Genomic DNA, 51,419 nt, shown 5'->3' on the forward strand with positions numbered 1-51,419 from the left:
TTTCACAGAGAAAACATCTACAAGCATAAATTATAACATACACGCATTCAATAAAACATCAAATCCTTACCGTTCTAGTACGCAACCCCTTATAACTCCACAATTTTTCAGCAAACAAGGGTTTCGAGAAGACGCCATTATGCGACCTTCTCCCACTTCCGTCTTAAAGCTCTATCCTAGGAAAAGTAAGTTCAACATAAAATTTAAACAATTCGTTATATTCAGAGATAAAAAATAACCTGGAATATTACTGCACAAACAACAAAAAAAATAAACTCCAACTGATCTCAGAGAAAATAGTACCGTCCTAATAAAAAGAAAAACGTATTAAATTTACAAGCTGAAACTAAATCAGAAACTAATTTGAAAGAATAAGTAAAACTCATTATTCCAATTAATTAAAGTCTAATTCTAATTAATTTCACCAAACTAACAAGAGATATGACAAAAATAAGCGACATAAGTTTAATGCAATTGAAAGAAACTAATTCACTAAACTCTACTAAAATCTTCTAACAACTCAAGCACTCTTAATCTCACCTAACCTAACCTACTCTAACATTATTTGATTTTTACATCTATTAAATTAAAACAACAAATCCTAATCACACACTTCGTTAAACAAATTTAACCACTGAGTTAACTTAAACCCTAACAAAATGCTAAAGTCATAAATTAATATGTAAAAATAAAATAACCCTACCAACAATAAATCCGATGATAGTGGCTGTAGGGTCTCTTTAACGTGGTGGTGACAGAGACGGTAGTGATGGCGGCGTGAACGATAGCCACGGTGGAGGATGCAACGGGGACAGCAACAGCAGCAGAATCGATGAGATGTGTAGCGACTACTTCAATGGGTATTTCAGGCGGCAGCAATGACGACGACGAGCTCCCGGCGGTGGCGACAGTGACGATTCGACGGAGAGAGAGAGAGAGAGAGAGAGAGAGAGAGAGAGAGAGAGAGAGAGAGAGAGAGAGAGAGAGAGAGAGAGAGAGAGTGTGTGTGTGTGTGTGTGTGTGTGTTTCGAACAAGTGAAGGGGGAGGGGTTCTGTGTTTGAATTTTAACCCAATTTTACCATTGGATTTTTCCGACGGTAAATCACCAAAACGACGCGTTTCTTTAAATCGTTATACCGGCAGAATATCCGACAGTAACATTAGCACTGTTGAGTTATATTTTCGCACCAATAATTACCATCGGCTTTAGCAACGGAAAATCTCTTCCGATGGTAATCTTTTATGGCGACAAATTTCTCCTCCTTTCCATCGAAAAATCTGACAGTAAATCCGCCGATACAAGTCGACGCTCAATCCGACGGTAATTCTGAAGGTACTCAACGTTTTTCTTGTAGTGACATAAAAAATGCGAGTGTACAAAAATATAACACGAAATCATATGTATTTTTACAAATAAACTACCATTTATACCTATGAACTTTGCGAATACGGACAAAAGTACCCATCAAATAAAAAAACTAATGTTGTACCCATATCATGGGTTTCGTGTGACAAAAATACCAAAATCCTAATTTTTATTGACTTCTTAATAAAATTTTCAAATTACCCCCATCTTTTATCTTCTACCCCAAAATTTAAACTTTCACAACAACCCTCACCACCACCAGCACCTTCCTTACTACTACCTCCCCTCCTCTCTCCACAAAATCTCATTTTCTTGTGGTCGGTTACGCACTCTGCTCCAGTCTCTCCACTATCATCAACAAGTATGCTATCACCCAATTCAACCACCCCGACCTCTTAACTGCACTCCAGTACCTCACTTTCGCTCTCGGCATCTACCTTCTCGACAAATTGGGGTTCCTCTACCACGACCCCTTCATTGTTGACACCGCCAAGCACTTCTTTCCCGCCACACTCGTCTTCTTCCTCTCGTCATCTTCACCAACACCAACCTCCTCCGCCGCGTCGATGTCGACACCTTCATCGTCTTCCAATCTCTCACTCTTCTCCTCGTCGCCCTTGTGGATACCGTCTTCCACCACTTGCCTTGCCCCTCCAAGTTCACATTTTTCTCCCGCGTTGTTATCCTTGCTGGCACCGAGGTATGTCGCCATTGATTCCGCTTTTACCTTTACTATTTATTTTTGGGTTTTTGCTTATCTTATCACAATCACTACTTAGATAGTTTACGTCAAGCACATGATCATGAATTTAGGATTGAACTCTTGGAGTTTTGTTTTGTACAACAATTTGTTCTCTTTTATGATTGCGCCCTTGTTCTGATTTCTTACCGGTGAGAATCTTGAGGTTTTCAATGATTTGAGATCTGGTTCCAGGTTTTTGTTTGATCCCAATGCTCTTATAATTTTGATTAGTTACTTACAGCTTAGCTCACAACTGCTCAGAGAAAACCTCCAAAAAAAAGGAATGATGGTGTTAAAGGGAGATGATGGTGGTGCTGGTGGTGTTGATGGTGAGTGGTGGTAGTGAAGAGGGAAAGGGGAGACGGTGGTAATAATCAGGGAAAGTGTTGGTGGTGATGAGGGTTGTGAAAGTTTGAGATTTAGAAAAGATAATGGGAGTAATTTAGAAATTTTATTAAAAAGTCAACAAAAAATTATGATTTGGGTACTTTTGTCATACCAAACCCATTGTTTTTTGGTACAACATTAGTTTCTTTATTTAATGGATATTTTTGTCAACATTCACAAAGTTTATGGGTACAAATGATAGTTTATTCTATTTTTATATATACACACGTGTTGTGTTCTATACATTTTAAATATAAATCCCCTAATTCAAACATATATTTTATGCCAATAATTGTTTTGATAGTTTTTTTTTTCCCTCATACATAGCATGGTTGAAAACTACATCATTAAATAAAAAGAAGTCAAAGCTGATATTGTGCAAAAAAATAAAAATCTTCATTATGCATTCATTCAAACAGAAATTTCATCACCCTTTTATATCATATTAATTTTTGACTTTTTATCTTAAAAATTCCTTATTTACTAATTTATTTAAAAAAAATAATTTTTGCTTATTATTTCATAATTTTATTGGCAATCTAACTTTACAAGTTCGGATTGTGAAATTAAGATAGAAACCAATTTCACGGTCACTATGAAAAATTGGTCATGACATTAATCAAACACATTAACACAATTTTCGCATTCGCTGCATGTCTTGGAAATAAAGGCGTTAACGAAATTTCGCAGTCAGAAAAAGTGAAATAGAACAATATAAGGTTTCCCAATTTTGCACGTAGTGCCTGTGAAATAGCAAGAGATCAAGGAAAAAAAAAATGACTGGCCTACAAATACTAAATCCTAATTTCTAAATAATTCATTCGTTAATTCTAATGTATTCTCAAGCTCAAATTCTAGTGAACATATAGTTGTGTTTATCCAAATAAAACTATTATATGTAAAGATGATAGTGCATGTCTTGTATGCAATTATTCCATTATTATGCTTACTTGGTGGTTGTAATATTTGATAAAGCTTAAAAGTTTTATTCTAATGTATATCGAAATAATTGGAATTGAACACATAAGTAGAATATCAATTTCTTTCATTGGATGACAGCTAGTGTCCGATATAAAGGAGCGTGATATCCAACAAGTAATAGAGCTTTATATTAAGTTTGTGGATATGGATGGTACTTCTTTGGGGTGACAACATATAGGGTTGCCAACTCGATTCGCAGTGGGTAGGATAGGGTGCGGATATGGTTTTCGTGCGGGTCAAGTAGAGTGCGGGTTGTGTCTCAACTCTATCCAACCAACTCGCACCCTATATATGTATATGTTATATACTTATATAAAAATATATTTTAAGTGGATGTTGAACTAAAGATCTCTCACTAAATGCAAAAGATCTCTAGTCATTAAAAGAAGATCATTAATTGATAATTTAATATTTTTTTTACATAAAAATCAATTTTATTTGAAATTATCATCAAGTTATATAATAATGTTACATCTTTTTTCGTAACCCGCAATTAGGTTGGATATCCGCGGGTTAAGAACGGGTAGGGTTAGGGTTGAGATATTCTCAACCCGCAGGTAAGGTTAAAATTGGCTCAAAACCCTACCATATCCTATCCATTGCTACCCCTATACTTCTTCATTATCGTTCCACCAAGTTTTACCGTTGGGCCCATGTGTAGGACCAAAGAGTTCATTCCTTAAAATCCTAGCAAAACATCATACCCACATCTCAAATATAACACATATTTTATAAAAATTAGGTACTATGAGCTCTAATGTCATGTCAAACCTGAAAGCAGATGCAAGAAAGATGTCAAAAATCTGCTTAAGGTCAGGACTTTATCTTCTTGCCTTGCTTGCCACCAGTCTGAAAGCCTAATTCGCAGCTCTCTAAATCATTCCGAAATAAGTTTGAGGTAGGGGTCTAGCTCAGCTCTAAGCCTAGGATAGGACCACCTTGTCAAGGATCCAACTTCTTTCTATTTGAGTATAATGAGAACGGAGTCTCAGTAAGCCGGGCAAAAACCCACCCTCTAGTCCTAAAGTCAAGGCTTTTTCCAGATTCATCTCATTTTTCAAGCTTTAGGAGAAATTTCTAATGGAACGTAAGAATGAAATGCTTAAACATGATGCTTTTGAAGGAAGTGAGAGTTGAACCCACAACCTCTCTTATGTAATGATATACAATAAGTGAACAACCACTACACTAGTTAGTTAATTTAGTAATTTAGTGCATTAGTTTGTTATTTTTTATGTTATTAATATATATATAAAATTTGAAATGATTGAATTTTATATTTACTTTGAAAAAAGTTGATATTTATGCGGGTAGAATAGGGTAGGATTTAGAACTTTAGAATGCGAATAAAGTTAGGATTGAGAGATTCTCAACTCATGGATAAGATATAGTAAAATTTAAATAAAATTTTCAACCCGCGGGTAGAGTTAGAATATGCTCCAAACCCTACCCTACCCTACCCATTGCCAGCCCTAACTCCAAGTAAGGCAAAGAGTGAGTCTAAACTATCTTCGATAATGACAGCACAAGGACACAAAGTTCGTCCTAACCCAGCTTTATTCCTTCATCACGAATTATCTTACCACCACTGTCGCCACTCCCTAATCATTTTCAAGTTCCAATGACTACTCGATATTCGACCTTAATGCTCTCTATGCAAGAGAACCCGATGCCTTTTGGGCCAGGAGTCCTCAGGTCATCGGTGTTCTTAGTCTCGAGCCAAGCCAAGGAGAAAAATTTTAGGGTGATTTTTTTATCTGCAACACATTGAAACCATATAACTAAATACATGGTTTTTCACCATGAAAAAACATAAAAAGAAACAATTAACCAGAACGGACTCGTTGTACCCGTGAGCACCAAGTTCACATCCAAACATTCTGTTTTTGGATATACATATCAAGTGACGCCCCCACAGAGACCATTGCTCCAATTGGCAGAACCGAAGCTTCAACAATACAACACATAAGAAGCAAGACTCTATACAATTTATAGAATCAAGTTATGATAACTATACAGACCGAGCAAAAATCGTTTGGAATAGCATTACCCATTACAAGGATTACAGGCTATCAAAAAGGGAATTGAACGACCAATTATACAATCAAATCAAACGTATATACAAAAGCATCCCAAGACAAAATTTGTGTTTCTAGCAATCAAACTACAGATGTCAGAATATCTTCTCTCTAGAGTCAACTTCCAAGGCAATTTGCCATGTTTCAGGAATACAACAGTTCGAATTATTAATCGCACAGCGAAGGCCAACCTTGATGACCTCTCCAAATCGCATCGGAAGATGTATTATGATAAATCTGCACGGAACAATTATCACTTTTCCTATGGCTCCAAGTTCTTTATACTAAACTCTAAATCTAAATATTCCAGATTCAACAAAGTACAGATGGTACCAAGAAAAAGTACCAGCAAAAAGAATCCGATTTGATCTAAATCAAAACCGGACAGGAACTCAGTATTCCCTGCCAAAGTTCCTTATCAACTGTTGAGTATTCATACCCCATTTCTTTTACCAGAAAATTCAAAAGAAAACTATGGTCTGGCCGCCAACCCACAGGAGAGAACTCCAAGTTTCCAGTCACAAGTAAACAGGCTTAACATCATTAGCCCCAAAGCTTGTGCTACACTGTGGACATTTGCGGTGTCGACTCCCAGATACTTTCTGGATACATGTACCGCAAAACAAGTGGTAGCATTTTGTAATTACCACCTGACAAAAAAAAAAGGAAAAAGAAAGACAAGTTTAGTAAAACACAAACCAAAATACAAAAAACTAATGTGTATTCAATAGTTACTAGAGGAAATTCTAGTGTTTTCTAACTCCAAGAGTTCATATAATTCTCCCCTCTTCCTTTTGTAGCTAACTACTAACAATTTACCCCACATAATATCCCACCTTGTCCTTAAGGTCAGGACAGATGGACCTACTATAGTGGGCTGCTAATAAATTTTAGCAGCTGCTATCGTTTTCATGTCCATGTTGTACACATTAAATAACCCATTGACAACCCAAAAATCCTAAAACCTTTGTTCCTTTCAACATAGATAGACAAAAAATATTTAAATACTCTTGTACAAAATAAAGCTCCCATCCTCGAATATAAAGCCAAGGAGCGTCAAAGATGACTTCAATCAAGTATTTACCAGCTATAATAGGAGACTATTCTATCCAGCATGTTCACAAATTTTACCCAACATAATAGCTCACAATCCATTCAGAAAGAGGAAGAAAAACATGTACCTCTTTTGTCCGGTCTTGGCAGATACTGCATTTAACAATTTCCCGGTACTCTGCCAGTTCCTCTTGGAGTCTTTCAATCACCGAGCATCCTTCATTCTGTTCTTTAAGGCGCGAAAGCTTTCTCCTAGAAACCTCCAGCTCCTCCTCTATTCTTTTCTTGGAAAATCTAGAACAAGAATGAAATGGTGTATAGAAAGAGAAATTAATTAAAGCATTCCAATCAATCTGTCTAAAGCATACAAATACCGAAATATTTACATTATGAAATACCTTTCTTTCTCAAGTTCAACATGTAACTCCATACAAGTAACTCGACTACTACCAGATTTAGATTGCACCTCTGTAACTGTATCCTTAGCCTGTTGAGATGATCTTCTAACATCCAACAGCCTTCTATGAGTGTTTTCCAAAGTGACAGAACTTTGCATCTTATCCTCTATTAGTCTTTGAATTTGATCTGAACAAAATTTCAACTGCATAGGAACTAATAAGACATCAAGTCTAAATTCATATCTGAAATTCAGTTTATATCAAGATCTATGTACCTGGTCCTCAATTCTCGCAGCTTTTGAATCATATAAATTTCGGGTTACATTTGCTTGCTGGATCTCGTGTTGCATTACCCGCTTTTCCATGACCAAAGAATCTTGCTTTTGTCTTGCCCTTACACCTTCTAAAACAAGCTGCACCATAACAATATTAGCAGGCACCCAATGCAAGCCATGATTTCTTCATACATGCACTTACTAATATTAAGATAGAATAATAAAAGAAAAGATATCTAAACATTTTAATATTTTAAAACTAAAAGGAAAAACATGAGGGGGAGAGAAGTTAAGTTATGCTATGTGCATTGATATGAACATGGATGTCGGTTTGCTATTTTATTCGCAAATGTTGAATATATACAAACTAGTAGGACAAAATGGGTAAGATAGTGAACGATTTACAATGAATAGGACATCATCTTTTAATTTAGAAAGTATTGGCAAATGAAATTTACCATGTATTAATCTGTGACTGACAAGTTTTTTGATAGACAACATATTGAAGAAGTTTGTTCTGAACCTACAGATTTAAAGATTTAGAGTCAACATGTACCAGACTCGAATCTAATTTTTGACTTTCAGCTAGTTCAAAGTAAGCATTCAATGATCCATTTACTCAACAGTCAGCAACAAATCTCAACCCTTGAATTTTGGAATAAGATAAAATATGCACAACCAATTTTTTACTAGAGTAAGAACACCAACAATGCTTTTGTTCTTACTGGCATTGTCAGTATCCGTAACCAAACCATTTAGTGTACACAGATATCTAGTTATGTAGCGCCAGAGATAGGGCTTCAAATTTTGAGTTTTACATTTCTTGGGTCAGCTTTTTAGCTTCAAACTCTTCTCTGTTAGTAATTAGATATTTGGCCGATTAGTAATGAAACCCCATTATATTAATTATTATTATGCATCCAGCACTCAACAGACCTAAGTAAGTGCTCTTATTTGGCACATGCTAATCTTATCTTTGATGTAAAAAAACATTGCTTCAGCTGAATGAGAATAAGAGTTTCCTTTAGAGCCTCATCATTTATGGATCAAGTTATCAAGAGTATGGCTTTGACAAAAATAGATGAGATGCTAATACTGCCACCAAAGCTACTCATTCTAGCACCCAGGAATTCTACTATACTACTTAGGGTAGGTAATGGTTGGTTTAATTGTTGGAAGAACCATTGGGTCGGAAAGCACTCTAATCTATCATTTCCTCACCTTTATTGACTTCCATTACACAACTGACAACACTCCATTCCAACAGTGCAAAGGATTCCAATAATTCCTGGAGCCTCAGCCTCTTTCATAACTTCGATAAAAGAAAGTTCTCATAATTGTTGTTTCTTTTGAGCATCCTTGAGAAAGTGTCCCGCAACTTAAATAAGTGGTCTCTTGATCATTTTATATATGCAAATTCTATTCAGTTCCCAACTCATTCCCTTAATACAACCTATTTGTACATTGATAAACTCATTTTAAAGTCCAAGGCTCCCTCTGAAATCAAATATCTGTGGACAACTATGCATAAGAGAAATATTACCAATGATAATTTGCAATCTTGAAAGCCATAGAAGGCTATTTCCGATGTGATGTCTGTGTTATGTGGAAGCAAATCCAGAACCAATATTAGATTTGATTTGAACTGCCATCTGGTTGAATCTTTATGGAATATTTTTTTGATATCCTAGGTGAGTGTTCGGTCTGCATCAGTTTCCCATTGACTAGGTTCCCTGTGTTTGGGAGAAGGACAGAGGCCAAATCTGTGTCACAATGTTCAATTTACACCACTGTTTGGAATATTAGGTTGGGACATAATCCCTACATCTGAGTATCACAATTCAGACTGAGAAGTTCATCTCAGATTTACAGAATTTGTTTCTTCTTAACTTGATACTAGATCTATGGCAAGCTTTTGCTTGTATGGAGATAACAAACTAACCTTATTAAGTTATTATAATGTTGAAATTACATTTACATAAAACTACAACAGATTTCAAGACAGAAGAAAACCAAGTTACCTTAATATTGTAATCATCCCTCTCAGTAATCTGCTGCAGCATATGCTGGTTTTGAGTCTGTTTTTCATCATATGCTTGCCCAATAGACTGCAGAAAACTCATAGCACCAACAAGAGACCACGTTAACATTGTAAGAGCTAGACAAATTTGGAAACTGAATTCTAAGCAACCATTGTCCTATGCGCAGAGAATTCCATTCTACCACTGAGACAAAATAGCTGACCTCTATTTCAGACAAGTAGGCCTCATTTTCTCCATTTTTTGATCTTAATACAACAGACAGTTCAGACATCTCCCTGAAATAATAAAAATATTACAGATGAATGAGTAACCAGCTCTGAAATTCTAAAATATCAGAATAAAGAAATTTCAATAGAGCACAGAAACAGCTTTATAGAGCTCCTGTCAATGGCATTCACATGAAACATTTAATTCCACCCTACTGACATAAATAATAAGGAAATTCATCCAACTGATTGAAAAAAAAAATAAAAAAGAAAGCCTTAATCCTTGCAAAAGAATTCATTAAGAGAAGTTAGAAATTAGAAATGAAACATCAGAAGACAGAAAATAATTAAAAGGAAACAAATTGGCAAAATAGATAAATAAATATTCAGAGAATAGCAGATTTCAATAACTAATCAAATAAGAGATTAACTTTTTAGAATCTTCTAATTTCTGTCTCATGGCAGCTATCTCAGCTTCAGCAGCAGCCAGCCTTTGTTGAGATTTGGCCTCAGCTTCATTTGCTGTCTTAACACGCAGTTCTAAGCCATGCTCATCAAGAGAAGTTTTCAAACTTTGAATATTTGCCCATGCTCTGTATTCTGCCTCACGGGCTTCCATGATATCCCTGCAGACACAGATCAGTTAGTTTTCCACGTATTCTGTTACAAGCACTAATCAGACCAAGCATGCCAATAACCCACAATAAGAGGAAAGCTCACAAATTTTCACTGTTATGATGCAACCAAATATTGAACATAGTTGTGATGCATATGTTAATTTTTCCAAAAGAATTTAAATTAACATAAATAGTTTTTGAAATCATTCAGCAATGAGTCAATACAATTTGCAAGGCTTCAATGAAATCCAAGTTGACTTGATCTCTCCACTACAAGCCTGGAATTCTGACGTGCTCCAGGAATATCACCTACCTGTTCACTTCTGATGTGACTTCCGCCAATATGATTACCGAAACTTTACAAAGATAAAATGATAATCAACTGCATTATGTTTTTGTCCTCTTAGAGAATATGTATTTAATGCACAGTGTGCTTGCAAGTAGATTGTCAAACCACACCTTTAGACTGTGTTTGTGAGTTAAGCTTTTGGAGAAGGGAAGGATTTGAAATAACTTGTACTGAACCTCAAAATAAGCCCAATACATACAATGATACAATCATATCACAATATCTTGTGCGCTAAAAAAAATAAAATTTCTAACAGCTGCCTGCCTTTCCTTTTCATCTTGGTGGTCAATGAAGTCGCTTAATATCAAAAGCTGCTGTCAATGTGCCTGGTTAAGGGTTCAAAGGTCGGTTTTAAAAAAAGCACATTCATAGTGTCAAAGCACAAACCACTAGCAGCTAAGTGCTTTGACAATTTTCCAATGACATTCTAATTCTTTATGGAACATTCTCGAAATGTTTGGAAAGTTATTGTATTTCAAAATATTTTGTTAGAACTCTACGAAACCCACTTATGCGGCAATCTTAAGATCTGGGTCACATACATAAGAATAATGCAATAAAGAACCCCCCCACCCCCCAAAAAAACCACCAAGAGGGGGCGACCACTCCTACTCTGAAATCCCTAATAAATAATTCAAGGGACCCAAATCCTTGTTTTGAAATTAAGGTTATAGGGACCTCAACCCTTGAGTGCCAAATAGAGGTAACATGGCATGAGCATTTCACCATTCCATGCCCCATACCTCCCTCCATCCCTCTCCACGTTCAAGCAACAGAAAAAATCTCGCAATACCTCTATCACCCAGTCTTCTGTGCAGTTTTCTGCAGTTTGCTTTTGCAATCTGCTTGCCAACTCTCAAGTGGAGTCTGGCTGACTGGCTCACAACATTTTTTGATGGCTCATGTCCTCAACAGTCGCCAATGGCGAATCCAGAAATTTTATAAGAGGAGGGCCAAATTAAATACAAAATAAATTAAAATATAACATAACAAAAAGTCAACAAAATATAATTTATAATATATAGGTCAAAATTAATAATTATATTATATGGAAATCAACGTTCAACTACATACTTTAGGATTTTGGTATTTTTAAATTTGTTCTGCGATATTTCATATAACAAATTATTAATTTACCATCTGAAATAAATTTTGAAGCATTCTCTTTTTCAACATATACAATCATATAATCTGCTAAAAATTCGTCTTCCATCTTGTTTTAAAGTCTTGTTTTAATAATTTTTATTATACAAAAAGTCTATTCAGTTGTTACTGTTGTCATAAAAAGAGTCAAAACAAGAAATTTTTTTATAGTTGTTCCTTTTTTACATTAATCCAAACCTATTTTTTTCAATAACTTTTCAATTACTAATATATTTATACGCTTTTTATTGTTTTTTAAACCTATTTGTTAATTGCTACTAATATATTATAATACACATTATAATTTATACATATTAAGTTACTAACATAACATGTAAATTTTTTTTGTGTAATATACTAAAATATATTTAATCTATAATATATATATATTAATTATATAATAATAATAATAAACTAATAGTACTTATTTTTTTAAAAAAATTGGGGGGGACCATGGCCACCTTAGAGCCACCCTTAAATCCACCGCTGCCAATCACTGTTTGATGTCAGTCGATGGTAGTCATAAGTCGGCAATAATTGGAGAAACAAAGGGGGGCACAGAAGAATATTATAGGTGAGTGTACAAGCTTACCGATTGTGTATGAAGTAAGAGCATAAACCATTAACTAGGTCTAGTTAGGTGGTTGTGGTTTTCTTCTTCCAATTAAAAGTATGGTGAGCATATGAAAATTGTCAAATTACCCATGGGACCAATATCTCCATTGAGCGAAGGCATAGTCACCATCCAAACGGAATCACTTTGTGGGGTAGGGGGCATTTACTCCCCCATCCTAATCCCCATGGGGAAATCCCACATTCAGCCCTCTGTGAGGATTGACACAAATTTCTCCATGCACAGATCCCTACTGCCATCCCTAGTGCTAAACATATAGGTAATAATCCCATTTATCAAATGTTACGAGCATATAGACACATAAATTTGTTCCTTCTTTAGAACATGATAATCTCACATAATTTTATTACTTGTATTAATCATTTGTGTCATTCAATTTATTACAACTTAGAGAGATGCACTTGTTTCTGAAAATATTCATGCGCAAATTCTTCTCATAACGCTAAAACAAAGTTGACAAAAAGATATAAACCATATCAATCATAATAGACCATACAAATTCAAGTTGAGAATTTGAAGTCGAACCTTGAATCAATGGATTCACGTCTAAACATTTCCAGTATAAACTTCAAATCCCGCTCACTCTCTCTCAATTCTTCAACCTACATCAAAAGGAAAGGAAGATGCATTTTTACAAGAAAAGAAAATTGTTCACCTTACATATGTGATCCTATCCAATTTATATGACCTTGTGCATTTTGATGAACCATCTCACCAAAACCTAAAGCTACTAGCACATGAATGGAATTATATATTAACATGCCACCTCACACTAGTCTATAGGGCGAATGGCACTATATATAACTTCCCACCTACATTAGTAGTAAGATGACAGAATGGAACGAAATCAAAATTCAATACCATTTGGTTATTGAAACTACGATGCTATATCATCTCAACAGTTTATGATCTTGGATAAAGACAAGACTGGTTTTATATCTTAACCAATACATTTTTCATACACATCAAACTGATTATGTCCAAGGCAGAACTAACAATTTAATCTATATCTTGCATGTGATAATTCAAGTTAACAACCCTATTATTATAAAAGTGAAATGAAATGGGAATAAATAATACAAAGAACCAATAATGAGAATTAGCATGTCCTAATTTATTTTAATTTCCTTAGTAAACATGTTCCACATAGGACAATCTTGATAATGTATCCTGCACTATCCTGCACCCACTTTATGCATCTTATGGCCTGGTTGGTTTCTGTTTTCATTTTCCATGTTTCCTATTCTCCTTCAGAAAAATCTTTAAAATAGAAAACAATGAAAATAAAAAATGAAAATAGTAATGCTCCTATGTCTTCCAGCCCTGATAAAAGATTGTGGTCACTTGATACATCTGATCAGTATACTTGTGTAATCTTATTTCAAGTCTCTATCACAATCCTCAACAACACCACCTTTCCTTCCTCCTTTATAAACTCCCATATGGAAAATGGAAATCCAAATCTACCTCCAAAATCAAATCCTTTATATGCACAGTTGTGCTTAACAGAACTAATACCAATGACAATTTGCAGGTTAGGAGGCCACATGAGGCCATTACCCCTTATGTGCGCGTGTTGGGTTTGGATAAATTCAGAAATAGTCTCACGTGTTTTTGCACTGCCATTTGGCTGATTCTTTGTGGAATTCTTTGTTTGAGGCTTGCAGGTTCTGGGAGAAAGAAAGAGGCAAAATCTTAGTGGCAATGTGCAATAGATGTCACTATCTAGAGTATTTGGCTAGAGGCTATAGCGCAATTTACACATTTAATGATAGATACCCAGGAAGAGTTGTTTGGAATAGAACTAGGCATTGAGCATCTATCATGTAAAGCATATGGACTCTGTAGAGAACTGTCCCTCTCAGACGTGATCAGAGATTGTAAAGCCATAATTCACTGATGTTATGATTTTCTATGTATTCTTTTAGTTTGGGAGATTTCTTTTCCTCTGCTTCTTTGTATTCCTCTATATATTAATGATTTTTTTTTATCAATATATGTATTTGGTGCTCAATTTCTCTCGCTTTATCTTCTTGGAGTGATAGTGACGAGTGGGTCTTACTGTGAGATACTTTCACGTGTTTCATTTATTTTACTGCTACTTTCACCTTAATTTAGGTGCACCTCTGCTCACACCCATTAAGTATAAACTATTTAAAGCAATTGAGGTGTATAGAACTCTGATATTTATAACAGTCCACTCTTCGTACACATTCTGTTGGTTCTCAAGCCTAAGACATAGTAAATTTTAGTTAGTTCAGCAACACTCCCAAACAATCCTAGCTCAGACACACGTCCGGTCCCATTGACCCACTGATCAAACTATTCACCTAGGCCCCACTCCTCATTGCTCTTCTTAGATGTTAACTCGATGTAAATTTGTTGCAACTTCCCCAAATTACCTACCTTAATGCTACTTACAACTTTGGAATGTAACACTTGTTCTTAAGCCCTGTAAAATCCCCAATGGAAATCACCCATGCAAGCTGGAACTTATGCACAATAACTCCACGTTGTCAAGTTACCTCATAACAAGTCGGCCATTGGCTATATAAGCAAGTATTTTGCATCAAATAAACTCTGATGGATCTACCTAGATTATCTACTAAGAATTTGGCCATGCAAGGACATACTATCCTGTTTTTTTCTTTATTTGATAGATAAGGATATAGTTAGATGGGAAGAATCCTCAAATAGATACAAAAGAACCAGTTAATGTCTGAACAGATAAACCCACTAACAATTCATGCACCAGACTAGGCATTGTTGACTTCTCAGTATCTCACCAACCCTGAGTTAGCCAATATTTTTTGTTCATACAGTACATAAGCAAAGCACTTCCAGCAGTGGAGAAAAACATCTGCCAAAACCGTCAGCAATCTTTTTCATCATGGCTGTTAACTAGTCTAAACTACATAGGACCTGGTCTAGGTACCATGGCATAAACCCTAGTATAGCTTGCCGGACAACATGACTCACCAAATAGATACTTCCCTTGTAATGATTCATTCAAATAAGTTCTGAAGTTCTACCTCAGTTTTCTAAATTCGTCTTTTTTTTGCTTTAACTCTCCCTCTCACACACACATACATGCACACATTGTCTTCTACTTTCTAACCTTATGAAACACTTCGAACAAGAACTGGAAGAATACAATGTCATGTCAAGTAATTGCTCATTATAGAGCACAACCTGAATGAGACGAACTAAAGGACCACACAAACCAAAAGCAGCTAACATTCTTTTATATCAAGTATAAGTAACATACCACACCAAGCAGCCTCTTTATTTCAGCAGCTTGACCAGCAGCCCTAACAGTGAAAACATCACATTCCTTTACCTGTCATTATTAAAGAGGGCAGAAACATTTCAGGGCCCTTGATTTATGCAGCCAAAAAAGTGCAGTTCATAAATAAACTAAACCAACCTTCCTGTCAAGAATATTAGAAATAGACTGCACATCTGCACGCAGAGAATGGATATCTGAAGCTGATTCTTTATACTTGCTTAGTTGACTTTGCATAGATTCCATTTCCTCAGGAAATGAAGAAAGCAAAGATTTAAATTCTCCTATAACTTGATTCCTTCCTGAAGCAAATAGAAATTGATTACCATTTATGAACAATTAAACCACACAACAATAACATTGCATGCTTTATACAAAGGAAGTAGCCAAACCCGGTTCTCTTGCTTCCTCATGCAGTTTATTTTCAATCACATTTCTTTCATCTATCTTTTTCTGTATCTCAGACCGTAAATCAGCCACTCTAGAATCAGCAACTGACACTGATCTTTGAAAAATATCTGCTAAGTCATTTTTAATGTACCATTCCCTCTCCTTCCACACAAGATTGTCTTTCTCAACCTAGAGGCATAAGCAAAATGCAATAGAAACAAAAGGGGGCTATCATAAGAAGCACATCATACCTCATAGGACAATGTCAAAATATCTAAATCTAAATTAAATAAATAAGTAACGACCAGTTACAACCTGTAGTTTCTCGAATAAAGCCTGATACTCGTGAACTTCGGCTTTTGACTTTTCTATCTGATCTCTAACCAATTGGAAGCAATGGGAAGAAGTAATACAATCCAAATTCTTCAACGTGTTCTGATGAAATAATTCCAAGTCAAACATTGTAAGAGAATACATTTAAAACATAGCCTTGCAAAACATAACAGTAGGAAAATACCAAACACATCATAGGTACAAACAATAAACGCAACCTGTAGATCGCACAACTGCTGCAATATTCTTATTCTTTCCTCGTGAAGACCTTTCAGTTCCACTAATCGAGACGAACCTTGGTCCTGAGAAACTAAATAATTACGGTTTGATATCCCAAGAATTTTATAACAGGGCCAAAGAATTCAACAACATTACCAATAGGTCCTTCAGAGTAGATTCCATATCTTGCAAATCCTTTTGCTTGTCTCTGACTTTATCACTAGCAACATGCGCAGTTCCAACATTTAAGACAGGGAGAACTGCCCCCTTTGCTGAATCTCTCTCTGCTTTAAGAGTTAAAAGTTTGCTATTGCTTTCTTCCAGTTCTGCAAGAATGCGTTCAAGCTCCCCTAAACAAATAACAGCAAGACAAATAAATTGCATGTCATATCCCAACCTTGGCTGAATACAATAAAGGGTAAATTACAGTGAACCTCAGTTACTTTGAACCCCAAGACCTTGAAGTTTAGTGTAATTCTACACTCACCTCCCCTCTAGTTCTCCAGCTTACATTCACGACTCCATTTATATAGTGCCGTTAAGATTCTTTCCTAATAAAGTTCGATTTATTTCTCAAATGACAATTGTCAAGATTCATTTCTTAAGTATTGGAATAATTCTTTAATTTCTTCCCCACAAAATTACTTCTTTACCCTTTTTTTTCCAGGTGTCCTTTTCCTCAAATTTTCCATCTATTCTTCTATAAAACTACATCATACCAATGAACCAGGCAGTCCGATTTCCTTCTAAAAATTAAAAAAAAAAGGGCAGCCCCATTGATGTTTTAAAAAAGCGGTATGGCGGCGCCATAATGTTATGGCATGGCGGATTTCTTCCTTGCCGCCATACAGTGGTTACCGCAATGAGTTTTTCACGGACGGCGAAATGGCGACCGCAATTGCAGTGGCAACATGGCAGACCCGCAATAGAAATGGCGGAAATTGCAGGGTTTTTTTGGATTTTTGAAAAAATTGAGGATTATTTTGGTCATTTAGGAAACCCTAAAAGGTTACAACCACCTTCCTCAGCATCCTTTCTTCAGAAAACTGCCTCTTCCTCTCTGACGGTCCAAAAACTCTCTTCTCTCTCTCCCTCTCTGCTCCAGGCTGCTCTGCTGCCGGAAGAACCACCGGCAGCATGCCAGGCAGCACCGTCCAACTCCAGTTCCTCCTTCTCCGTCTTTCCTTTCTGCCGTTCTCTCTGTGTTCTGGCGAAGCCGTCGCTGACTCACTGCTCGCTGCCACTCGCCGCTGCTGCAAGCCACGGGTTCCCTCTCTCTCTGCTTCGTACCTTAGTTTCTGTTCCAGACTTCTGGTCTTCCTACCCTTTCTTACTTTCCCGTTTCCCCATTTATTTACATAAGTTCGGTGCTATAAATTATATTATAAACCTCTCTATTTCCATTTTTTTTTAAATTTACATAGGTTCAAGACAAGCCCGTGACTATAATGTCCCTGCCCCTGCCTCTTATATTCTATGGTGTATTATGACTGATGTTATGCTTATTTGTTTATTTTGCTACTGCATTTGCTGAATTAATTGGATGCCTTATGAGTAGAAAGTTGCTTAAATTGATTAGATTTTATAATTTATTACCTTTTGAGTTTTTCTGTGCATATACATGTATTTTTTTGGCAGTCCGCCATTTCCCACAAAGCGGATTTTTGGCTTGCCGCTATCCGCAATCAAAAACTATGAGCCCAATGCACAAACATCCCGCGTTAACGTAAGTCTGGGGATGGGCCATATCCAGAGGATGTAATGTAGACAGCCTAATCTGATAATTACATATCAATGGCTGCTTCCAAGTCTTAAACCCATGACCTTAGGTCACACGGAGGCAACTCAACCAATTTCCTTCTAATTGATAAAAACAGAAACAGAAGTTAAAAATAAAAACTAAACTCAACAATTACCCAACCATTCTTCCCTTAAAATAAAATTACTAACTTCAAAATATATTATTTTTGGTATAAAAGTTTATCCTGCCTCAATACCAAAGAAACTTAAATTAGATATGCAAGTAGAAAAAATAGATTCATATTTCCAGTAAAATAAATTAAATAATTCTTTCCTCAAGGAGCCGTAGAAGTTTAATTTTATTGTAATTTCCAAATGGCAAATATATCTCCATTTACTTAAACCACAAGCAATTTGCATTTACCTAAATGCGCATTTAAAAAAGCCTTCAGAAGTTTGGCCTAGCTCAGTTATATCCATGCCAAGACTAAGAGCTAGTTTGGATAGGTCCATAAGTAACTTTTTTTACCTTTTAACTTATGAAAAGTTATACTATTAATGTTTGGTACAATTTTCAAAACCAAATTGTAACTTTCTAAAAAGCTATTTAAGTGCTTATGGAGAAGCTAAAAAAAAGACTTCTCTTATAATAAAAAGCTTTTTATTACTCTTCTTTTAAAATAAGCACTTTTAAGACGGAAAAACCAAATACGAAATAACTTATTTATAAGCTATTTTTAGTATAAGTATTTATTGTTTACGCTCTTTTTTCAAAAGGAGCTTAATTAAGTTGCTCACCCAAACTGGGCCTAACACTCCATTAGTAAGCCCCAACAGACCACCAATGACCCAGCCTATATTCATCCCTAACAAGCACCACACATGTCCTACTTAAGAGCAATTCTTTATGATTTTCCTTATGAAGAAATTGGTTCTAACATTAAAGCAGCAATCTTGAGGCAGTGTGCTGCCTTTCACTCCATCAACACAATGTGTTGAATGAGTACAAGAGGACAAGAGTAACAGAAGTAGGAAAGGAAGAGTACAAGAGGACCACCGGATTAGTGAGTTTACACTGAAGTTGGGATAACTGAGAAATAGAGGAAGAAAAAGAAAGGTGTGCATGCCAACTTGAAGAACTTCACCCTCCCAAGTGTGCAGAAAAATGAGAGAAAAAGGCGAAAGAAGCAATTCACCATTATATCCCCAACAAAATCAATCATACAAAAATGGCAGTGTCCACACCAAATTTAGTTTCGCTTAAACAACTAATTTAAAACAACTTTTATTATTTTGGTTTCCGAAGAGTGTTCCTCGTCCCTATTACCAGGAAAGGGTTTAATCCCCTTTCAAGCATAGTCAAGCTTTCTCTCCCAACTGGTGCTCTCTCCAAGAGTAGAACTTGGGTTCTCCGTTCTCCTGGCGCTGTAGTGTGCAGCTACACCAGCACCCTTTCTTATTTCTTAGTAACATTGCTACAAAATAATTCTTAAATTTGTGTAATGATTTAAAAACTGAATTAAATGACATCTATTTTTTAGTACAATAAGGGCATATATGTCATTTTAACACCACATGTACTGTCTCTTCATTTTCACTTTCTTTCCTTTTCCTCAAAACACATAAAAAAGATGACATTTTTCCTTCCATGTATTGTTCCTTCATTCTCTCCTCACCTAAAGAAACCAAAATGGCACCCATGCCACCTCACCCACAAACCTGCTGTGTTTAGGTTTCTTTTTATGGCTTTCCTCCCGCATTGTCACTAAGGCCATTTCAGAAAATTGTAAATTTTCATTTCATTGTAAAGAAAGTATTAAATATTGCAACAATATTGAGTTTAACATTTTCTTCTACATTCGTTTGTTCTATTTTATGCACTTAAACAATATGATATTTTTCCTTAGTTACTGTCTTCCTTTAGTTGATTCTGCTGTAAAAGATAAAAAGAATTTACCTACCCCTATATATCATTGCATATGCAACTCAACAAAGTTCATCTTCGGACAATCATTTAGTCATGCTGTTCTCATTTTCGCTACCATAAACCAGAAGATATTTTCCCAGTACTTACTTTCTTCCTTTTGGTTCAAATTTCTATGGTCAAATACAAAAATTAAAATTGAAGGAAAAAAAAACAAAAAAAATTACCTAATCACACACCATTTATTCTTTATCTCTTAAATTAAGCCAATTATACGTTCTACAAGTATAACGACAACTGACAAATTGACCCACTCCATCCCCCAGACAACGACAGAAAAAATAAAACCAAAAACAACTTGAAATAAAGTGGAGATAAAAAATAAATATATATCATAACACAAGAATTTACCTTTCAATTTACAAAGTTCTGCTTTATTTTTGGCATCAAGATCTCTACGAGCTTGGAACTCACTTGCTAAAGACTTGTGCTTTAAATGCAATTCACTGAATGCTGACCTTAAATTTTTAACTTCCCCTTCTAAATCAGCGGAAAGCTTCTGCCTGTATGAAACTATAAACAGGCAATGTAACCAAGAAAGCTAAGAAACTGCTCCGACAGAATAAGCCTAATAAATAATAAATCACATACAAATATACTCATATCTTACCATCTCCTGGAAGCTTCTTCAGTACTGCAGTATGCAATCCATCCTTCAAACGCCAAAATTTATGAATAGTTGTAACAACGTTTTTCAAAATGCTTTGTTCTTTTTCGGAATTCAATTGTCTCTGCTCTTCCACCTGGTTTGCACAGTTGTAAGTGGAAGAGCTTTCAGTTGCACCAGTTTGCATCAGTCTGCTGAGAAAAACATCATGAACAGTTGATGGACTATCATCTGCAATGCAGATCAAATGACCTTGTTAACCAACCATTTCCAGCCACATACAGATGTCAATACAAATTCTGAAACTATAAATCTAATCCTAAAAAGAACTGAGATCTTAACAACTGGTAATACTACACCAGAGAACAACATTTTAAAAAAACATAAAACAAAATACCATGAACTACAAAGCACAAAATTTACACCCAAATAGTACACACCCCCTAGTAATGACAACAAAATTTACTTGAAAAGACCAAAAAAAAAAAGGAACTACCCTATAGACCAATGGTTGAGGTCAAGAACTTGCATGGTTTCTGAAAAGCTTTTGAGCTGCGTTTGGAAGGGAAACTGAGACTGAAAGACAGAGACCGACAACAAAGACTAAATTAAGTCTCTGAATTGTGTTTGGTGTAAAATGTACTGGACTCAGTTATGTCTCAATATCATGTTTGGTTTAAGATAAATATGAAGATTGAGGGATAGATTTAGAATTTGAATAATTAAATGAGAGTATTTCTGAAAAGAAATATTATTAAAGTTTTAGTCTTTGTCTCTAAAAATTTCAGTCCCCTGTATTCCTATTTTTTGGAGGTACTGAAGGGACTGAAATTTTGTGTTCCGGGACTGAAATTTTAGTTATAGTCTCTGATTACCAAACACAATAGTCAGTCCCAGTCCCAGTCCCCCAGTCTCAGTCATAGTCCCAGGACACAAATGCAGCTTGGTAGAATAATCAACTAGCCCAGTCAAGAAAATCTGTCACTTAGCAGGATAGTTGATTCTTAAAAGTAATCAGCAATAATATTTGATGTTTCAGCATTAAAGGCATAACAAAAAATTCATAATAACACCAATAACTTGCAAAACTTAGATGGACATGGCTGGAAAAGCTTGAACATGAGATATAGAATCCTTAATGGGAACTATTTGTGCACCTGCTTGGTGAAAGAATTAGTTGCTCTGTTTCCGGAAATGCAAAAGATTGATTGTGATTGGTATATTTAAAAAAATGAGTTTCAGTTAAGGAAACACTATAATTTCTTCAGTTTTAAGTGAGGGCAAAATTGGAACTTAAATAGATTAAGAGAATAGAAACCTAAGAAGTCTGAGTGAGGAAAAAATAGCAAACTCAGATTAAAAGGATCGAAAAGCAGATATTACTTAAGAGCATGTTTTGTGTAATGTCCGACGCCCCCCCACCCAAAAAAAAAAAAGAAAAGATTGTTGCCCTGAATGTTTGGTTTCACCTGTCACACTATGATACTTATAGATCATAATTATGAAGGCCAACAATTAGAACCCCAATAGAGTTGCATCCCACTTACATTTGCAATTTCGGATTAGTAATAAAAGTCTGAAATTGAAAGAGATGTATTATGTAACTATGCCTTTTAAAATAACTACTTCTATGAAAGAACTTGCTAGCAATCAATGGAACAACTTCGAATTTATTTTATAATCCTTTCTAGCAAAAAGGGAAACTACAGCTCGATAATAATGTAAACCAAAAATGAGTATTTTCAAAATACATGTGATTAAATGAATGACTACATGGCATTGTCTTGCAGCACAAAATCATATAAAAGAATAAGAAAGATCAAGTGACCTCACCGCTAGCAACGGCGGCGTATCTTGAATCCAAGTTGCAGATATACTCTCTCGAGCGTTCAGAACACGATGCCAAGTCATTAACCAGCTTTGTGCAGAAAGCGGATATTGCCCAGCAAGTGATTGTGATATAAATCATTAGACAAATTAAAGCATGGAATATTTGAACTTAAGGAGTAAAAAATGAAACACAAAATAAATTACCTGTTCCCAGTTTTTCTTAACCACTGTTAAAGCAGAGTCATATGACTGTTGCCTCTCCTTCATTTGAGAAAATTTATTCTCAAGAGCTGTATGCTCTAGCTTCTGTGTTTCTAATTTCTGCATAAGCTTTTGATTTTGAAACTGAAGTACAGCAATATCAAGCTGTAATAAGAGAGCCGTAAGTTCAATTAGAATTACCCATGCAGGTTATTACCTTAGTTCTTCCCATATGCAGGATTGTTAAATTCGATCTATATGAAGTACTAAATACAGTCCATAACAACATTTAAATAAAATCCAACAACGTAGTAACCTTTTCAGAATTCTAATCGTTATAGATAAGCACGAATTCATAAAGAGATAACAATCAGCATTTACACAGACACAACTTTCTCTTTTCATAATTATTCGGCAGTATACACGAATGATACTCAAGCAAACAAAGGAATCAAACAAATGATCATATAGCAATGTAAGTACTAACTCTGCAAATAAAGAGTAGCAGATCAATCCTCAGTTCTAGTGGAGAAGTTTTTTTCTTTTTTCATCTCAAAAGATAAGAAAAGAATTGGTAGGATCAAAAGAAAAGGCAACCTTTAAAACATATATCTTATATCCTTAGCATCCAAAAGCCAAAACAAGGGTATTGCAACCAATCAACAGAGTAAATTGGCAAGTGTAAACTGTAACTCTATTAGTCTATTAATTATTCATCAAAAGACAATCATGCGTGTCAAAAAGTAAAATAGGCAATGCAAATGGTTATAACTATTAAGCGTTTCCTATAATATAAAAGTAGTTTCAGTGTACATAGGTTCACACCACATACAAGTAGTTTCAAAAGAAGAAAACATATATTAAACTCTATGCCTAGCCAGTCAAATTCAAGCAACAAACATCAACTAAAATTACAAGGACAGCAAGGAAACTCAGGACCCGCCCCTGGGGCCGGGGCACCCGAAAGAAAAGAAAGGAAAAAAAGAAAATCCATGGAACATTATGAACTGCAAAATTTGAAGCACAAGCTTTAGATACACAAACAAATAAATAAAGATCATAATGGTTTCACCTTTTTGTCTTCAGAAATGGGCAAGAAGGGCAGCTTCTTGGCAGTAGCAGGTGCTGCCGTCGGTGACAGGGAGCTAAAGTGACGCCGTTTTCTGTCTGACTCACCCATGCTGCCCATTGAAAACATAAACACACACAAACCCTAGACACGCCCACTCACACCACTCACATCACACAGAATCCAATTAAACCTAATTCAAATCCTTCACATAGTGCGCCAGCAATTCCCAGATACAATCAGAAACTATAATTCCAAGACAAACACAAATTAAACAATCCTACAAAACCCTAATTCAAACCCCACCCAAACAAGGAGCATTCATAAAAAAAAGAAAATTAATAGATGAGTTTTTATAGCTGTCTATATATCTAACTCTCTACTTCGAGACCATGTTGTTGTAAGGAAGAAATCTAGGGTTTCAGTCTCCGCGTGTATTATTACTATTTCCCTCTTCTCTGTTGGTCCTTTCTCAATTAAGTTCTCTGCATAGCCATTTTCTTTCTCTCTGGAATGCGAAGGAGGAGAGAGAAAGTTAATGTTTTAAAGTATTTGTATTTTTCTGTGAAGAAATGGCATCGCGTGTAATTTCCATAGGAATTGAAGGATATTTTCGTAATTTCCTATACACGTCTAAACGGCATTTGTACAAAGTGCATGAACGTCGCCGGAGGGATTATTTGATTTGATTATTTGGGATATTCTAAGCTCTTAAAAACCAGACTTGTATCTTGAGTTAATATTTAAAATAATTTCTGAAATTTGGGGATAGATTTAATTTGACGCCTAAAATTTTAATTGATTCAATTTAAATTTTCAAATTTTAATAAGTGATTTATGTTAATTTTGCTGTTAATTTCTATTAACGGCACATTTATTTGAAACATTAAGTGACACGTGGATCTATATGTAACTTGATAAAATTTTGTTGACATAGAAAAAATTTGTTTAGACTTAATTTAGCCACTTTTAATGAACATAAAACTCTAATGAGTGTCAAATTCCCAAATTGATATTATTGTTTGGGTGTTGAAAAAGTTGATGAGGTGTACCAACCAAGGTTCCGAAAGCTACAACAAGTCTCGTTCACATGGAAGTTTGGGAAGGAATCCAAATCGAGCTAGAGCTAGAAAGGTTCCACACTTGTGTGGTTGTGGGATGCGTCCCATTCTTTGCTGGTCTGGAACAGAAGCAAACCCAAAAATACCATTTTTTAGATACCCAAACTATAATGTAAGTTCTTGAATTGCTTCCTTCTTGAATTTACATCTTCTTTTTGTAATACATGCATAATTTATTTTGTGGTTGTTGTTGTGACAGACCTCTAGAAAGAGATGGTGTGGATTTTTTGTGTGGGTAAATAGCGAGAAAAAAGAAGACATGACTGAAAGACATGAAAATGAAAATAGCATTGAGCATTAGAAGATGAATATGGGTTGAATGATTAGTACAATAGAAGCTGAAAATTAGGATTTTAAAAGTATAAAATAGTATTTTAAGTTTTTCTTTTGATTTGTTTGTAGTTGTAGTCATTGGCTATGACTTGGATGTAGGAAAGTGATGAATGAAATTGAATTAATGTCACTATAATTATGTTTTTTTCAATACAAATCTGTTTTATAAATTGTATGTTGTGACTAAACTTGCAAATTCAGTGAGGATATTACAAATATGTACGATTCTGTAAATTGGAAGTTGTGACTAAATCCGTAAAAATAAAATGGTAAGGATAAACAAGAGACTGATCAAGTATATTATCAATCTGCAAATAACATTAATGAACTAACTTGTCATATATATACCAAATCTCTAAATTACAAAATAAATTATAATAATAAACCTTGAATTTGATTTCATGGTCAACCATAGTCATGACAATGACCATTGTAACACATGATAAACTAAGAGTGATGTTTAGAGTATCATCATTACAGACACAAAACAAAAAGGCTATTTAAAAAGTTTCAAAACACAATCCTATACAAGATATGACAAAAGACATAAATAACCACTGACACAAACTTCAGCCACAAAACAACCTTAAAACACACAACTTCATATTACATTTATCAATTCATTCACAAAAGACAATATAATTTAATCTCTATTTTTTCCTTGGTGCTTTGAAGCTCGAAGTGGGGACAAATTTCATAAATTCTGTCAACTTTGACGCTGTCTCAGAACTAGCTCCTTCCATTGGGTCCACACCTGGAGTTGCTCTTCTTTTATGCGGTAGCTTATCTAGCCTTGTGAGTGGAGGTGGAGGTGGAGGCACCTACATGTAATTGGAAGTATTTGATAGTTTATGAATAAACACATGATATTTTCATACATGTAATTAATTAATGTGTTATATAATATTACCTGCTCTATAATTTCTGGCTGTGAAATAGTGGATTGGGTGATGTCAATCTCTGAAGCCTGTGGAGCATCCACAGTTTGTATACCAACAGTTGTCGCAGTATCATTAGGTGCATTTGCGTTAGCTTCATCTTGGGATTTGGATTTAGCTACAACAGCTGCTGCAACAGCAAGAGCATAGGCAATATCATCAACTTTTCTATGAGCACAGCTTCTTTTAGTGTATCCTTTAACACCACGGTAGCTACAAGTGAATTTTTGGTAGACCCTCTTTAACTTTGTTGCAGTTTTAGACTTCTTACTGCTCGAAGGCTCCTCATCAATGTCCTTTCTCCTTTTCTTTTTAAAGTTTCTTGGCCTTCTCCTAGTTTTAGGTGCTTGAGACTTGTTGTATTCAGATTTTTTCCATAGTTCCTCATCCGGTATTGGATTTAAGGAATGCATGTATGTAGCCCTATATGCCTCCATAGTCATACTACAACAATTCCGGTAGATAGCGGCAGAAATTTTGCGGCAGTTTTATAAAATCACCGCAAAATGACAAACTGCGGCGCATATCACGGCGGTTAAGGATGGGACTGCAATCAGCCTTGTATTTAGCGGCTGTTTTTCTAGAACCGCCACTATATGTAAAGTTCGGGTGAATTATCATTTTACATTTTGCGGCAGTTTTCTTCCAACCGCTGCAAAATGCGTATAACCACATATTTCAATGTTTTCTTTAGTAATAACCATCTGGATATAATCTAGTTAAGTTAACAGTACTATTTTAAACTACATATGTTTAAATCATTGTTACTTAAACTCGTAACACTTTTTTTGAATTCGTTTTACATAAAAATGTTCACAAGTTAAATAAGCTATATATGTTAACTCATGTGAACAAATTTACCAATAAGAAAATAAAGTCATAGTCTAAATTTATAAAGTTAAAATAAAGTTATAACGAGCATAAATTAAAGTTACTCCTCTTTGAAGTTATGCCTTACTAAACCTAAATCAAGAAACTCTAAAAGTAGATAAACATGTAAAACTGCAACCCAACTCATTAAATTAAGGGAATCAACATAACTCTTATAATAAAAGATCAAAATTTCTCTTCAACATCGTATTGACCTGGCAAAAAATACTCTGTCAAGAATCTATGGGCTTCACATTTTACAGGATCTGATATTTTATCTCCATATCATGGCTTTTTGTTTAGATTAAAGCACCTTTTCTTAACATGTATATCATCTTCTCTTTGTAGGTCTTCTAAAGTTTCATTGTCTTCTTCCAAAATCTTATTGAGATCAAACTGCATGGATCTGTCAATTCCAACAGAGGAGATATCATCTAAATTATCTTCTGAATCAGACTTTTCTCCATCTAGACTGTCAGGAACTATTTCTCCAGAATATTCAGGTAATACTGAAAATATCAACATGCATACAACAAAATAAGTATACTTAGAAGAAACTGAGAACTCCCAACTCATTAGATACTGACTTGGAAAAAAACGGATGACAATATGCTAAGACAATTTTAAAAATAAACGCAAATTATCGATAATTACCATCTCCCTTGTTGGTAGTTTGGGCAAACTTCTTAGGCAGAAGCTTTGTAACGAATGTTGTGCTCGCAAAGGATGATGAAAAGTCTTCAGTTTTCATTTGTCCTGTTTCACCGTCTTTTTATGTTCACTAATATTTAAAAAACGTAACACTATTAGAATTGATAACTGAAACAACATTAAAGATTTAATGTAAACTATCTTTTGACGAAAAAAATCGTTGAAAGAAACGGAAAATCTGCTTTTACTCATGAAAATTCACAATACAATAAATACTTAACTGCAAATCGAAAATACACCAAGTTTTTTGTAACCAAAGAAAACAACGTACAACGTTGAGTTTATTTAACTTAGTTCATGATACAAAGATCCTTTTTAAATTACGTTAAAATTCTTCATATAAGCATTACACAACATCATCAATATTCTCTAAAATATTTTCTGTGGGGTCTTCTATATCATCCTCCCTTATCAACTGTAAATCTCCAATGTCACCTTCCGCTGACATGTTCAACCATGGTTGTGGAGAAAAATCAACTTTAGCTTTTTCATTCTCTTCTCCCATGTCATACAAATTTTATGGTTTTATATGAACCACAACACTCCATTCCTTAGCTACTTCATCGTCCACATAGTATACAAGCTGAGCTTCTGAGACCAATATGTACGGTTCATCTTCTTCTCGATCACCAGTGTGTATCGGACGAGAGAAATTAACGCTGGTAAGTCCCAAATGGTCTTGTTTGATGCCTCTACTGGTAGTGGTATCAGCCGAAACACATTTGAACAATACCACTATGAAATGACAGCTATAATTCAATTCAAGTATGTCCACAATTTTTCCGTAATACGGAACACTACCAACAGCCATTCTATTATCACGCATGCTTGCATAACTTCTTATATTAGATGATACATATACTCCACTATTTTGGATTTTCAGCCCGTCTTCCTTTGTAATAGTTCTAAACTTCTACCCGTTAACGTTGTACGCCCCAAAACGTCTTGCCTGAATCATGGGACCGCACGCAAGCAACTTCATTTCTTTCGAATGAAGCGTACTTTCCATTGGAACCTGGAACCACATAACATTCATGCTTTATATTAAAATCGGATTTCATAAGTACTAATTCTAGGCTAAAAACACATTGGTCAGGTTAATATTCTATCAACCTCATGCTTGAACCACCGAGGAAATTATGATTGCACAACACTGTCTATCTTAGATTGCGACCTTGTTTGAGCCTGTAAGCTTTACTTTGTCTTTTCCCTAAATGTACTTTATGAGAGAAAAGAAAATTAGTCCAACTAGTCATTGGGAGAAAAGAGTCATATTGGTGTTTGAAAAATACATGTGTATACTTACTCAACAAACGGAACCACGGCATCGCAGTTGACTAGCACATGACTATGTGCTTCATGTTTTTCCATTCGAGTGAGTTCAAAATGCGAAACATCCCCTAATGCCTTTCCAATAGCTGGGAACATAGTTTCCCCTGAATTATGTGTAACAACAACGGGTTGATCATCAACTCGCCCTGGTTGGTTGATTCTAGTATTAATTTTATCCAAATATCTAGAACAGAAAGTCAGAATTTCCTCAGATAAATAGCCTTCTGCAATTGAGCCTTTTGGTTGTGCCTTGTTACGAACATATTGCTTTAAACGTCCTAGATACCTTTTATATAAATACAACATAATGCTTAGTATATATACAATTAATTCAACTGATTGTATTAAATGGGTTTATCAGCAAGCTAACCTTTCTATTGGATACATCCACCGATAATGTACTGGTCCACCAAGAGTTACCTCATCAACGAGATGCATCGTGAAGTGAACCATGACGGTAAAGAAGGATGGAGGGAAAATCATTTCCATCTGACATAGGGTTTGCACAACATGATTCTGAAGGTCAGCAAGCTGCATAGGGTTTATGGCTTTCCCACAAAGTTCTTGGAAAAATGATGACAAAATTGCAATCACATTGGACACCAGACTCGGAAGTGCATTCTTCACCAAAATTGGAAGTAATTATTCCATCAGAATATGGCAGTCGTGACTTTTCAACCTAGACAACTTGCGCTGTCGCAAATCAACACAACAAGCAACATTGCTAAAGTAACCATCTGGAAAGTCCACATTCTACAGAGTCTTCAGAAATACATCCCTCTGTGAATTTGACATCGCAAATATTGTAGAGGGATATTTACCACCTTCGCCCGGTCACAATTCAGGCCTTATGCCCATGCATTGTAAATCTTTGTGAGCTTTAAGATTGTCTTTTGATTTGCTGCTATCATTTAAGATGGTGAAGACCACATTGTCACATATATTTTTCTCTATATGCATCACATCGAGGTTATGACGTAACATCTAATCCTCCCAGTATAGGAGGTCAAAGAAAACACTCTTCTTTTTCCAATGCGAGTCATTTTCATCCGCATCCTGACCATTGCGTCTTTTTTTGGATGTCGCAGTTGAAATCTTCCCAAATGAAACGTGCACATTAGACTATTGCCTCAATACATCTGTTCTGGATAATTTCTTCGATGGATCTTTACCTTCGACCTTCCCATCAAATCTATTCCGGTCTAGTCTGTATTTGTGTCCCAGATTCAAAAAGCGGCAATGGCCCATGAAACATCATTTTTGACTGTCTTTCAGCCGATGTGGCTTAATGTCCAAGTTACACGTAGGACACGCTAACCCACTGTGCGTATTCTAGCCAGATAGGTTTTCCAATCCTAGAAAGTCGCTGATAGTCCACATTAGTACCGCACACATGTTGAAAGTGTTTCCCTCTTTTGCATCATACGTTTCAATGCCATCCTATAATTGCTTCAACTCATCTACCAAAGGCTTCAAGTAAACATCTATGTCGTTACCTAGCATTTTTGGCCCAGGAATAAGCGTGGATAGAATGAAAGATGTATGTTTCATGCAAAGCCAGGGCGGAAGGTTATACGGAATAAGAATCACGGGCCAGATTGAATACTTTGTGCTCATATTCCCAAGAGAATTAAATCCATCACTCGCCAAGGCTAGGAGAACATTGCGCAGATCCTTCGAAAAGTTAGTATACTTTGCATCAAACTTTTTCCATGCTTCAGCGTCCCTTGGATGCCTAAGCAAACCATAATTATTACGCGCCTCTTTATGCCATAACACGTCAGTTGATGTCTTACTGCACATGAATAACCGTTGCAGTCGTGGTATGAGAGGAAAGTAACGAAGAGTCTTGGCTGCTATAGGTTTCCCATTTCTCTTCACAGGTACATTGAGCCTAACAATAGAGCCCTTTTTAATCTTCTGCTTCCATCTTGAATACCCAAATCGCTTGCACCTGGTCAAGTTTTCATCATCACCGCGATACAGCATACAATCATTTGGACAAGTATCTATCTTGGTGCACTCAATACCCAACTTTCTTATTGTCTTCCTGACTTCATACACTGTCTTTGGAAGTTTTGCTTGTTCGAATGCGTCCCGCAGTAAGTCAAGAATCATGGTCATTGCCTTGTCACTCACACCGTACATACACTTAATATGATAAAACTTCACTAAGAACGATAATTTGGAGTACTTTGAGCATCCAGGATAACTCCTGCTCTCCATTTGATAGTAGATCGTTAAAATCCCGAGCCGCGCGACTTGGACCTTCATATAAGTATGGCAACACGTCTTCATCATCTTCGGCATGTTCGATTATTGTTGTGTCTTCACTCCCATGTTGCAGCATGAAATTGAATGCCTCGTTGACCATTTGTGCATTTGATTCACTTGGGATATCGAATTTTCATCTACTCGTTCCAATTCAGATCTCTCTTCAACCGGCTTCTCACCATGACGCAGCTAAATAGTATATCCAGGGAGAAATGGTCATAACAACAGATGGTCGTATGCATCCTCTCTCTTGTTTGCATAATTTGAAACCCACATTTAGGACATGGACACTTTATCATGCCATCAGAGGATGCATTCGCAAATGCAAAATCCAAAAAACTGTTCAATCCTTGCCTATATTCCACACTATTTCGTGACTTTGAAATTCAGTTTTTATCAATATCTATTATAGTAGTAAAATATAACGAACTAATTAAGAGTGACAATATTTAAAATATCTTGCATTCACTTACTACTATTTTAATAAGAGTAGATGTGACCAATAATATTTAAATAAAATACAACAACCAATAGTCTTATTCTAATCTTTTTATGGTTTTGACATTGTTATTAAATAACATTTTTGTCTATGTACCTTAAAGAGAAAAATGTGTAGCTAATGTTTTTATTAAATATTTTATTACTTCTACTTGTTTTACGTAAATTTTTTATAAATAAAAAAGACTAATATCAGTATTTTCAAAATAATAAATTTATCCTTTTTATACATAAATACATACATCTTTTAAAATTAACGTATTATTAGAACCATTCTATTCAAATTTCAAATTATAGAAATCAAATTTAAAATATCTTGCATTTTAACTTTGGACCTTTTAATCATTTTCACGGTATCTATTTTGATTGAAAATGATTACTAAATATGCGGGTTGATAAATAAGATTAAAAAGTGATTATAAATGCTTTTTCAAGTTTGTTTTATTAAATTTTGTGAGATTTGCTCCATTTGAAATAATTAATAAAATACAACAGTTCACCAGGCACTATTGTTTTTGTTCAACTTATAAATTTAATTATAATCGTTGAAAATATATTATAAAATTTTTTTAAGTTATTTAATATGTAAATTGTATAAAATAAACAAATTTAAATTAAAAAATAAAATTAAAAAATATTAAATTATTATTATGTGTAACAAAATTAATATAAAAATTTACCATTATTATGTAAAGATTAGTTATCTATAAATATTATTAAATTTATTTATTTTTTTAAAGATAGCAACCTTTATATTGTTATTTTTTTTCAAATAATTTTATGAAATTAATTTTTATATTGTTTTTAAATTATAAATTTGAGATAAAAATTAAAAATTTCCCTAATAAATAATAAATTATTAATAAATACAAATAAAGATAAAGATTTTATATGTTATTTATTTTTTTTAATTTATAGAATAATGAAATTTAAATTAATTTATGTATAATACTAAAATCATTTCATTATTATAAATATGTAATAATCAAGATAAAAATTTATAAATATTTGTAAATTTATTTAGTTTTTAATCTTATTTAATTCGAAGTAGATATAAAAATTAAAATATAGAGAACTCTTATTCTCGCATCATTTTAAATGCTAAAAATTTTTGCCTTTTAAATTTATAATCAATATCTTAAATCATCTTTAGTTTTATTATTCTTTCAAAATTTTTTATTTTTATTTTTATCGTTTTTTTACCGTTCTCCATACACATATTTATCATTATAATTTTTATTAAGCGGAATAAAAGAAGGAAGAGTACTACATGTACTCCGTAGATCAAGAAAAAACGATGACAGCATGAGTAGAAGTTATGTGTAAACAAAAATAACGTCATGGAAAAATCAGAAAAATTAACTGATAATTATATTTTTGACCAAATTTTAAGATAGCAGTTATATTAATCATTGTTTATTAATAGGATTAAGATGAAAAATCGAAAATTAGACATCAAACTCCCTTATTCTTTTTATATATTGTTATAAAAATGGTTTGAGAAAGGACAATTAAACAAGGAGAATATTTCAATTGATTTTTATAATTTGATTTATTATTATACCATAATTAGTTGTAGTTAGTTTCTCATATTCTAGATTGAATAAAAAGTTAAACTTAACCATAAAAAACTTCTTCAATGCATCAAAAAATATTTTAGACATTTAATAAGACATGAGTTACCCTTTATAACTAGAAGGATATGGTAGAATTCATCTCATTTGATACTTTTCAAATTAAAAAAAGTGTGACCACTAGTATATAAATTTAATAAATTGTACAATATGAAAATAATAATCTTTTCAAGATTTTAAGAGGATATTATTCAAAATTTTTAACCGTCAAATCGGTTAAGAAGCAGACAGTTGAACCGAACCAAGATTTGACCGGTTCGATTAAAAAATTTCCCAAACGGCACCATTTTTTTCAAAAGGGATTTGCAGCGTCGATATTGCTCCCTAACTATTCATTGCAGCTTCCTTCTTGAAAACCAAAAGAAACCCTAGCCTCCAAATTTCAGAGGCTGACACGGCAAACATAGCCTCCACTCAATCACTCATCCTCTTTTAACCGTTAATCCTAAAGTCCTCCCCATTCTCGAGATTCAGCCACTCGTCCTCAACATTCATCATCCACCCACCGCATGCAGTTGCTCAAGCACTGGGCATTTTACTCTCCTTGGGCACAGGTCGGTGCGCATGCACAGGTTGCAGAAAATAGAAGTTCTGTGCGCACGCACAGGTACGTGCGTACGCACAGGTGCCTTGTTTTGCAAAATTTTTTTTTTCAAAATCCAAGGTACCAAGCCTTAGTTCAATCAAATCAAAAACCAAAACATGCAAGAACCCATAATATCATGGTCCAAACCAAAATTAACATATCTAAACTCAAAATTAAACTAATTCTAAGCTAACCAAGCATAACAAAAAGCAAATAAATCAAAATATATACAAAAAGAGAAGAGTTAGAACAATGTTACCAAACACTTTTATTTAATGTCTTTAAGTTAGACAATTGGGAGAGCCCTTGCTATGGTGGCTTGTGCTTGAATTCCCCACCAATACTAGAATGTCCAATGCCCTCTGAGATCCCAATCCTAACCATAAACAAGACAAGCAACAAGCAAGCTATTTTACATATTAACATATTTACAATAGCCAAAAATATACACCATTGCAACTCCCCGGCAACGGCACCAAATTTGACAAGAGAATTCTCGCATGGTTCGGAATCAATCAAAACTAGAATCAATTCGTTGGTAGCATAGTCCAAACCAACAATGAATTCTCAAGATCAAATAATAAATTCAATACAAAATATAAACCGAGAGTATTTAGCCCCCGGGTCGTCTTCCCTAGGAGTTGCAATGAAATGTAATGTTATTGGCTATGAGAGAGCAAGAGCATGGAAGCATGTGGATTGGGAATGAAAGCAAGAGCAAGCAAGAAATGTAAATAGCAAAAAAGTAAATAGAAAGCAAGAAAGGCAAGAAATGTAAATAGCAAGGAAGTAAATGATCATGCAAGAAATTAAAGGAAAGCAATTAAAGGACTCTTGGTAAGAATTGGGGAGTTTAGGATTCCTATCCTAGTTGTGGACCACAAACATAGCAATTGTGTGGGATCAATCCAAATCAATCAATCCTCCTTGAGAATTAGTCAAAAAGCCATAATTGATTTCAATCCATAAGTCCTAGTCTACGCACTAATTGCTTAGTGAAAGACTAGCGTCAATGGAAACCAAATCAATTAATTATTCCCACACAATGCAGAATGGACATCCACAACTCAGTTCTACCCAAATATCCAATTTCTCAACCAAGAATGTGAAAACTAAACATGAAAGAAATTAAACATCAAAGCAATAGAAGTCAAAAGCAATTAAATGAAAGCAAGTAAAAGTCAAAGCAATTAAATGCAAAGCAAGGAAAATTAAAGTGCAAGAAACCTCTTGGCAAGTAATTGAGAGCTAAGGCTACATATCCTAGCCATTGACCACAAACATGGCAATTGTGTGGAATCAATTTAAACTAGTCAATCCTCCTTGAGAATTAGCAAAAGTGTAATTGATCTCAATCCATAAGTCCTAGTCAACTCACTAATTACTTAGTGAAAGACTAGCGTTAATGGAAACCAAATCAATTAGCTATTCTCACACAATGCGAAATGGATATCAATGACTCAAGGATCACCAAAGCCAACAAATTCAAGCCAAGAGGGAATAAAAACTATGTAAAAACTAAGCCAAGCATTTTATCAAACACTTGGTGTGCATGAAAATAAAATAATATTAAAATACATTAAAATGAATTCTAAAGCTACCAAAGCAAGAAAATAGCAACAACAACTAAAGAAAGCCATAAATGAACCTAAAACATAAATTTGCATTAATTATAATAAAAATAACAAAAGTGTTCATAAAATAGAAAATGACATAAAAGAGAAATTAAGAAGAAGAACTAAGAGAAGTAAGACAATAAAGTAAAGAAACATAAATGAAACTATATTAAAACAATAATTAAAGACAGAAATTAAAGAAAATTAAACTAAACCTAACCTAATTCTAGAGAGAGGTGGGAGCTTCTTTCTCTAGAAACTAAGAGAAAACATAATAAAAACTAAACCTAATTGCCCCCTTCATTCCTCTTCACTTTGGCCTTAAATAGCTTCAGAAAATGAGTTGGATTGGATTTTGGAGGCCCAGAATTTGCCCCCATCAATTTGCATTAATGAGCTCACGTGCAGGGACCTGTGCGGACGCACAGATGTGTGCGTCCGCACACATGCTGAATTCTGACTTGTGCGTACGCACAAGTACCTGTGCGTACGCACATATAGACTTACGTCCATGATGAGCGGATATTTTATACGCTTTTTGGGGATAATTTCATATAGTTTAGAGTATGTTTTAGTTAGTTTTTAGTCTATTTCTAGTAGTTTTTAGGAAAAATTTACATTTCTGGACTTTACTATGAGTTGTGTGTTTTTCTGTAATTTCAGGTATTTTTCTGGCTGAAATTGAAGGAGCTGAGCAAAAATCTGATTCAGGCTGAAAAAGGACTGCTGATGCTGTTGGATTCTGACCTCCCTGCACTCAAAGTGGATTTTCTAGAGCTACAGAACTCGAAATGGCATGCTTCCAATTGCATTGGAAAGTAGACATCCAGGGCTTTCCAGCAATATATAATAGTCCATACTTTGCACAAGGATAGACGACGTAAACCGGCGTTCAACACCAGTTCTCTGCCCAATTCTGGCGTCCAAGCGCCAGAAAAGGATCAAAAGCTGGAGTTGAACGCCCAAACTGGCATAAAAACTGGCGTTCAACTCCACAAATAGCCTCTGCACGTGAATTACTTAAGTCTCAGCCCCAGCACACACCAAGTGGGCCCCAGAAGTGGATCTCTGCATCATCCATCATAGTTTATCCAAATTTTGTAACCCTAGGCTACTAGTTTAGTATTTAAACAACTTTTAGAGACTTATTTTGCATCTCATGACATTTTAGATCTAAACTTTGTATTCTCTGACGGCATGAGTCTCTAAACCCCATTGTTGGGGGTGAGGAGCTCTGCTGTGTCTCGATGAATTAATGCAAGTATTTCTGTTTTCCATTCAAACACGCTTGTTCCTATCTAAGATGTTTATTCGCGCTTAACTGTGATGAAGGTGATGATCTGTGACATTCATCACCTTCCTCAAACCACGAACGTGTGATTGACAACCACCTCCGTTCTATATCCGATTGAATGAGCATCTCTTAGATTCTTTAATCAGAATCTCCGTGGTATAAGCTAGAACTGATGGCGGCATTCATGAGAATCCGGAAAGTCTAAACCTTGTCTGTGGTATTCCGAGTAGGATTCAAGGATTGAATGACTGTGACGAGCTTCAAACTCCTGAAGGCTGGGCGTTAGTGACAGACGCAAAAGGATAGTAAATCCTATTCCAACCGGATCGAGAACCAACCGGTGATTAGCCGTGCTGTGACAGAGCGCGTGAGCGTAGTTTTCACTGGAAGGATGGAAGGTAGCCATTGACAACGGTGATCCACCAACACACAGCTTGCCATAGGAGGACGTGCGTGCGTGAACAAGAAGACAGAGGAAAGCAGAGATTCAGAAGACAAAGCATCTCCAAAACTCCAACATATTCTCCATTACTGCATAACAAGTAACCTTTAATCCATGCTCTATTGTTTACTCGTAATTCAACTGATAAACATAATTGACTTCCTGACTAAGAATTACAAGATAACCATAGATTGCTTCAAACTAACAATCTCCGTGGGATTCGACCCTTACTCACGTGAGGTATTACTTGGACGACCCAGTGCACTTGCTAGTTAGTGGTACGCGTTGTGAAAAGTGTGATTCACAATTCATGCACCAAGTTTTTTGGCGCCGTTGCCGGGGATTGTTCGTGTTTGAACAACTGACGGATTATTTTGTTGCTTAGATTAGGAAAAATCTTTCCTTTTTTGGTTTAGAGTCTTTTATTATTTATCCCTTGTTAAAATACTTTAAACTTATAGCTCAGTTATTTAGAACGTGGTGTTTATGTTCATGATAATTGGCTATCATATTTTTTTAAAACCTTTTTCAAAAATAATTTTTCTATTAAATCCTGTGCCAAACTTTAAGTTTGGTGTTTTCAAAAATAATATTTCTTAAAATTTTTGAAGGTCCCATAACTCATTTGGCTAGAGCGTTAATTTGTGTTCTTGGTAATTGGGTTAGAATCTTTTATACTCTTTTCAAAACCTTCTTTTTCAAAAATATTTTTTCTATTAAATCTTGTGCCAAACTTTAAGTTTGGTGTTTTCTTGTTGATTTCCCTTTGATTTTCGAAATTTTTGGTTTGGTTTTCTAAAAATTCTAAGTTTGGTGTTCTTCCTTCATGTTCTTGTGTTCTTGGGAGTCTTCAAAGTGTTCTTGAGTTTCCTTGTGTCTTGATCTTAAAATTTTTAAGTTTGGTGTTCCTTGGTGTTTTCCCTCCAAATTTTTCGAAAACAAGGAGCATTAGATCTAAAAATTTTAAATCTTGTACTATCTTATTGTTTTTCTCTCTTCTCACTAAATTCAAAAAAATATCTTTTCAAAATATCTCTTCTAACTTCCTAACTTCTTATCTTTTCAAAATTTGTTTCAACTAACTAACTAACTTTTTGTTTGTTTCTTAACTTTTTCAAAACTACCTAACTAACTCTCCCTCTCTCTAATTTTCGAAAATATCTTCTCTCTTTTTCAAAAATTTTTTTTATTAACTAATTAATTTCTTTTTTTTATAAACGAAAAAAAAATTTTTTTTTTCAAAATTCAAATTCTTTTTAGTTATTTTATTTTATTTAAGTATTTACTTCTTATAAAATAAAATAAATAAAAAGGTAAATCAGTCCAAGTTATATCCATAGATCCATCATGGACATAAGTGGAAATGAACAGTCCAGGAGGACTCTGGGGTCATATTCTAACCCCTCTACTGCTTCGTATGGGAGTAGCATATGCATACCCTCCATTGGAGTTAGTAGCTTTGAGTTGAATCCTCAGCTCATTATCATGGTGCAGCAAAGTTGCCAGTATTCCGGTCTTCCACAGGAAGAACCTACAGAGTTTCTGGCACAATTTTTACAAATTGCTGACACAGTACATGATAAGGAAATAGATCAGGATGTCTACAGACTATTACTGTTTCCATTTGCTGTAAAAGATCAAGCTAAGAGGTGGTTAAATAACCAACCTAAGGCCAGCATAAGAACATGGAAACAGCTGACAGAAAAATTCCTGAATCAATATTTCCCTCCAAAAAGGATGACACAGCTAAGGCTGGACATCCAAGGCTTTAAACAAGGAGATAATGAATCTCTTTATGATGCCTGGGAGAGATACAGAGAGATGCTACGAAAATGCCCCTCTGAAATGTTTTCAGAGTGGGTTCAGTTAGACATCTTCTACTATGGGCTTGCAGAAGGAGCTCAGATGTCTTTAGATTACTCAGCTGGTGGATCTATCCATATGAGAAAGACAATTGAAGAAGCTCAAGAGCTCATTGATACAGTTGCCAGGAATCAGCATCTGTATCTAAGCAGCAACCCTTCCATGAATGAAGAGGTTAAAACAGTAACTGCTGAATTCAGTACTGTAAAACAAGCTGCTGAATTCAATCAGCAATTAGATTTTCTAACAAAGCAGCTAGCTGAATTCAAAGACAGGTTACAGGAGACAAGGATAGCTAATATACATATGGAAGAACAGTTTAAGCAAACAAAGCAGCAGCTATCAAAGCAAATAGCAGAAGAATGCCAAGCAGTTCAATTAAGAAGTGGGAAAACATTAAATACCCCACCTCAAGGCATCAAAAATTCAAGAAATGAGCAACCCACCAAAGATTCTCCTGAGGACAGTAAGAGCCCAGGGAAAAATAATTCTGGCACTAAAACGCCAGAAAATGGGTGGAAGGCTGGCGCTGAACGCCCAGACCATGCCCAAAACTGGCGTTCAGCGCCAGAAACAAGGCAAGATTGGCGTTCAACGCCAGAAATGGGCAAGAATCTGGCGTTGAACGCCCAAATGGGGCAGAATCCAGCGTTGAACGCCCAACAGGGGCACATTTCTGGCGTTCAGGCGCCAGGAACAGACAGTGAGCTGGCGTCTAACGTCACTCCAGCTTCTGACTCTGGCATTCAATTGCCAGTGAGGGATCAGACACACACAAGTGCTGACAACAACCCCTCTAAAAAGGCTTCTTTAACCACTAAGGTTGAGGAATATAAAGCCAAGATACCTTATCCTCAAAAGCTCCGGAAAGAGGAGCAGGATAAGCAATTTGCTCGCTTTGCAGATTATCTAAGGACTCTTGAAATAAAGATTCCATTTGCAGAGGCACTTGAGCAAATACCTTCTTATGCCAAGTTCATGAAAGAGATCTTGAGTCATAAAAAGGAGTGGAGAGAAACAGAAAGAGTTCTCCTCACTGAAGAATGCAGTGCAGTCATTCTGAAAAGCTTTCCTGAAAAGCTTAAAGACCCTGGGAGTTTTCTGATACCATGCATATTAGAAGGTGATTGCACCAAGACAGCTTTATGCGATCTTGGGGCAAGCATCAACCTAATACCTGCATCCACTATCAGGAAGCTTGGCTTAACTGAAGAAGTTAAACCAACCCGGATATGTCTCCAACTTGCTGATGGTTCCACTAAATACCCATCAGGCGTGATTGAGGACATGATTGTCAGAGTTGGGCCATTCGCCTTTCCCACTGACTTTGTTGTGCTGGAAATGGAGGAGCACAAGAGTGCCACTCTCATTCTAGGAAGACCCTTCCTAGCAACTGGACGATCCCTCATTGACGTCCAACAGGGGGAAATAACCCTGAGAGTCAACGATGACGAGTTCAAGTTGAACGCTGTCAAAGCCATGCAGCATCCAGACACATCAACAGACTGCATGAAAGTTGACCTTATTGACTCTTTGGTAGAAGAGATCAACATGGCTGAGAGTCTCGAATCAGAGTTGGAAGACATCTTTAAAGATGTTCAGCCTGATTTGGAGGATTCAGGGGACATGAAAGAGCCTCTGAACTTTCTTCTGAAAGAGGAAAAACCTCCTAAACCAGAGCTCAAGCCACTGCCACCATCCTTGAAATATGCATTTCTAGGAGAAGGTGACACCTTTCCAGTGATCATAAGCTCTGCTTTAAATTCACAGGAAGAGGAAGCACTTATTCAAGTGCTAAGGACACACAAGACAGCTCTTGGGTGGTCCATAGGTGACCTTAAGGGCATAAGCCCAGCTAGATGCATGCACAAAATCCTACTGGAGGATAATGCCAAACCAGTGGTTCAACCACAGAGGCGGCTAAATCCAGCCATGAAGGAAGTGGTGCAGAAAGAGGTCACCAAATTACTAGAGGCTGGGATTATTTATCCCATTTCTGATAGCCCCTGGGTGAGTCCTGTTCAAGTCGTCCCAAAAAAAGGAGGCATGACAGTGATTCATAATGAAAAAAATGAACTGGTTCCCACAAGAACAGTTACAGGGTGGCGCATGTGTATTGACTACAGAAGGCTCAATACAGCCACCAGAAAGGATCATTTTCCTTTACCATTCATAGACCAGATGCTAGAAAGACTAGCAGGTCATGATTATTACTGCTTTTTGGATGGCTATTCAGGCTATAACCAGATTGCAGTGGATCCCCAGGATCAAGAGAAAACAGCATTCACATGCCCATCTGGAGTGTTTGCTTATAGAAGGATGCCATTTGGGCTATGTAATGTGCCTGCAACCTTCCAGAGATGCATGCTCTCTATTTTCTCTGACATGGTGGAAAAATTTTTGGAAGTCTTCATGGATGACTTCTCAGTATATGGAGACTCATTCAGCTCCTGTCTTGATCACCTGAAACTTGTTCTGAAAAGATGCCAAGAAACCAACCTAGTTTTAAACTGGGAAAAGTGTCACTTCATGGTGACTGAAGGAATTGTTCTTGGGCATAAAATCTCAAACAAGGGAATAGAGGTGGATCAAGCAAAAATAGAGGTAATTGAAAAATTACCACCACCTGCCAATGTTAAGGCAATCAGAAGCTTTCTGGGGCATGCAGGATTCTATAGGAGGTTTATAAAGGATTTTTCAAAAATCGCAAAACCTCTAAGCAATCTGCTAGCTGCTGACACGCCATTTGTGTTTGACACAGCATGCCTGCAGGCGTTTGAAACGCTGAAAGCTAAGCTGGTCACAGCACCAGTCATTTCTGCACCAGACTGGACATTGCCATTTGAGTTAATGTGTGATGCCAGTGATCATGCCATTGGTGCAGTATTGGGACAGAGGCATGACAAGCTTCTGCATGTCATTTATTATGCCAGTCGCGTTCTAAATGATGCTCAGAAAAATTACACAACCACAGAAAAAGAACTACTTGCAGTGGTTTACGCCATTGACAAGTTCAGATCATACTTAGTAGGATCAAAAGTGATTGTGTATACTGACCATGCTGCTCTTAAATATCTACTCACAAAGCAGGATTCAAAACCCAGGCTCATCAGATGGGTATTGCTTCTGCAAGAGTTTGATATAGAAATAAGAGACAGAAAAGGGACAGAGAACCAAGTGGCTGATCATCTGTCCCGGATAGAGCCAGTGGAAGGGACGCCCCTCCCTTCTCTTGAGATCTCTGAGACGTTTCCTGATGAGCATTTATTCGCCATTCAGGAAGCACCATGGTTTGCCGATATTGCAAACTATAAAGCTGCAAGGTTCATACCCAAGGAGTACAACAGGATACAAAAGAAGAAATTAATTACTGATGCAAAGTACTACTTGTGGGATGAACCTTATCTCTTTAAGAGATGTGCAGACGGAATTATCCGTAGGTGTGTGCCTAGAGAAGAAGCACAGAGGATCCTGTGGCATTGCCACGGATCTCAATATGGAGGCCATTTCGGAGGTGAGCGAACTGCTACCAAGGTCCTCCAATGTGGCTTCTATTGGCCCACACTCTATAAAGATTCCCGAGAGTTTGTACGTAATTGTGACAGTTGCCAAAGAGCTGGCAATCTGCCTCATGGTTACGCCATGCCTCAACAAGGAATCTTGGAAATTGAGTTGTTTGACGTATGGGGAATTGACTTCATGGGACCTTTTCCACCATCATATTCAAACACTTATATTCTGGTGGCAGTTGACTATGTATCAAAATGGGTTGAGGCTATTGCCACACCCACCAATGATACTAAAACAGTGCTGAAGTTCCTCCAGAAACATATCTTTAGCAGATTTGGTGTCCCTAGAGTACTAATCAGTGATGGAGGCACTCACTTCTGCAATAAACAGCTTTACTCTGCCATGGTTCGGTATGGAATTCGCCACAAAGTGGCCACACCATATCATCCACAAACCAATGGGCAAGCTGAAGTCTCTAACAGAGAATTAAAGAGAATCCTGGAACGGACAGTAAATACCCGTAGAAAGGATTGGGCACGAAGCTTGGATGATGCTCTGTGGGCTTACAGAACAACATTCAAGACCCCTATAGGGACCTCTCCATACCAACTCGTGTATGGTAAGGCATGTCACCTGCCCGTGGAACTGGAACACAAGGCCTACTGGGCAACCAGATTCCTAAACTTTGATGCCAAACTAGCAGGAGAAAAACGATTGCTCCAGCTAAATGAGCTAGAGGAATTCAGATTCACAGCTTTCGAAAATGCCAAGCTATATAAAGAAAAATAAAAAAAGTGGCATGACAGAAAGCTGTCATCTAGAATCTTTGAACCAGGACAGAAGGTTCTGTTGTTTAACTCTAGACTCAGGCTATTCCCCGGGAAACTGAAATCCCGGTGGAGGGGACCATACGTGATTACAAGTGTATCACCATATGGTTATGTGGAGCTTCAAGATATTGATTCTGATAAGAAGTTCATTGTCAATGGACAGAGAATCAAGCATTATCTAGAAGGCAACATTGAGCAAGAATGCTCAAGGCTGAAGCTAGATTAAAAGCTCAGCAAGGTCCAGCTAAGGACATTAAAGAAGCGCTTGCTGGGAGGCAACCCAGCCATGGGGCAACAATCCTCTAAGCATTTTGCCCTATTTTTATTTTTATTTGTTTATATAAATTTCACTGACACTAAGGTAAAGAATCATTTGCATAAGTTTACAGGGTTACAGAAGGAATCTACACACAAAACAGAGATAGGGAGCTTACTGGCAAAGAAAACGCCAGTGAAGGCCATTTTGGGCGTTCAGCGCCCAAAATGGGCATCCAGTGGGCGCTGAACGCCAGTAAGGATAGCTATCTGGCGTTCAACGCCAGAAAAGGGCAACAACTGGGCGTTGAACGCCCAGGAGAGCAGCATTTGGGCGTTCAAACGCCAGGATGGTGGGGAGGAGCTCTCCTTCTACCCATCTCCTTCTTTTTCTTTTGCTTGAGGACAAGCAAAGCTTTAAGTTTGGTGTGCTTATCCGTGATCACTAAGATCATGGCCCCTAAAGGAAAACAACCCACTCCAAGAGGAGCAAGGGCGTGATTTAAAGGAACTGAAGCGCCAGAAATTTTCTCTTGAAGGACCAAGCACCTCACAGACTAGAGGAACATCCACTTCCCAAACCTCAAGGTTGTTGAGTTCTAATCTTAGCCTTAACTCTGTGATAACTGTTCTTATTTTAATTTTACCTTAGGAGTCATATAGTAGTAATTAGTATCTATTTTGATTTTATCTCCAATTAAGCTATAGTTTATTTTTCTCATCATCAGCAAACATGAATAAAGTAGTAGATCTTTTGAATAAGAAGCAATAAAATTTCGAGTTTTAATAAGAGAAATTCTAATTAGTTAAATGTGGTGGCAATGCTTTCTGTCTTCTGAATGAATGCTTGAACAGTGCATATATCTTTTGAATTTGTTGTTTAAGACTGTTAAATATGTTGGCTCTTGAAAGAATGATGAACATGAGACATGTTATTGAGAATCTGAAAAATCATAAAAATGATTCTTGAAGCAAGAAAAAGCAGCAAAGAACAAAGCTTGCAGAAAAGAAAGAAAAAAAAAAAGAAGAAAAAAAAAAGAGAGAAAGCAAGCAGAAAAAGCCAAAGCTCTTAAAACCAAAAGGCAAGAGCAAAAATCCAAAACCCTTAAAACCAAAAGGCAAGGGTAATAAAAAGGATCCCAAGGCTTTGAGCATCAGTGGATAGGAGGGCCAAAAAGGAATAAAATCCTGGCCTAAGCGGCTAAATCAAGTTGTCCCTAACCATGTGCTTGTGGCGTGAAGGTGTCAAGTGAAAACTTGAGACTGAGCGGTTAAAGTCAAGGTCCAAAACAAAAAGAAGAGTGTGCTTAAGAACTCTGGACACCTCTAATTGGGGACTTTAGCAAAGCTGAGTCACAATCTGAAAAGGTTCACCCAGTTATGTGTCTGTGGCATTTATGTATCCGGTAGTAATACTGGAAAACAAAGTGCTTAGGGCCACGGCCAAGACTCATAAAGAAGCTGTGTTCAAGAATCATCACACTAAACTAAGAGAATCAATAACACTATCTGAATTCTGAGTTCCTATAGATGCCAATCACTCTGAGCTTCAATGGATAAAGTGAGATGCCAAAACTGTTCAGAAGCAAAAAGCTACTAGTCCCGCTCATCTAATTAGAATCTGAGCTTCATGCAAAAAAACTCTGAGATATTATTGCTTCTCAACCTACTAGTCTTCTATTTTATTTGTCTAGTTGCTTGAGGACAAGCAATAGTTTAAGTTTGGTGTTGTGATGAGCGGATATTTTATACGCTTTTTGGGGATAATTTCATATAGTTTAGAGTATGTTTTAGTTAGTTTTTAGTCTATTTCTAGTAGTTTTTAGGAAAAATTTACATTTCTGGACTTTACTATGAGTTGTGTGTTTTTCTGTAATTTCAGGTATTTTTCTGGCTGAAATTGAAGGAGCTGAGCAAAAATCTGATTCAGGCTGAAAAAGGACTGCTGATGCTGTTGGATTCTGAACTCCCTGCACTCAAAGTGGATTTTCTAGAGCTACAGAACTCGAAATGGCATGCTTCCAATTGCATTGGATAGACGACGTAAACCGGCGTTCAACACCAGTTCTCTGCCCAATTCTGGTGTCCAAGCGCCAGAAAAGGATCAAAAGCTGGAGTTGAACGCCCAAACTGGCATAAAAATTGGCGTTCAACTCCACAAATGGCCTCTGCACGTGAATTGCTTAAGTCTCAGCCCCAGCACACACCAAGTGGGCCCCAGCACACACCAAGTGGGCCCCAGAAGTGGATCTCTGCATCATCCATCATAGTTTATCCAAATTTTGTAACCCTAGGCTACTAGTTTAGTATTTAAACAACTTTTAGAGACTTATTTTGCATCTCATGACATTTTAGATCTAAACTTTGTATTCTCTGATGGCATGAGTCTCTAAACCCCATTGTTGGGGGTGAGGAGCTCTGCTGTGTCTCGATGAATTAATGCAAGTATTTCTGTTTTCCATTCAAACACGCTTGTTCCTATCTAAGATGTTTATTCGCGCTTAACTGTGATGAAGGTGATGATCTGTGACATTCATCACCTTCCTCAAACCACGAACGTGTGATTGACAACCACCTCCGTTCTATATCCGATTGAATGAGCATCTCTTAGATTCTTTAATCAGAATCTCCGTGGTATAAGCTAGAACTGATGGCGGCATTCATGAGAATCCGGAAAGTCTAAACCTTGTCTGTGGTATTCCGAGTAGGATTCAAGGATTGAATGACTGTGACGAGCTTCAAACTCCTGAAGGCTGGGCGTTAGTGACAGACGCAAAAGGATAGTAAATCCTATTCCAACCGGATCGAGAACCAACCGGTGATTAGCCGTGCTGTGACAGAGCGCGTGAGCGTAGTTTTCACTGGAAGGATGGAAGGTAGACATTGACAACGGTGATCCACCAACACACAGCTTGCCATAGGAGGACGTGCGTGCGTGAACAAGAAGACAGAGGAAAGCAGAGATTCAGAAGACAAAGCATCTCCAAAACTCCAACATATTCTCCATTACTGCATAACAAGTAACCTTTAATCCATGCTCTATTGTTTACTCGTAATTCAACTGATAAACATAATTGACTTCCTGACTAAGAATTACAAGATAACCATAGATTGCTTCAAACCAACAATCTCCGTGGGATTCGACCCTTACTCACGTGAGGTATTACTTGGACGACCCAGTGCACTTGCTGGTTAGTGGTACGCGTTGTGAAAAGTGTGATTCACAATTCGTGCACCAGTCCACTATAGCAAATTGCATATCATTTTGAAGCCCTAGACGTTAGCTTTCCAATGCCACTGAAACTGCCTCATTTGGACTTCTGTAGCTCAAGCTATGACAAATTTAGTATAGAGAGGTCAGGGCTGGCAGCTTTCCAAATCTCATTTTCTTCATGATTTCTCCCCTTTTGGATGCTCTTTCTTCACTTCTTCAACCCATACTTGCCTTGGAAACCTAAAATCACTTAACAAATACATCAAGACACCACATGGGATTAAAGTGAATTAAAATTGACTAAATTAAGAACAAAAGAGCATGTCTTCACTCTCAAGCATAATTTAGGAAGAAATCTCAAAAGCATGCTATTTAGATAAATAAATGTGGGTTTATATGATGAAATCCACTCAAATCAAACCAAAGGATATCATAAAATATGGACTCATCAATTCCCCCACACTTAAACCAAGCATGTCCTCATGCTAAACCAACCAAAAGGAGATGAATGAAGGGGTAATTATTAATGCAACTACCTATATGCATGTAACTATACTAAATGCTATCTATATATCTACACTATGATTCCTATTGTGTTTGGCAAAAGCAAATAAAAGAATCTCAATCAATACATAGTAGATCTTTAGGGCCAAGACAAGAAAATATAGCAATATAATCAATGTCCAAAGATTTGATTTGAAATTTTCAAAATTAAGTTCAACAACTTGCAAGAAGATACAAAATAAGCAATGGAAACATGGAATTGAGCAATTGAAACCCTCACCGGATGTGTTTACACTCTAATCGCTCAGTGTGTAGGGTTTAATCACTCAATCCTCTTTTAATCATGTTTCTCAAAGATTTGCAAGTCGTCTAACAATCAACTTATATTTGATGAATGAATGCAAATATCATGAGAACTTTTGTGGGTTGTAATGGGGCTTAGGTAAGGGTAGGATTAATATGGTTAAGTGGGCTATTAGATTGGATCTTTGATTAGCTCAAGCATCTCACATAATCCTATATATCATCCTATATACATAACAAAACAATCCTAGCTACCCATTTATCCCTTTCTCACATTCACTCATGCATGCTTCTTTTCAATTCAACCACCTATGCATCTCTTATTTTCATTCTTATTGTCATTTCTTTTCTTTTCTTTTTTCTTTTTCTTTTTTTTCTCTTTTTTTTTCTATACAAAGTATATACACCAAATTTTTTTCTTTTATCAACACAAAGAGATGCATATGTCTTACTTAACAGATGCATGAGTGTTTACTCATTTTCCAAATATTCTCAATGAACACCCAACTAACTTTCTACCAATGTTTCCCACAAATTTCCCCACACTTGATTAACACACACACTCAAACCCAAGCTAATCAAAGATACAATTCAAGGACATTGATGGTTTTTCACTTAGGGCAAATGATGTGCTTAAAATAAGAACAAAGGAGAATTAAAATTCTCAAAAGTGGTTTACAAAGGTAGATGTAAGGGTTGGCCATATGGGTTAAGTGAGTTTAATTTTAACAATGGCCTCAATCATACTAGATGCATTCAAAACAACAAATAAAGGACATAAAGATTCAAGCAAATCTAAGATTACAATCATAAAGGAGTATAACACACAAGAATAAAAATTTGTAATTGAAAATATGCAACCACACAATTTAAGCTCAAATCTCACTTGGTATTTTGTTCAAGCTCTTTCCTATGTCCCATAACAAAGAATACTTCAAGCAAGTTCAAAAACATGATTTCAGATCTAATCAATGGAATGCCCAAAAAGAGATTTCTTGAAAATTCTTTGTTGTTTTACCAAACTTATTCAATCTAACATGCAACATGCAAGTATGTACTACCTTAATACTATAAGCATTAAAGAAATATTTACAAACAAGCTAAACCAAACAAAGTGCAAATAAGACAAAAATTGCAAAAATTGAAGAAAAAGGACAAAAAGAGTATTGCAAAGTGTCTAAGGAAAGAAATTTTACCCCCTTGAAGTTAGCGATCCTCCCCCACACTTGAATAATGCACGGTCCTCCGTGCATGCATACAATCCGAGGAATGAAGGGCTTTGAGGCTCCACCTTCAGCGGGTGGGCTCCGGGGGCTCCGGGTTGCTTTGTATACAAATAAACAACAATTGAGAAAAAGTAAGATGTGTGGTATGATAAAATGCAATACGTGTATTCTAAATGCGCGCACAATTTAGAACACAAGACATTGATCGGGTGAAATAAGAACCACAAAAGCAAAAGAAACAGCATGTTCCTCAATCAAGTAGTCCTAGGTTGCAAGTAATAAATAAGCAAAACTTAAGGCACAAATAACCTAGATAACCACAACTAAAGTGAATTGAGTATAAAGTATATTGGATAGTGAGATTGTGCAAGTGAAAGCGCAAAGTGAATAGAGAATAGCACAATCAACAATAACCAATTCCATGATGAAAAGAGACTACTTATTCATCCTTAGGAATAAGGAAATAATTACATATATAAGGTGCTTGTTATAAAAAGTGACAAGTCATGATAAGAATCAAGTCAAGTCAACTCAAAAAAATGCAAAGTATTAACAAGGAACAAATACCTTGTTATGTGATTATATTCACTTAAGAACCATGATGACTAAATAGCTCAACTCAATTCACTAAAGTAAAAGTGCACAATTCAAGATGCCAACCAAGGATAAAGTCTAATGCATATGGTAGCTACAACATATGAATCAAACTCACAATTCAATTAGGCAATTAAACAAAGAGTTAGTATCCAGTGCACATATTTATCAAACTTAAAACTAAATTCAAGCAAGAAGCAACCCTATAATCATCAATCAACACTTGCAATTTATTCAATTAACAAACAACTAAACAAAAACTCATATAATTACCGAAATAAAAATAAAGTGCAAACAAAACAAAGTAGAGCAAGTAGAAAAGAGGACAAAAGCAAGAGAAGAGATGGGTGGAAGGGAAAAGAAGAGAAGAAGTGGCGAGAAGAGAAGAAAAGAAGTATAATGGGTGAAAACAGGGGCGTGCGTATGCACAGGTATGTGTGTGTATGCACACAAGGTGGAATAAGGGAGGGTGTGCGAGCGCACGGCGTGGTGCGAGCGCTACGAACAGAAGAGGAATTAAGGAGTGTGCGTGCGCACAAGCCGGTGCGCACGCACAGAAGACTTTTTTAAGGGTTGGATCATGTGGGCGCGCGCACACAGGTCCGTGCGCGCGCACAAGAGCGTAAGGGGCAGGGGTTCACGCGCACAGGCTGTGCCAATGCTCCCACCAGAGTGGTTGCAAGTTGGCGTGCGGATGCATGATGAGTGGATAATTTATACGCTTTTTGGCATTGTTTTTAGTATGTTTTTAGTAGGATCTAGTTACTTTTAGGGATGTTTTTATTAGTTTTTATGTTAAATTCACATTTCTAGACTTTACTATGAGTTTGTGTGTTTTTCTATGATTTCAGATATTTTCTGGCTGAAATTGAGGGACTTGAGCAAAAATCAGATTCAGAGGTTGAAGAAGGACTGCTGATGCTGTTGGATTCTGACCTCCCTACACTCAAAGTGGATTTTCTAGAGCTACAAAACTTCAAATGGCGCGCTCTCAACGGCGTTGGAAAGTAGACATCCAGGGCTTTCCAGCAATATATAATAGTCCATACTTTGTCTAAGTTTAGACGATGCCAAAGGGCGTTGAACGCCAGTTCTACGCTGCAGTCTGGAGTTAAACGCTAGAAACATGTCACGAACCATAGTTGAATGCCAAAAACACGTTACAACTTGGCGTTTAACTCCAAAAGAAGCCTCTGCATGTGTAAACTTCAAGCTCAGCCCAAGCACACACCAAGTGGGCCCCGAAAGTGGATTTATGCATCAATTACTTACTTCTGTAAACCCTAGTAACTAGTTTAGTATAAATAGGACTTTTTACTATTGTATTAGACATCTTGGGACGTCTAGTTCTTAGATCATGGGGGCTGGCCATTCGGCCATGCCTGAACCTTTCACTTATGTATTTTTCAACGGTAGAGTTTCTGCACTCCATAGATTAAGGTGTGGAGCTCTGCTGTTCCTCATGATTTAATGCAAAGTACTACTGTTTTCTATTCAATTCAACTTATTCCGCTTCTAAGATATTCATTTGCACTTCACT

The 51,419-nt window shown here is 36.2% G+C and overlaps 2 protein-coding genes and 1 pseudogene across 3 annotated transcripts; 1 reads left to right on the top strand and 2 right to left on the bottom strand.

The window, feature by feature from the left end:
* The first annotated feature begins 1,230 nt into the window (after positions 1–1,230).
* On the top strand, positions 1,231–2,452 carry LOC148562966 (GDP-fucose transporter 1 pseudogene; annotated as a pseudogene).
* Positions 2,453–5,465: 3,013 nt separating this feature from the next.
* HUB1 (histone mono-ubiquitination 1) lies at positions 5,466–24,458 on the bottom strand. Of its 2 annotated transcripts, XR_015885704.1 has the most exons (20): positions 23,935–24,458; positions 22,866–23,027; positions 22,665–22,749; positions 20,835–21,062; positions 20,576–20,737; positions 16,657–16,850; positions 16,500–16,583; positions 16,264–16,383; positions 15,951–16,137; positions 15,700–15,860; positions 15,541–15,612; positions 12,798–12,874; positions 9,961–10,155; positions 9,526–9,598; positions 9,303–9,389; positions 7,282–7,419; positions 7,007–7,209; positions 6,737–6,902; positions 5,902–6,205; positions 5,540–5,792 (listed from the first exon to the last, which is right to left on the bottom strand). XR_015885704.1 is itself a non-coding variant. In XM_016307128.3 (19 exons), exons 1-19 carry the CDS (start codon positions 24,058–24,060, stop codon positions 6,074–6,076), a joined length of 2,652 nt encoding a protein of 883 aa, XP_016162614.1. In that variant the 5' UTR covers positions 24,061–24,458; the 3' UTR covers positions 5,466–6,073. The 2 variants fall into 2 exon arrangements, 1 of the variants encoding a protein (XP_016162614.1); XM_016307128.3 differs by having other exon boundaries at positions 5,466–6,205.
* Positions 24,459–29,206: 4,748 nt separating this feature from the next.
* Positions 29,207–31,546, bottom strand: LOC148562967 (uncharacterized). The gene is made up of 3 exons (XM_088491097.1): positions 30,701–31,546; positions 29,607–29,857; positions 29,207–29,522 (listed from the first exon to the last, which is right to left on the bottom strand). Exons 1-3 carry the CDS (start codon positions 31,544–31,546, stop codon positions 29,207–29,209), a joined length of 1,413 nt encoding a protein of 470 aa, XP_088347223.1.
* Between the last annotated feature and the right edge of the window lie 19,873 nt (positions 31,547–51,419).

Source organism: Arachis ipaensis, chromosome B6 (genome assembly GCF_059453495.1).
Source record: "Arachis ipaensis isolate K30076 ecotype BB chromosome B6, ASM5945349v1, whole genome shotgun sequence".
Classification (NCBI taxonomy): domain Eukaryota; kingdom Viridiplantae; phylum Streptophyta; class Magnoliopsida; order Fabales; family Fabaceae; genus Arachis; species Arachis ipaensis.

What these genes read in the sequence shown, in the direction of transcription:
- HUB1 (XM_016307128.3), bottom strand. Translation starts at nt 24,060, where the DNA reads ATGTTTTCAATGGGCAGCATGGGTGAGTCAGACAGAAAACGGCGTCAC. An exon ending in AGAACTTTGTAAATTGAAAG is followed by an intron (nt 16,851 to 20,575) that starts GTAAATTCTTGT and finishes TTATTTGTTTAG; the next exon opens with GGGAGCTTGAACGCATTCTT. An exon ending in TGAGGAAGCAAGAGAACCGG is followed by an intron (nt 15,861 to 15,950) that starts GTTTGGCTACTT and finishes TATTTGCTTCAG; the next exon opens with GAAGGAATCAAGTTATAGGA.
- LOC148562967 (XM_088491097.1), bottom strand. Translation starts at nt 31,546, where the DNA reads ATGCCGAAGATGATGAAGACGTGTTGCCATACTTATATGAAGGTCCAA. An exon ending in ATGTTTACTTGAAGCCTTTG is followed by an intron (nt 29,858 to 30,700) that starts GTAGATGAGTTG and finishes ATTTTGGTGAAG; the next exon opens with AATGCACTTCCGAGTCTGGT. An exon ending in TGGATGTATCCAATAGAAAG is followed by an intron (nt 29,523 to 29,606) that starts GTTAGCTTGCTG and finishes TTTATATAAAAG; the next exon opens with GTATCTAGGACGTTTAAAGC.